We start from the raw sequence: 72,089 nt of genomic DNA, 5'->3' as shown, positions 1-72,089 counted from the left end.
TAAAATGCTAGGTACCCGTAATGATAAGGGAACGATAAGTAATGTACTCTTAATGGACCCATAACATAAATATGTTAGAGTGTTATAATTATGTGAACACTCTTGATGGGATCTACCTATGTGAGTAGAAGTGTGGCCGCTTATAGGAGCTCAAGGGCTTGGCTCTGATAGCACTCATGAAAAGAGGACATAGATATATGGCCTTAATAGTGTCCCTAGATACTATGCATTGACTGATGTTGAAATCATTGTGTGAGATATGTTCGGTTAATCAAATGGAATAGTTGGTTTCGGTTAATCAAATGGAATAGTTGGTTCAAAGCTTAGTCTACCATGCAATTTTGATTAACTTTAACATGTTTTCACTAAGTGAAGGGTCAATCGTAAGATACCTTCATTTATGCAAATTGATTTCCAAGAATATTAAAATCCAAAATATTTTGAAAATAGGGGGAGATTGTTGGAATATTTTCAAATATTTATAATGTTCCAATAACTATAAATGAATGGGTGTAATTAATCAAATTTATATTATTTGATTTTTCTGAAAAAGAATTATAACTATTTAAATAATATTATTTTAATAGTTATAATATTAAATGAATAATTATGTGTTTATTTTAAAGATATTATTATTCAGAAAGACACCTATTGATGAAAGATGTCTCTGTGAAGAGACATGAAAATTCTTATAAATAGGAATGAGATTTCATTGGGAAAACACACCAACAAATTCCAATATTCTTTCTTTTCTTCCTTTATTTTCTAATATTATTATATTATTTTATAAAGTATTACAGCAAAAATCCTTTATAGAAATTGAGTTTCTTATCATACATTACTGAGTGTGTAGTGGGCTATTCTCGTCAGTTGAAAACGCAAATAGTCATTGGTTTCATTGTATCCTCGAGGTTAATTTGCTTGGAACTCATTTGCACACCGAAAATAGGTAGGGGTGAGTATAACCTTAAAGATAGTGACTTGATACACGCCTTGGAGCCTTGTCCTATTTCTTCTTTTCCTGTTCGAGTTTCGTTCGTGTGTTCGAGGTTTTCGTCATCGGATATTTGTAGTAACAAGTATAAATGAAATAAAATTACTTCTAATGAATATTAGAGTTTTAAAGTTCATCAAACTTCTTATCCTAGCGAACATTAACTTAATAATAAGAAAATATTTATAACACTCCTCATTGGATGTCTATTGATAGATAATATGTCTCGTTAAAATTTTACTAAGAAAAAATATGGGAAAAAGTTTCTTAGTGAAAGAAAAAGAGTAAACATCTGTAATAAGCTAACATGTTGCCTCATTAAAAACCTTACCAGAAAAACCTAGTAGACAATACATCAATTAAGGGAAAAAGAGTACAGTGTATATTTACTTCTCATGACAATATCACATGTTATCTCATATTCTACATATTCAATTTTAAATAGTGGCTTTTCAAATGATCACTTTAGAAGATTTGATAAACGTTTATATCATATTCTTCTGGAAGTTTTGAGTGAGGAAGAATTTTGGGAAAATATATTTTGATTTCTTCAAGAGTTCCGACAATAATCATAGTGAAATCTGATCATGATGTTCAAATCATTTCATATACATATTTACTCAAATGTATTGAAAAATTTCTTGAGAATTTCTAAATGCTTTCAACATTCTAAATCTTTCAAAGATTTTGACATAAACTTTACTATGTAGTGATTCATATAAAAAGCTATAACAACCATCATTAGACGCATATCAATTTTTCATGAGCTGCCAAACTAATAAGATATCTAAAGGTTATTAAATCCACCACAAAAGAACATTATATCTTCTCATAATCATTATCAAGATTTAGCAAAAAAAAAAGAACTTGATATTTCTTATTTTGTTTTTACAGGACTATCAATTAGTACCCAAATGATTGTACACCTTTAGACATTTGGACTATTAGTCCAGAAACTACACCAATTTAATTCGATTTGAATTGCATCTTTCTATTTTGGTCAATCTATTCATTGTCTATATTTCTTGAAAAATTTGTTTGAGATATTCGTTTTCTTTTATTATTTCAATCATGCTTTTGCATGCAAAATCGTTGTTGACAACTTTCTATTTCTCAATTCCATATTTTCTCATATTGACATAATTTATTGAGATCTTTTTATTTTCATTATTTTCATTTTTAATTTCACGTACTTGAATCTCTACTAAAGTTTTAATAATTAGTTATGTCTTGGGTCTCTTCAGGAGTATCGCCTCAACTATAAGACCATTTAGATTTTTGTTTTCCTTTACGAGAATTTTTATCTTTGGAACCAATCAATCTAATATGCTTCAGGCATGTAATACTTTCATTTATTTTTACAGGTTGTCCTACTAACACATCAATTCAAATCAAAACATTAGCTGATATTTATCACTTGGTTGTTCTCATCAGATTAGTAAATGCATTTGGCAACAAAGTTAATTATCTTTTGAATTTCTGGTTCAGATTACTTTCTATAATGATCTAGATATTGATAATTTATTTTAAGTATTTTATTTCATCCGCCTATTTTTTCTTTCCCCTTAATGTTGGGAAAACTATCCCACATTTACCTTTTTCACAGTGATTCCATAATTCCAAACAAAATGCTCAATTTAAAAGATTTTTGGAGGTTTTGAAGCAACTCTACATTAATATACTGCTAGTTGAAGCTTTGGAGCAAATGCTCAATTACGTGAAATTCCTGAAAGACATATTGTCAAAGAAACGTAGGTTGGGAGAATTTGAGACTATTGCTCTCACTAAAGGGTGCACAGCAATGAAAATGAATAAGCTACCTCCAAAGCTAAAGGATCCAGAGAGTTTCACTATCCCATGTTCAATTGGAAATCATTATGTAGGAAAACCATTATGTGATCTAGGTGCAAATATAAATTTAATGCCTCTGTCTATTTTCAAGAAGCTAGGAATTGGGAAAGCGAGACCTACCACAGTGACGCTGCAATTGATTGACTGATCTTACGCCCTTTTAGAAGGTAAAATTGAAGATGTATTTATAAAGGTGGATAAATTTATCTTTCCTGTAGATTTTCTTATTTTAGAATGGGAAGCTGACCATGATGTACTAATTATTGTTGGAAGATAGTTTCTTGCTACTGGCAGGACCCTAATTGATGTGCAAAAAGGCGAGCTAACCATGAGAGTGAATGATCAACAGGTTACTTTTAATGTGTTTGATGCATTAAAATGTGTGGATGATAATGAGAAATTTCACGCAATTAACTTGATAGAAACAACAGTGGACGAATTCACAAAATTTTTCTACGGCAATTCTAACAGTGAAGACAATTTAATGAAGCAAGGTGACACAGTAAATTTTGAAGAGCTTGGTGAATTTATGGAAGGCTAGCAGATAGTGGATAGGTCAAGGAAGAAATTTGATTTCCTAGATTTAACAGATCGAGCTTTTAAGCCTCCTAAACCATCTGTAGAGTAATCTCCCGTACTAGAATTAAAGCCTCTACCACAACATCTGAAATATGTATATTTGGGAAATAACAGTACTTTGGCAGTTGTAATTTCTACTATTCTAACACCTGAACAAGAGGATAGGTTGCTAGAAATGTTATGGCGATCTAAAAGAGCACTAGGTTGGACCTTTGCAGATATAAAGAGAATTAGCCCTACATTTTGTATGCAAAAAAATTTTTTAGAAGATTGCCATGGCAAATCCATTGAAAACAGAGATAATTGAATCCAATTATGAAGGAAGTTGTCAAGAAAGAAATTATCAAGTGGCTTGATGTTGACATTATTTACCCAATTTCAAACAGCTCGTGGGTAAGTGCAATGTGTACCCAAGAAAGAGGGTGTCATTATATTAAGTAATGACAACAATGAGATCATACCAACTCATACTTTTACGGGATTCAGAGTGTGTATGGACCACCGCAGGCTTAACAAGGCAACTAGGAAGGATCATTTTCTTTTTCCATTCATTGATCAAATTTTGGATAGATTAGTTGGTAAGGCTTTTTATTGCTTCCTAGATGGTTATTCAAGATATAATCAGATTGTCCTATCACATGAAGATTAAGAGAAGACAACTTTCACATGTCTATATGGTACTTTTGCATTTAGGCGGATGTCATTTGGGTTATGAAATGCCCCGACAACTTTCCAACGCTGCATGATGGCCATATTCTTGGACATGGTGGAAAATTTCCTTGAAGTATTTATGGGTAACTTATCTGTGTTTTAAAATGAAATTGAAGATTGCTTAAGGAATTTAGAGATGATTTTACGCCGCTGTGAAGAAACAAATGTAGTATTAAACTGGGAGAAACGTCATTTCATGGTCTGTGAAGACATTGTCTTGGGACATATGGTATCACAGCGAGGAATTGAAGTAGACAAACTGAAAATAGAAGTGATAGAAATATTGCCACCACCCATGAGTGTTAAGGGTATTAGAAGTTTTCTAGGACATACAGGATTTTACAGAAGATTTATCAAGGATTTTTCGGAAAGATCTAAACCCTTGTGTACTTCACATGAATAGAATAAACCTTTTAACTTTGATGATTAGTGTTTGTAGGCTTTAGACGAACTCAAGAAGCAACTTGTAGCAGCACCGATTGTGATTGCTCCAGAATGGACATTGCCCTTTGAACTCATGTGCAACACTAATGATTATTTTGTGGGAGTAGTGTTGGGTCAAAGGAGAAACAAGGCACTACATGTAATATATTATGCTAGTAGGACATTGACAAAAGCTCAGCTTAATTATACCACTATAGAGAAGGAATTACTTGCAGTGGTCTTTGCATTCGACAAATTCTATTTTTATTTAGTAGGAACAAAGGTCACAGTCTACACAGATCACTCAGCTATCAAGTACTTGGTACGGAAGAAAGATGCCAAGCTGAGATTGATTAGATGGATACTCTTATTACAAGAGTTTGATTTGGAAATTGGAGATCAGAAGGGAAACAAAAATTAAGAGGCTAACAATTTGTCAAGAATAGAATCGAGAATAAAGATGAAAGCAAGAAACTTATTAACGAAGAAGTCCTAGATGAATAGTTGCTCATTGCCAAGGCATTACCTTGGTATGCCGGCATAGTAAACTTCTTAGTAAGTGGTGTAATGGCACCTGACTTCAATGCTCATAAAAGATGAAAATTTCTTCACGATGCGAAATAGTACTATTGGGATGAACCATTCCTATTCAAGCATTACACAGATCAAATAATTCAAAAGTGTGTCCCCAACAATAAGATGCATAGTATCTTACAACATTGTCACTCAGCCCCAAATGGAGGACATTTTGGAGGAATGAAAATAGCTGCCAAGGTACTATAGTCAAGATTCTATTGGCCAAGTTTATTTAAAGATGCTCATGAATTTTATAGGTCTTGTAACTGTTATCAGAGAACAGGAAATGTCATTACAAAGTATATTGGAGATTGAACTATTTGATGTATGGGGAATAGACTTTATGGGTTCGTTTCCACCATCTGTGGGCAAGTTAGACATACTTTTCGAAGTAGACTATGTTTCTAAGTAGGTAGAAGCAGTAGCCCTAGCCTCTAATGATGCTAAGTCGGTATTGAAATTTTTGCATAAGAATATTTTCACACGATTTGGTACACCAAGAACCATTATCAATGACGAGGGATCCTATTTTGATTGCAAACGGATGGCCAATGCCATCTATAGGTATGGGGTTAAACAAAAAATTGCCACGGCTCAGACAAATGGCCAAGTTAAAATCTCTAATAGAAGTGGTTAATCCATCTCAAAAGGACTGGTCTATTAGGTTGGATGAAGCTCTATGGACATACCGAACTGCATTTAAAAAACTATTAGAGAAGTCACATTTTAAATTTGTTTATGGTAAGCCATGTCATTTACCTATTGAACTTTAGCATAAAACGATTTTGGTGATTAAGAAGCTGAACATGGATTGGGCTACTACTGCCAGTAAGAGAATGCTAAAACTGAATGAGATGGAAGAGTTTCGAACACAAGCATATGAGAATGCTCGTTTGTATAAGGAAAAAACTAAGCGATGACATGATGCCAAAATTTTGCCAAGGCAATTTGAACTTAGACAGCATATATTATTGTTCAATTCTAGGCTTAAATTATTTCCTGGTAAGTTAAAATCTTGATGGTTAGGACCTTGAAATAATTCAATTGTATTCACATAGTGCTGTTGTTGTTAAAGACTTGATAACATGGGCTACATTCAAGGTTAATGGACAACGCTTGAAGCATTACTTGGGTGCTCCTATAGAGTGTGACAAGCAAAATGTTAGTCTTTGTGATGTTTGAATTTTTTATTTTCGTTAATAAGTACTTTTTTATTTTTTTATTTCCCATCATTATTTTTATTTTTATTCTCTTTATGTTTTGTGACCCATGCCAAAATTTCTTACTTGTCCATCTATTTTGCTCCCGTCTAATGAGTGCAGAGAAGAGCCAGTTCCATCCGCTGCCAGAACTGACTCTGTGACTAAAGGAGCCATTGTAGATAAAGGAAAAGCTATTGAAGAGGAGTTAGAAAAGTCAATCTCTGCCGAACTAGAGAAGAATGTAGAAGAAGGAAAAGAAGAAACAAATGTCCCTGCCACTGCACTAGCTACTACCACTGAAAAAGGTAAAACTCATGTACCGACGTCTTCACTCATCTCCATGACTGCACAGGATCAAGAAATTGATCAATTGATCGATGAACTGGCGGAGACCGACAAAGAAGGTAAGGAAGTTGACCTACGAAAAAAGAAGATGCAATACAAATTTAGTGCTCGTAAGTCCACAAAAAAATTTGAATGAAATGCCAATGTTCTAGTCCGAGAAAGTTAAGTTCATTTTCTTTTTGGTTTTTCTCTCATGCATTACATAATTTTTTTTCGTTTGTGTGCATATTCATACTTGTTATATATTGTTCATGATTTTACATGCATTGAGGACAATACATCCCTTAGGTTTGGGGTGTATTGTGCATCTAGGTTGTATTTTGTATTTAGTATATTCATTTTGGTATATAGGATATTTTGTCATGGCATAATAATTATTGAAATACTGTTTTGTCTCTAATAAGTACAATTTTTCTTTATGATGTTCGATGATGAGCTTAAATTTTTCGATATACCTAGAAATGTAATAATGGATTGGGTGATGTTAACTTAGGCTAAGTTGCTTGGAAATTGATTTCTGAAAATGGGATGTCCTATACTCTGTTTTTTTTTTTGAAATATAGTAAGTATCTTTTAATGCCCTTAGGGATTTTTGAAACCAAACATTAGTTAAATTGCTACGGAAATTTGTTTACATAAGTATGCACTCCAATGCTTAGAGTTGCTAAGTAGGTCAGCATCACTTTGTTTACTCCATCGTGCTGTTGATTAGAAAGGAGACTCTAAGTAAGAGTGTGTGCTATAATTTTAGGGGCATTCCACTGTAGCAAAGGACTGAGTAGCTAAGGATGTAGTTGTGTGCTCCATCCATCTTTTTAATTAAAGGCCTTAGCTTCATGAGTGACTTCTAGTTTAAATTGTGACATGATGAGGTACTCGGCAATTCGTTGTATGCTCCATCGTGATTGTTAAGTCAAAAAAAATTCCATGACATGACTAAATCTCCTAATATGGTTTCCATTAAAAAAAGAAAAAAAGAAAGACAAGAAAAAAATATAATAAATTTATGAAAATGTGAATAATATATTTTGATATGGGCTTAAAGCAAGTGACTTCTGTTTAGGTAACGAATGAACTAAGTGAATAAAAAGATATTTGCTATAGGACGAAAGAAAGAATGCATGGGTACTTAGGAAATTTTACTTTTAAGGAGAAATTTTTTCATTGCCTTTACTGAACAAACCTTTGACATTTGAATCAATTTTAGGAAAAAAGAATATTGCTGAGAATGGAGGTATAAATTGTTTTTTGAATAGCTATGTAACATCCCAAAAATCAGGGGTTAGTAGAATCGAGTTTGTGAATCGAGAGAGAGTGGTCATGCCTTAATTTTTGAAATTTATATATGCATTTTTAGGAAATAAATGAGGTATTGGTTTTTGGTTAAGTGTTAGTGAAATGTTCCTTGAAACCCAAGTTCAAATCCCTTTTCTCTCACCATTTTTATTATTTTGCAAATTTTACCTTAAACCCTAGTATGTGACATGCCTTTTTTTTAAAATAAATATTTCAAATTATATCAAGAATGAGTTATTGTTTTGATAGTTAAACATTAGTAAATTTATCCTTGAGGTCCTAACTTCAATTCCCTTCCCATGCAAATAATTTAATTTTTTGACAAAAACCCCTTTTTTTAATGTGTGGTCCATCCAAGTCTAGTTAACCTAAGTATAAATATTAATTTTTCACTAATAATCAGCCTTTAATCCTCCTCCTCATTGCCCTAGTCATTCCTTTCATCCTCTCCTTCTCCTTGATTTGAATTTTTTTTTCATTTCCTCCATTGTTGTCGTCACCTACACCTAGTCTTACCATCTTTTTCTTTTTCTTTTTGCCACAAGATTTGTTAACATATTCTCCACTATATTGCTGTCATTTTTTCTCATTAAAATCACCCCAAATCTGAAATCTTGAACTCCAAGATCGATCTCGAACATTGCCAAGAAAGTGTCATTGTCATTTCTCTCGACTAGCTTGGGTAAGGTCTCTTCTCTCTTCAATTTCTTAATTAATTTTATCCATTAAAAACATAAATTTTCAGATCTAGAATTTGGGGGATTTTAAATGATTTCAAAGGTATTTTTCTAGAATTTAATGAGATCTCAAACCGTTTTAAAATTCAGCCACAATTTTAGCCACCATAGGTGGTGGTTCATGCGCCTATGTGCAAGAAACGGGGTTGCTTTGTTTCTTGGTTCTTGCCTATATTTTTCCAGCATTAATTTGAGTTCTTGAACCCTCCTAATCAGATTTTAAATCCATTTCAAATAAGGAAAAATGTTCTTGATCTATTGGCCATTCGACATAGTTTGTTATTTCGACATAGATTTTAAATCCACAAATCGTGAAGCGTAAGTGCAATTAACGGTAACTAGTTTGTTATTTCGACATAGTTGTTGGGTAAAGGTTATGAATTGATTAAATGAATGAATTTAATCATTAATTAGCTATTGATTTTCCAGTATATTATTGAATTAGGTGCTGACCCAAATGCCCCAAATCATTCGTAAATGTGAAGAACGATTGTATATACAGTTTGCATCAATACAGTGTAAGGAATCTAACTAGTTTGGATTCATAAAATAGTTATAATTTCAATGATTGGTTTGAACTCATAAGTGGGTGTTTGGGGGCTGGTTTAATGGTAATTTGATTGAATTTATACTAAATTTTGGTTTAGGTTCGTTTAAGGAATTATTAAGGAAAATTGTAAGATTCGCCAGTGTGCTGCGAGAAAACAAAAAATAAGGAGTGGGTCCTAAACTCATAAAATTGTTTGAAAATGTTAAATATCATGTTATATATGATAAATTAGCTTGCTAATTGGATTGTCTTAATAGCCAAATTATTGATTTTGTGAGTGGTCAAACTAGGTATGTTTCGAGCCTTAACAGATTGACATGTTGAGAAAATTGATAATTTGATAGAATGGATGTTTGATTGAGTTTGTAATTGCATAATTGAGTTATGAGATATAAGAATATTTGGATGAATGATATAATGTGTTGATATATTAAGCTTATTTAAGATTTAAACGCATGAGATATTTGTTATATTGTGTACTGAAAAGGGTGCTATATGCACAATGAAAATTCGTAAAGTATGTGAACTTGAACGATATTGATTGATACCAACACAATGGTAATTTGAAAGATTGGAACATTGTTTCCATTTACTGAAAGCATGTGATTATTGAGTACATGCTAAGCATGTCAAATGAATGTGAAAATTATTGAGATATGATTATGTATGAGATTGTGTGACATATTGCATATGCATTGGGTTGGGATTTTGTGGTTGACGGAGGAGTTCCATGGAGTACCGACGGCATATTAAGTACGCATTATTAGTAGTCAGTGCACTGCACCTGGAGTACCGAGGGGAGTGGCGATTTTATCGCATATTATATGTTATTAGCTATTTTATCGCACTATTTGATATCTAGCAGATTTTCAGCATTATTGATTATTCAGTGGTTTTACCACATCGAGCTATACTCATAATGTTTTGGAGTTTGGCAGACGGGTTTGGAAGGTTACAAGCTAGGCAGTATTGAGATATGATTATGTACGAGATAGTGTGACATATTGCATATGCATTGGGTTGGGATTTTTGTGGTTGAGGGAGGAGTTCTGTGGAGTATCGGTGGCATATTAAGTCCGCATTATTCATAGTCAGTGCACTGCACTTGGAGTACCGAGGGGAGTGGCAATTTTATCACATATTATATGTTATTAGCGATTGTATCGCACTATTTGATATTCGATAGATTTTCAACATTATTGATTATTTAGTGGTTTTACCACATCGAGCTATACTCATAATGTTTTGGAGTTTGGCAGACGGGTTTGAGAGGTTACAAGCTAGGCAGTAAAAGAACGGTTTTTTTTTTGCCAAGGCAAAATGGGTGCATTCATGCATTTAGGTGTATTTTGCTTGAGGACAAGTAATAACTCAAGTTTAGGGGTGTGATAACTCTTGAAAAGAGTTATATTTCATGCCTTTGGACTTGGCTAATTACTTGTACTTAAGTACATTTTGTTGCATTTTAAGACATTTTAGTTAGGATTTTTAATATTGCATTAGGACTTGGACTGTGTTGGAATTAGGTGTTTTTAATTGATTGCAGTGGATTTTTTTGTGTGTTGGTCTAGTAGGAAAAGGTTTTGGAATGAGGAAATAAAGGAGTGAAGTTTTGTTAGGGCAAAGTGTAGACAATTTTCCAGCACGGATGCCGTGGCAATGCCGGGAAGACCAAGTCAACACTTTTTGCACTGTAGTCCCAGTTTAAATTCAAACTTGTACTAGATAAATCCCTCTAAAAAAGGAGAAGATAATCACGAGCTGTTAGCTGACCCTAGCCTAATCTATTTATAAAAATCGATGAAGGGGACCTCAAACATATGAAACAAAGAAAAGGCAAACAAGAACAAAGTGGGAGAAATCCTTAGGCATGAATAAGGGTTCAGTTGTGCAAGGGAAAGAAGTCGAAGCCAGTCCTTCTTAGCCATTACAGGACATTGTGCTGCCGAAGTATGGACTGGGTAAGCGAAAGCTGTTTCTCGAAGTTCTTCCGTTATTTCTATTAGTGTTCCTTCGAAAAATTGAATTGAAGTAGTTGAACACAATGTCAGATGATATTTTGGTTTGAAATTTTATTTCCCAGCCCATGAGCTAAATCTCATAGGGTTGGATTATTTTGAATGAAACCTTAAATTGTTTTTATGGATGCAACATATATCTAATTTACTTTACTGCTCAATTTTATTGTTCTTATTTCTTAATTAAAATGCAAACGATCTCGAGACATAAAAGACTGTTCACATACTGATAAACTGATTCTAATTCTGAAAAGGTTGGATTGGTTGGATTAAAGTTAAATAAAATGAGCAAGTATTCGATAGACACTTGTAGTATACTCTAGACTTGGAGTCACGATCATACAGAAGGAATAAATGCAAGATAACTAAAAAGCCTATAGATACGGGCAAGGTAACTTGAGGTTTTGCTATTGCGAGAGGTAGTTCATTTGAGAACCTTCTATGCATTAAAGTAGATTCAATTTTCCCAAGGCATTATTGACAATAAGGGTCGATTCTAGGTAATCTTGACCTTCCGAATCAACATCACTTTATCCTTATTCTTTGTCATAGTATCTTTGCCACAACATATTTAGTTTTTTATTTCTTTGTTTACATTCTATTTAGATAATTACTTTGTTTATTACCATTACATTTCTGCTTTCACTTTTGCCATAGCATTTCCAATTATTCATCAATTCTATCTATCGCATACATTATCATTTCTTTGAATTATCACTGCATACTTACCTTAGTTAACCATAGCATCTTATTCGTTAGTCTTGCAATAACATTAACCATATGGCAATAACTTGGCCAATTTTGTGTCTCAATCTGATCCTCGTGGGAATGATACTCACTCATCACTTTATCACTGGAACCAACATATACACTTGCACAAAATCACACATCATTTTACACACGACATAGATCTAGTGTAATTGAGTGGAGTTGGATGTAATCCTAAAAATAGGACGACATAAATCTATCGGATTAGAGTCAAATCTAACAAGGGAATCCATAGATCGAGTTAATGCGATAATATGAGTTTTAGTTAGAAAGAAATTTCAATTAATCAACCTAGAGTCAGTTGCCCTTATTCTTAAATAGAAATATTAGCATAATTTAGAGATTTCTACAGATGAAGATATTAAGTGAAGAAATTGCATAATTTAGATTGATAATGATAGATGAAATGTAGGTTAATTCTTTCCTGGGTATTGTTTTGCTTCTTGGTTGTTAATCGATTACTTTCTTGATTTGTTCTTTGTTTCATTCGTAGTTAATTAATTTAGTTAATTTTAGTTTTCATCAATCACTCAAATTTATCGGTTACATAATAAAAAGATGGTTATTACTAGTACTTTTAGTCTTCATGGGAATGATTCCTTTACTCACCGTAGCTATACTATTAATTGATAAGTGCACTTGCCTGAGTCAGATTTTTAGTTGGTTTACGATTCCATCAAGTTTTTGGCACCGTTCCTGGAGACTAAAATATTAGGAAAACTTTTTTCTATTAATTTAGCCATTTTTATATTTATTTTTAATTTAATATTTTTGTTTTTAATTTTTTTACATTTTAATTTTTCGTTCCTACACCTCTTGCTTCTCATACTATGTTTAATTATGCTAAGCCTACTCTAATTGAGGCTGAATCAAGTATCGTCAGATCGACTATTGCTGTAAATAATTTTAAGCTAAAACCGAATAAATTCAAATGGTTCAGTAGTATGTTCCTTTTGATGGGCTACAAGATGAATATCCGAATGCTCATTTGGCTAACTTTCTAGAGATTTACGACACTTTCAAGATCAATGGTGTTATTGATGATGCCATACACTTGCGGTTATTCCCATTTTCTTTGAGGAGCAAGGCAAAACAGTGCTTAAATTCTCCTCCATAGGGTTCTATCATGACTTGGGATCAGATGACTGAGAAGTTTTTGTTGAAGTACTTCTCACCTGTTAAAACAACTAAGTTGAGGAACGACATCTCTTCTTTTTCTCAAATTGATTTGGAGACATTATATAATACATGAGAGATATGTAAGGATCTTTTGAGAATGTTGATGCGGAATCCCGGATCTAGACACAAGAGAAACACAAATTAGAAATAAAACGAGAATAAATAAAATTAGTTAAATAATAATAATAAAAGAAAAAAGGATAGATTTGCCCTATGGAACCCTTGGTTAACTTGTAACCAAAAACGCCAATGATTGAGCGGCTCCCTACGAAACCCCTAGAAGAAGCACCTCTAGAAACACCGATGAATGGGAAAGAAATGTGAATATTTGTAACTCCGAAATACCCTCGAAGTAACAAACTCCAAACTAAATAGTAAGAGAAGAATCACTCTACTCTCAAAAATTTGTCTCACACAAATTTGGAAGAAAACAAAATACTCTCTTTTTATTCCACCTCCACTCCAATGTGTAGAAAGCAAGCCTATTTATAGGCAAATTACAAGAGTAATTGAATCCTAATAAAACTCTTTAAAATTATCTAAGAAAATAAATAAATAATAACCTAACCAATAAAATTACTTAACTCATAAATGATGTGTCCCAACCAATGAGAATTAAGTAAATAATAACAATAATAAGATACATAAAAGATTAATCCACCAATTTATGGGCTTTCACTATTCCAAGATTGGTCCAGTGAATTGCATTCCCGTATTTGTCAATGTCACGAACATGATGAATTAAATTTGTAGCAACAAAGTCTTGGATAAAAGCATTCATCTTTGATTTTAATTGTCATGCCTTGCTTCGAGTGATTGGACCACTAGGAAAAACAACCCCTTGAGTGTCACCTCCTTGGCTCGTATCATTCTCCCCCTCTTCAAGAAGATTCATCCTCGAATCTGAACCTACATCAAATTCAAAAGGAGAAAGACCAGAAACATTGAAAGTAGCACTAACACTATACTCACCAGGAAGATCAATGCGATAAGCATTGTCATTTATTTTCTCGAGTACTTGGAATGGTCCATCTCCTCGTGCATCAAGTTTATTCTTTCTCTTAGAAGGAAATCGTTCCTTCCTCATATGCACCCATACCCAATCTCCAGGTTCAAACAAGACTTGCTTTCGCCCTTTATTAGCTTGATGTGCATTGGACTCATTCTTTTTCTCAATGGCTTTACGAGCCTTCTCATAGATCTCTTTCACTAAATGAGCTTTCCTTTCACCATCTAAATTAGCAATCTCATTCAAAGGTAAAGGAAGCAAATCTAAAACAGTAAGTGGATTAAAGCCATATACAATCTCAAAAGGAGTAAAACCTGTGGAAGAATGAACAAAACGATTATAAGTAAACTCAACATAGGGTATCCATTCTTCCCAAGATTTAACATTCTTACCTATTATGGCTCTAAGTAAAGATCCCAAAACTCGATTTACCACCTCGGTTTGACCAACAGTTTAAGGGTGGCATGTAGTAGAGTAAAGTAGTTTAGTACCTAACTTACCCCATAACACCTTCCAAAAGTGACTAAGAAATTTTGCATCTCTATCGGAAACGATAGTCCTTGGGATTCCATGTAATCTCACAACTTCATGGAAAAATAGATCGGCAACATAGATTGCATCATCAGTCATATGGCATGGAATGAAATGAGCCATTTTAGAAAATCGATCCACAACCACAAAGATGCTATCTCGTCCACGCTTTGTCCTTGGTAAACCTATTACAAAATCCATTGAAATGTCAGTCCAAGGTGAACTAGGAATAGGAAGAGGAGTATATAGACCATGAGGCATCACAGTGGATTTAGCTTGTTTACAAGTAATGCAAGTAGAGCAAATTTTCTCAATAAGTTTTCGCATGTTAGGCCAATAAAAATGCTCATGTAAAACATCATAAGTCTTAGTGACTCCAAAATGACCCATAAGACCACCACTATGAGCCTCTCGAACCAACAATTCTCGCATTGAACACTTTGGTAAGCATAGTCTATTATTTCGAAAAAGATAGCCATCATGCTTATAAAATTTGTGAAATGCACCATGTTCACATGCGTCATAAATGCTTACAAAATCAGAATCAGTGGCATATAAATCTTTGAGATACTCAAAACCTAATAACTTAGTATGCAAAGTACTAAGTAAAGTGTACCTCCTTGATAGAGCATCAGCCACAATATTATCTTTACCTTTCTTATACATTATAACATAAGGAAAAGATTCAATGAATTCAACCCACCTCGCATGTCGCTTGTTCAACTTACCTTGTCCCTTTAAGTGCTTAAGTGATTCATGGTTAGTGTGAATCACAAACTCCTTTGGTAAAAGGTAATGTTGCCAAACTTCTAATGCCCTTACCAAGGCATACAACTCTTTATCATAGGTCGAATAGTTCAAATGTGCTCCACCAAGTTTCTCACTAAAGTAGGCTAGTGGTTTACTATCTTGCATGAGGACGGCACCTATACCTACACCAAAAGCATCACATTCAATCTCAAAGGTCTTTTCAAAATTAGGTAAAATAAGAATAGGAGCATTACACAATTTATCTTTAAGTTCATTAAAAGCTAATTCTTGCTTATTTGTCCAATGAAAAGATACATCCTTTTTAATAAGTGCAGTCAAAGGCGAAGCAATTGTGGAAAAGTTACGAACAAACTTACAGTAGAAACCGGCTAACCCAAGGAAAGACCTTACCTCAGAAACAGTTTTAGGGATAGGCCATTCTTTAATTGCCTTTACCTTCTCCTCATCCACATGGATTCCTGTAAAACTTATCACAAAACCCAAAAAAACAAGCTTATCCATACAAAAGGTGCATTTTTCAAGATTAGCAAAGAGTCGTTCATGCCTTAACACATCCAATACTAATTTAACATGCCCCACATGATCATTCAAAGTTTTGCTATAAATCAGTATGTCATCAAAATACACAACGACAAATTTTCCTAAAAAATGTCTAAGTATGCTGTTCATTAATCTCATGAATGTACTAGGAGCATTAGTTAAGCCAAATGGCATGACTAACCACTCATACAGGCCATACTTAGTCTTAAAAGCAGTTTTCCATTCATCACCTTGTTTCATTCTTATTTGATGGTAACCACTTTTTAAGTCAATTTTAGAGAAAATGCATGCACCATTAAGCTTATCCAACATATCATCTAATCTAGGAATTGGATATCGATACTTTACCGTAATCTTGTTGACAGCACGACAATCAACACACATTCTCCAAGAACCATCTTTTTTTGGGACGAGAAGTACAGGGACCGCACAAGGGCTTAGATTCTCACGAATCAACCCTTTCTTTAAGAGATCTTTAACTTGCCTTTACAACTCTTTAGTTTCTTCAGGATTGCTTCGATAGACTAGTCTATTCGGAATACTCGAACTAGGCATAAAGTCAATTTGATGTTCAATCCCTCGTAAAGGAGGTAATCCCTTAGGCATTTCAGAAGAAATACATCCTCAAAATCCTGCAAAATATCAACAAAACAACTAGGCAAATGTGTATTAGGGTTAGTCAAAACAAAGTTTTCCCTAAACCTAATAATTACAAATGTTTGTTTTGTACAAAGAGCAAATTTGATATCTCGAAACCTAGCGAATAAACTCACTTTCTCATTTCGTGACTTGTGTGTGCAATCACTCACCAATGTTGGGCCTTTAAGTTGGCTTTTAACACTAAGGGCCTCTTTACTCTCAGCCTTTTTCAATGATTTTACCTTACTTCCCTTACCCATCTCACTAGCAAGTTTGAGTTGATCATTGTAGACTTCTTGAGGAGGAAGTGGAGCCAAAGTAAACTTCTTCCCAAGGAACACAAAGGTATATTGGTTAAGGAAACTATCATGATTTACTCGTCGATCAAACTGCCATGGCCGTCCAAGTAATTTGTGCCCAACTTGCATTGGAACAACATCACACAAAATTTTATGAGAGTATCTACCAAAGGAAAATGAAACTAAGCATTGTTTAGATACTTTTACCTCCCCACTATCATTCAGTCATTGCAAGCGGTATGGCCTTGGATGCTTCACACAAGGTAGGCCAAGTTTCTCAACAAGGGAATAACTTACCATATTGGTGCAACTTCCACTATTGATGATCAATGAACTAGGTTGTCCACCAATCAAACATCTCGTGTGGAAAATGTTATCTCTTTGTTCATGCCCTTCCTCTTTAAACTGGACATTTAAAGCCCTTCGAGCAACAAGTGCTTTCTCACCACACTCCAAGTATTCTTCATACTCATCATGAGTATGCACATCATCAGCATCTTCCAAAGGAGGCATCTCATCTTCATTATCAGACTCAAAATCAACCTCGCCATCTTCTCGAATCACCAATGACTTTTTATTAGGGCATTCTCGAGCATAGTGACCCCTTTCCTTGGCATTTGAAGCAAGTAATATCTTTTGGCTACTTAATGGCACTAGGAGAAGTAGAAGAAGAAGATGGAGCTCGATTAGTAAAAGTAGAACCTTTAAATGAATTAGGCATACATCTATCTTTGGAGTAAGTTCTAGGCTCATTTGGCTTGAACCGTGCATCTCTCCCATTCCACAATCTATCATCTTGTTTTTGCCAATTTCCTCTTCAAGCAGGATTAGAAACTGAACTAGCACCCCTCGTTGTCCATTTCTTTCGTAATTTCTTTTCAATAGTGAGTGCGGTTTGAAGCATCTCTTCAACATCCATGTAGTGTTGTAACTCAACTCGATTTGCAATCTCAGGCTTTAGGCCGACAAGGAATCTAGCCATAGTCACCGCAGCCTCTTCAACAAGATTGGCTCTAATCCGAATAGTCTTCATCTCTTTGTAGTAGTCATCCACAGATCTATCTCCTTGAACAAGATGTTGGAGTTGTTGATGGAGTTCTCGATAATAGTATGGTAGAACAAACCGTTTTCGTAAGATGCGCTTCATTTCAACCCAAGTAGTAACAGGTTGCTCTCTATAAAGAATCTTACTTTTACATAATTTATTCCACCATGTTAGTGCATAATCAATGAACTCAGCGACAGCGTATGTTACCTTTTTCTCATCAGAGTAATTGTAACAAGCAAAGACTGCTTCCATCTTTTCCTCCCAATCAAGGTATGCATCAGGATCATTCTTCCCTAAGAAAGAAAGAAATTTTGGTTTGGGGTGTCATTGTTTCGTTCCAACCTTTCTATAGGTACATACTCGGAGTCAAAGTCATCATCAAAAACATGGTCCTCCCTTCATTTAAAAGTTCGATCTCGCGAATTTGATCGGCTTATAAAGGCTTCGTTCAACTTATTGTAATTATCAGCAATGTATCTCTCTTGAGTTGTAAGTTTTGTATCAAGATACTCCCTTTGCTCTTGTAACATCTAGGTCATGCGATGTTCGAATTGAGTTTGCAACTTTTTCATCTCTTTTTGTAACAACTTGACCAAAGGATCGTTCTCTCTTTTTTGCTCATCCTCTTCAATTTTTACTAGTTTGGGATCTAGTGAGCGGCATGGTATCTGTGAAAGATCAAACAAACATGAACAAGAAAGAAAAAATAATAATAACTTCACTCATTAGCTCTCAAAAGAATAACTCTCTAAATGATTCAAAACTTGTAAATATGTTTGGAGAAAGTTACTAATCAAGATCAAATAACGGAGGTGCAAACTTCAAAGAAACAATGAAGACCCTAATTGCTCTAAGAGGCCAATAAACTTGACGAGGCAATTTGTAATGGAGGCTACACGGATGAAGGAATTGTGCGTGCCTTTAATATCTGCTAACACAAGAAGAAACAAAGTGCTAGAAAGCGTAAGAGAAACAATAAAAAAATGTAGACCTGCAACGATCCCTTACTCTAGAGTCAAAGAAAAACTTTAATAAGAAGAAAACTTAAGAAAACTCTACCCAAATTAAAAAAAATCAGAAACGTTTGGTGTCTTAAGATTTTCAAAAATTGAAGCTTTAATTATACTTGAGTCAAGAAAAGAAGAAGGAAAACAAATTCAATTTCGGGAAAAATAAAAATAATAACAATAATAGGAAAAGAAGAAACCTACGTATGAAAGGTAGGCAACTTTTTTTTTTACAGTTTTTTTCGCTTTTTGCTTTTTTTTCTTTTTTTTTTGCTGTTTTTTAAAGAATAAGAGGAGAAACACAAACTTCAAAAAAAAAGAATCGACGAAACCAATGAAAAGTGTTTTTGGTATTTTGACTCGTTTCGGATTTGATTTTAGCTTCAAAAATAACACCGAATGGCCTGAAACTGATACCAACTGATGCAGAATCTCGGATCTAGACACAAGAGAAACACAAATTAGAAATAAAATGAGAATAAATAAAATTAGTTAAATAATAATAATAAAAGAAAAAAAGGATAGATTTGCCCTATGGAACCCTTGGTTAACTTGTAACCAAAAACGCCAATGATTGAACGGCTCCCTATGAAACCCCTATAAGAAGCACCTCTAGAAACATCGATGAACGGGAAAGAAATTTGAATATTTGTAACTCCAAAATACCCTCGAAAGTAACAAACTCCAAACTAAATAGCAAGAGAAGAATCAATCTACACTCAAAAATTTGCCTCACACAAATTTGGAAGAAAACAAAATACTCTTTTTTATTCCACTTCCCCTCCAATGTGTAGAAAGCAAGCCTATTTATAGGCAAATTACAAGAGTAATTGAATCCTAATAAAACTCTTTCAAGAGTAATTGAAATCCTAATAAAACTCTTTAAAATTATCTAAGAAAATAAATAAATAATAACCTAACCAATAAAATTACTTAACTCATAAGTGATGTGTCCCAACCAATGAGAATTAAGTAAATAATAATAATAAGATACATAAAAGATTAATCCACCAATTTATGGGCTTTCACTATTCCAAGATTGGTCCAGTGAATTGCATTCCCGTATTTGTCAACGTCACGAACATGATGAATTAAATTTGTAGCAACAAAGTCTTGGACAAAAGCATTCATCTTTGATTTTAATTATCGTGCCTTGCTTCGAGTGATTGGACACTAGGAAAAACAACCCCTTAAGTGTCACCTCCTTGGCTCGTATCAAATGTTCCTTCATCATGAGTTACCTTTGTGGTTAAAAGTTCAAACCTTTTACATCGGTTTGAATCCCTCGACTAGACAACTAATTGATGTAGTAGTTGGTGGAACATTGAATAATAAGACATGCAAGGCAGCTCAAGAATTTATTGAGGAGATGGCATTGAATAACTATTAGTGGTAGGTCACGAGAAAAAAATTATTAAAGCAATCGATGTTTTTAATATTGATGTAGTTTCTATGTTAGCAAATCAGGTTGAAGAGCTTGGTAAGAAAATTGATGATTGGAATTTTTCTAAGCAGGTGAATCTGGTAATGCAGTGTGATGCAAATGGAGCGGAGATGATTAATCAAAATGTTTACCCTTCAGTTCTAGTATTGAGCATAAGCAAGTCAGCTTTATGGGTAATCAAATGTCACAACTCTTTCTAGGTTGTCAGTAACCTTATCAGCAAGAAAAGAAACCGAACCTTGAGGAGATGTTAGCTAAATTTATTTCAGTGTCAGAAACTCAAGTTCAAAACACTAGAACACCTTTGAAAGATCAACCAGCATCAATTCGAGGGCTTAAAAATTAGATTGGACAACTTGCTAAATTGTTTTCAGAAAGACAGCAAGGTAGCTTACCTAGTAACACTGAAACTAACCCAAAGGATCAAGTTCACGCAATCACTGTTCAAAACGTGGATGGTTTAGTCGAGCCTAAAAAACTGAACCTAAAAGCTATTGAAAAAAATGATGGGGTTGAGGAAAGCAAGAAAGAGCATAAGCCGGTGGTTAATACAAACCATGAATTCTATATCTGGCATCATTGATGCAAGACAGCATAAAAGAACAATATGTAAATTTCTTGAGCTTTTAAAAAAATTACAAATTAACTTACCTTTTGCTGAATCTCTTTTGCAGATGTCCAAATATGCAAAATTTTTAAAGGAGTTACTAATAAATAAAAGGAAGTTAACTGACTTGTCAATTGTGGAGCTCCATAAGGATTGCTCAGCCATTCTCTAAAACAAACTACCCAACAAGTTTAAAGATCCAAAGAATTTTACTATTCCTTGTCTTATTGGTAGTTTAAAAGTTGAAAAAGCTTTGGCTAATTTGGGTGCTGGTATAAATGTTATGCCTTATAAAATGTTCAAACAACTTGGTCTCGGGGAACCAAAACCCACTAGGATTAATATTCAATTAGCTGACAGATCAATTAGGTATCCTAAGGGTAGTATTGAAGATGTACTTGTTAAAGTTGATAAATTTATATTCCCTATTGATTTTATTATATTGGACATGGATGAGGATATTGAGGTACCCATGATCTTAAGTCAACCATTTTTAGCCACTGTTAAAACTGGTATTGACGTGGGTAGTGATGAACTTGTGCTAAGTGTAGGTGATAAAAAGGTTACTCTTCAAGATCATGATTTTGTTAGAGTTCCTAGGGAGTGAGATGATACTCGTTATTCTATTAATGTTGGTAATCATGTGACCCAAAATTCTTTATAGGAATTTACTAATGAATATGTGTTTGAATAGTATTCATCTCAAGGTGATAAAAATCAAGAGACTACTGGAGAGAAAATGGTGCAGCTATTTCAATTAGATGAATGGCAAACAAAGGCTGATGAGAACCCAACAACGGTCAAAGAAATAAATAACACCATAATGTGCATGTAAAAAGGACGAACCAATTCAAAATTGGGGACTAAGTGCTATTAAACATGTCAGATCTACAAATGTTCCCTTTAGAGCTTAAGTCCAAGGGTCGAACCAATTTGTGGTACAAAACGTATTTCCGTACGGAACCATTGAGGTAACACACCCTAATTATGATACATTCAAGGTAAATAGTCTTCGACTCAAACTTTATTTTGGTGGTAATATTGACAACAAGAGAGAGGAGCTTCAGCTCCAAGATTCATCTTAGCTGTTAGCTTAAACTCTAAATAACCGTTTCTTTGGAGGCAACCCATGTGTTTTTATTTTACTTAGTTATTCATTTTATTTTTTTATTTTAAAAAATTGAAAAAAAAATTTTAAAAAATAATAATAATTGAAAAAATAAAAAAGGAATAAAAACTTCAAAAAAGGTCCACACGACCTTGACACACGGGCATGTCTCAAGCTGTGTACATACTGGAGCTAATTTTTTAAAATTTAATTTAACCCACATAGGCACAGAGAGTTACACATGCTGGAGAGGTAGCCTTGTGCGACACATGGTCTGTCACACGGGCACGTGTTAAACCATATGATCTACGCAACCTCGCATATGAGCATGGGAGAAATGAACGAGCATCATACATGGCCATGTGTTACACACGGCTTGGACTCACAGGAGTATCTCAGGCCGTGTGGAACCTGAGCTTAATCTTTTTTAATTCTTTTTGTGTTATACACGGGCTGGGTGTGGGTACACAGCCTGGTCAGACGGCTGTATGGCCCAAATGGCCTATCACATGGCCATGTATCTCTTTAAAGTTAGTTTTTTAAATTTTATTTTATTTTATTCTTTATTATAATTATAATTATAATTATATTCCATGTTTATTTTTTCATTTCTCCTTTCTTCCTCACCCTTGCCCCCATACCCAAAACCTTTACCTCATTCACCACCCTGAAAAACCTAGCCGCCATCGATCGAGCCACCTCGCCATTGGTCCCCTCCTCCCCTCGTTGATCTGTCCACTAGTCAATAGTCCCCCAACCAAAAATCGTCCTTTTCCCCCTTTTCTCCTTCCCTTTCTTCTTCCCCGTTCTTGCCTCCCCTTTTCGTCTTTCACTGTCGGCTAGTCCTCGTCGGAGCCCCATTCCTCCTCACCCCACAATAGCCCACTTCTCCCTTCCCTTTTTCCTTTCTATCAACCTACCCCCAAATCTCCCTTTCTCACCATGTGCAACCCATTAGCCCTTCCACTTTTAAGGCCACAAATGTTTTTTTTCTTCCCCCATGTGTAGCCCAACACTACTATCGTTTCTCCCCACTTTTCTTTGTACATTTTATTTGTTAGTATATTTATTATTATTACTATTATTATTGTTATTATTTTTTTTGTTTGCTAGTACTATTATTCATTTGTGCATGTGATTAGCATTAGTTTTTTTTAGATATTGTTTATTATTATTAGTGTTAATATTATTACCCTGTTTAGTAGTATTAGTTTTGTTATGTTGTTAATATTAGTTTTATTATTCTATTCATTATTAGTATTTTTTAATTGGTTAACTTAATTAATTTATTTATTACTGAATAGTATTTGTATTAGCTTTAGTTTTGTGTTAAGAGTAGATTTTTTTCTGATGAGTTGGTTCATTTGCCAATGTGTTTTAATTCATATGTTGATTTGTTTATCTGCTAGATTTTTTTATTTTGTAATGTTGATTTTTTTGGGCCTCTGATGATTTGGTTGTCATTTGTTTTTCAGGTACATGATGTCGAACACACGAGGAAAGAGTATGTCTCCTCTCATTCCAAGAAAAGAAAGGCTACTGGGACTTTATCTTCATCCCCCCGACCGCAACCACCGCGACCCATTCCCAATCCTCCTGTTAGTCCCTCCACTATTGCACATACGCATTCAGTTACACTCGACGATATTTATCGTAATCGGTAGCATCATATAGAGTGGATAGATCACCTCGAGTGGTTACATTTTGAGCATGTTAGGCAACAGTCAACTCAGTTCGATGACATTGAAGTGTATTTGCAGCAGATATGTCAGCACTTTCATATTTCTCCACCTGGTGCTGGGCCTTGCGATTCAAACTTACCACTGACGCCAATCACTAAATCTATTTAGTTTTCTGTTTTAGCTATATTTATTTTTATTTTCAATTGTACTTGATTTTATGTTATTTTTATTTGTTTATTTTTGTTTTGTTAGTTTTTTTTTGTCACAACCTAAAAATCGAGTTAGAAAAAATTGGGTTAGTGAGACCAAGAGTCATTATGTCCTGTATTTTTAGTTTATATTGTGAAAATTTTTTCAAATGAGTTAATTTGGTTCAATGGTTAAATGTTGTGCTAGTGTGTGAGAGATTATGGGTTTGAATCATTTTCCTTATATTTTTGCTATTTTTTCCTAAACCCATCTTTGAACATCTGATTTATATATTATTTTTGCACAATTGATGACAAAAATGAGCTTGTTGGTTCAGTGGTAACTCTTCAATTTACCCTTTGGTCCTATGTTTGATTCATGTGTGTACAAAGTGGAAATCATTTTTGTTTTTAACTATGAGGAAAAGTCTGATATGGGTAATTAATAAGTGTTAGTGGGTGGTTTTTCTTAAAAAATGAGGGATTAACTCCTAATTTCACTCCCCTTTTTACCGTCCCATTAGTTTCCACTTCCCCCTCTTTTGGTCACGTTTCATTTCCCCATTTTCCCATTTTCTTGTTTTTCTTGAATTTCCGCCATCTTTTCTTTCTTCTTGTGTTGCTACTTACTTTGTTGCCATTAAATTGTTGTGGAACTACCATTTTTACTCCTCTTTTGTAATCATAAACCAATATAGGTGCAAGTAAAGTTGTTTTATTTTTCTAATATTAAAAATTTAACTCGTTCTTGAGCAAGGTATGAGTTGTTAGTGTTGTTTTTGTTTTTTGTGGTGTTAAGTGTTTCTAGTAGTATTTGGTTAGGCGAAGTGTGTGATATTCGAGATCTTCTGGTAGAGTAGTTACTATTTTGGCACTATTTTATTGTGAAGTATGTGCTAGTAAATTGGTTTCGAGACTAATTTTTAGAAAAGCTAGGGTTATCAAGTGAAATATTAGGGTTAATTCATATTTGTTAATCGATGCGTTTTGCTGTCGTATGTAGTATTCGAAGTGCATTATTGTGTGGTCAATTAGAAGTAAAATTAACTGTGTGAATCTAACCTGAAACGTCGATTAGAACTTGGAAAAAATCAAAAATAGAGGTTGTTTTCAAAATCGCTCTACATCACATGGCCATGTGGCAGACCATGTAGGTCACACAGTCGTGTGGTAGGCCGTGTAACAGACCATATGGGTCACACAATCATGTGGTAGGTCGTGTGGTAGACTATATGGGTCACATGATCGTGTGGTTGGCCATGTGGCAAACCATGTGGGTCATATGGCTTTCTAATAGGTTAAGTGGTAGCCCGTGTGGGTCATACGAGCGTGTGGGTCACATGACTCTCTAGTAGGTTATGTGGCAGCCCATCAAACCTTCACTCCTTTATTTCTTGTTCCACAACCTACACCTACCAAACCACCAAACACAACCCTACCATAAGCAATTAAAAGTACCTAATATTTAAAAATAGTCTAAGCTCCTCATGCAATGATGAAAATACTAGTGAAATGTCCTAAAATGCTACTAAATGTACCTAAGTACAAACAATAGACTAGGTCCAAAGGCATGAAATATAACTCTTTTCAAGAGTTATCACACCCCCAAACCTGAGTTATTGCTTGTCCTCAAGCCAAATACATATGAATGCATTAATGCATAAATTTTTGCCCTTACATATAACTATCTTGTACTATTAGTCTATTAAAAGAATTACATATACATCAGTTCTCAGTAGACTTCTTTTATCTAAAAAACTTGGTCAAATGTCAAAAGTTCATTTCAACAAAGGTAGCATAGAAAATCTATTCTTAAAAGTAAAATTTCCTACGTACTCTTGTATTCTTTCTGGCCATAGCAAATATCCCCTAATTTACTCGGTATATTTGTTACCTATACTCAAGTTACTTTATACCCTTGCTCACGACTTTCACAAGGTATTTATTTGTACTTGTTTTTCTCATTTTGTTTTCTTTTTTTTTAACATTAAGGGATTTAGCATGAGACAAAATTATTTGACTTGATAATCAAAATGGAGCATACTCCAAATTACCTAGTACTTAATCATGTAACAATTTAAATAAAAAATCACTCTTGAAGCTAAGGCTTTTGACTAAAAAGATGGATGGAGCAAACAATTACCTCATTAACTACTTAGCCAATTACTATAGCAGAGTGCCCCAAAAATTTTTTATTACACACTCTTACTTAAACTCACATTTCTAGTCAACAACACGATGGAGCAAACAAAGTGGTGATGACTTACTCGACAATTCTAAGCATTGGAATGCCTTCTTTATTTAAGTAATTTCATGGCAAAATGACTGAGTTTGGCTTCAAAAACCCTAAGTTCATTAAAAGAAACTCTCTATAATAAAAAATTAAATATAAAACATCTCATTTTTAAGAATAAATTTTCACGCAATCTAACCTAAGCTAAACTCACCTCATCCATTGTCACATGTTCTAGACATATTGAAGAATATAAAGTCATCATCGAACATCACAATTAAAGATTGAACTTCTCGTAGATAAAAAATATTTAATAATCACATGGCATTGGCAAACAACTTTACTATACTAGGATGAACATACATACTAGAAACGTAATACAACCTAAATGCACAATACACCCCCAAACCTAAGGCATGCATTTTCCTCAATGCATGAATAGATATATGCAACTATCTATATACAGATAATGTCATGGACTATATTATAAATACTTCATTCTATATGATAGGTTGATTTACGAGTAGAAACATTGTACCTCTGCTTCCTTTTCACTAGGGTTAGTTCAACCCCATCCTTATCGGTCTCCGTGAGTTCATCAATCAAGCGATCGATGCCATGGTCTTGGACAGTTACAATTTAATAGAATGATGTGGAAAACCACATTATTGTCCATAGGTGGTGCAACTGAGGGATTTACTTCTTTTTCGTCCTCATGGTCAGTTTCAATGCTGACATACTCTCTTTTCTTTGGTTCTTCCTTTACTACTTTGGGTACATTCTCTTCATTGGCAGGATTCATCTCAATGGGCTCTATGTCACCAACCCCTTACCCTCCTACAAATTATTAACCAAAGGAAATGAAATAACTAAAAGAAATATAAATCCACAAGATGAAATAAAAATAAAAAGAATTTTCAAGATGTTAAAGTTAAACATCTTGAAGATCAATGGACTATCTGTCTCGCTCTACATGAGTACACTAGTAGTGCTTCAAGCGTTGTCCATTAACTTTAAATGTGTCCCCCATTTTTATGTTCTTGACATCAACAGCTCCATGCAATATACATAAGCTACCAAACATTTTTCATCAAAATTGAAAGGTCTATTTTGCTCTAGTAAAGTGCACAAAGGTCTCCGCGCAAATGACTCTTCATCACTATCAGAATTGCTGTGGCAAAATCTTGTAAACTCTTCCTCCACTACTATTTCTATCAATCCAATGGCACGACAGTCTTCATACTCATCAACATATTTTAGCGCATTAAATACATTGAACATGACCTACTGATCATTCATTCTCATGGTCAGTTCACCTTTTTGCACATCGATTAAAGTTATGCCTGTAGCAAGAAAAGGTCTTCCAAGAATAATAGGTACATCTTTGTCAGATCCACATTCTAAAATAATGAAATAGAACAGAAAAATAAGCTTGTCTACTCTTACCAGCACATCTTCAATTTTACTTTTTGGATGTGCATAAGACCGACCAGCTAGCTACAGTGTGACTGTTGTGGGTCTTGCCTTCCCAATTCCCAGCTTCCTAAAAATAGATAGAGGCATTAGATTTATACTTGCCCCTACATCACATAACGCCTTACCAATATAATGATTTCCAATTAAACATGGGATGGTGAAACTCCCTAGGTCCTTCAACTTTGGAAGTAATTTATTCATCAACATTATTTTGCACCATTTAGTGAGAGCAGCACTATCAAATTCTCCCAATCTGTGCTTTTTCAAAGGTATATCTATCATAAATTTCACATAGTTGGGCATTTTCTCCAAAGCTTCTACTAGTGGTATGTTGACGTGGACTTGTTTTAAGACATCTAAAAAAATTTTAAGCTGAATATCCTATTTACAATTTTGGAATCGCTGAGGAAAATGTAAAGGTGGTCGTCCTTCAGGTTGTTGATATTGTTTTGTTGTGGCATTCTTGTCAGCAACATGATTTGATTTTGTCACAACATTTCTTTGTATACCCTTTTTAGGTGTTGTCAGTTGTTCAGTAGGTTATGAAATCTTTTCCTGATTGCAACTAGATTTGTCTTCCTTTACAGAGGGATCTTGAACAACATCATTCAATTGAGTCCCACTTCTAAGACTGATGGCCTTGCAGTAATCCTTCTCTTGGGTTCTCAAATTTTCAGTATCACTTGGCAATGCTGGTCGTGGCCTTAAATTTAGAGTGTTCGCTATTTGCCCCACTTGATTTTCATGAGCTTGAAAAAATGTAGCCTGACTCTAAATCACAACATCATTTTTGGCTATATACTCATTCAACAAAGATTCGATAGAACTAGAATATGATACCTGACCTTGTTAAGCATTTTTCCTCGACATAGGATGATTATAACTAGGTGGTGCATTGTTGGCATTCTGTCCCTCAACATTGTTTAAATTCCCCACACCTTGATTATCAAACTAAAATTCAAAAACTGCTTCCACCTTAGATTATAGGTGTTGGAATAGGGATTATTATTTCGGTTAAAATTACCCATGTAGTATACCGATACTAGGTTTGATGGGAATTCATTAAACACATGGCCTTCACCATAATAAACACAAGCTAGCTCGACTGCTTTCATCTCCTGAACTACAGTTGGTCTCTTCATTGTCTTAATTATATTAGTTAAAGATGATACCTAAGCAAACTATGAAGTGATTGCATCAAGTTCCATAGTTCCAACCGCTCATCTGCCAGTCCCAAACCGCGTAGTAAGATACTGAAAATAATTGTTGGTAATATTTTTTCAAAATCTTATATGCTTCATTATAATATTTATCCAACAATGTACCATTGACGAAGGCATCAAATACCATCCTCGTATGCGCATTCAACCCATTATAAAATATCTCTATTTGAGTCCAGTGTTGAAATCCATGCATCGGACATTTCCAAATTAAGTCTTTAACTCATTCCCAAGCTTCATATAATGTTTCATACTCTAATTTTCAAAATGATGTGATGTCATTTCTAAGCTTGACATTCATATTTGGGGGATTATACTGTAGCAAAAACCTCTGGCAAAGATCATTCCATGATGCCACTATTCTTGACAGCAAAGCATTTAGCCATGCTCTCTCACGATCTCTCAAAGAATATGGAAACAGTTTAAGTAGCAGGGCATCTTCAGGAACACTTTATTGTCTAAATGAGTCACAAACATCTAGAAAAAGTCTTAAATGTAGTCTTGAATCTTCAGTGCATAATCCACTAAACTGTTCTATTGTTTGTAACATCTAAAACATTACCGGTTTTAACTCAAATTGCTGAGCTTGTATTTGTGGCCTGACTATCCCTTGATTCAAATCATCAAAAATTGGAACAACATGCTCTCGAATGGGTCTGTCTCATCTATCACCTAACGAATAGGAGGACTAACATCCTGACCATTTTGATTATTATTGAGATCAGGATCATTACCCTTTCTAGTCATTTTTCTCATTTCTTTTCACCTTCGTCGCAAAGTTCGTTTGATCTCTAGGTCAAAAGGATACTCTTTGTCAGCAAGAATGCCTTTTCTCATACACTGCTGGCAAACATGTAGAAATTAAATTAAACTAAGTTAAATAAAAATAATGGAATTAAGTAAAATAACCAACTAAATTTCACAAAATTGTCGATCCCTGGGAACGATGCCAAAAACTTGTTGCATGTGAAATGATATGCGGTTTGTGCAAGTATATGCATCAAATCAAGTAATAAAGTGAAGAGTGAGTATCGTTCCCTCAATGATCGAATTGAGGCACAAAAATGGTCAAGTTATTATAATAAAATATGATTAATACTATGACAAAGTCAATGATAGATATGCAGTGGCAATTAGTGGAGTAATAATGTAAGCAATATGTGGAATTAATGAATAACTGTAAATACTATGGCAAAATAAGAGTAAAAATGCAATGGCAATTACAAAAATGATTATATGAATAATATGTAACTAAACAAGTAAAAAAATAATGATGAGATAACAAAGGTACTACGGCAAGGGATAAGGGATAAACGATGTTGATATGGAAGGTTGGAATTACTAAGAATCTACACTTACTATCAGAAATGCCTCGGTAAAATCGTAATTAATGTACTGCTCAGAAGAGTTCTAACGTGATCTACTTCTTTCTAGAGCAAAAACCTCAAGTTAATTTTCTCGTGTCTATAGGCCTTAATACGATACCCTATATTGTTTTGCTTCTGTATGAATGTTGCTCTATGTCTAGAGTCTATTGCAAGTATCGATCGATTACTTACTCATATCATTCAATATCGATCCAACTAACCAACCTTTTCAAAATTAGATTTAGTTGATAGGCATGTCGAACAGACATCTATGTCTAGGAATTGCATACCTACAATTTAGAAATAAAAACAATTGAATGAAATAGTAAATTGATTCAGATCTATACTTCAACCATTAAAAAAAATAAAAGGTTCATCATGTAATCCTAACTCGATGAGATTTAACCAATGGGTTGGCACATAAAATTCAAAACCAAAATAACATCCAACACCATTTTCATCATTCAATTCATGCGAGAATAAATTAAGAAATACTAAGTACTTTGGGAAGACAACTTTTGTGTATCCAGTTCACACTCCAACAGCATAATGTCCTGCGATTGTTGAGATGGACTGTTTTCGTCTTCCTCTTTCCGTCTCTACTCAGCCGCTACCCTCTATTTTCTTAAGGATCTCTTCTTTTTCTTTGTTCGCCATTTAAGGTTTCTTCCTTTGGATTTTTATAGCTTTTCCCTAGGCTAAATCCAACAACCTATGTTTATCTTCTCCTCTTTTTAAATTCTTTTTTCAACAACCCAAGATTATTTTCATTTTAAATTCTTTTTTTCTAGGATAAAAACCAATAGCCCAGGATTATCTTCTCCTTTTTTTAGACAAAATTTTCTGGTACAAGTATAGTTGGGCTGAAACTGGTATGTGTTGAGTGTTGACTCGGTCTTTCTGTAATTGTCACAGTATTTGTATGGACAAAATGTCCAACCTTTTTTGTTGGTAAACCTTCACTCCCTTATTTCTTATTCCTCAACCTGCACCTGGCAAACCACCAAACACAACCCTACCACAAGCAATTAAGAGTACCTAATATTTAAACACAGTCCAAGCTCCTCATGCAATGATAAAAATACTAGTAAAATGTCCTAAAATGATACTAAATGTACCTAACTACAAGCAATTGACTAGGTCCAAAGGCATGAAATATAACTCTTTTCAAGAGTTATCAAGTAGGTGAAAAACTTATGTGTAATCTATGTTCTGATAACTCTGAACGTGCAAAAACATGTATGTCACTTCTATGTAGAATAATTGTTAATATAAGTTCTATGATATGTTATGATATGTAAGATATGGTTAGATATGCATGTCGTACCATTCATGTGATATATATGTATGTTATTGTGATTATACATGTGCATTAATGTGGGTTTTAATATGATGCAGGAAGTGTATTCTAGCAGTATTACTGCAATTCTAACGTTTAAACCACAATATCTGTCTTGCAGCTTAGCTGGACCATTGTGAGTAGGATACCACCATGACCTAGTGTGATTGGACGGATGGACTCTTGTAGTCCTATTTTGTGTGATTGGTTGGAAGGAAATGGTGTGTAGCAGAAAGGGGTAAGATTTGTTCTGATCTGATATGACATTCTGATATGATATATGTTTCTAAAATATGACATTATGGTTTGATATATGTTTTTGGTCATGTGATATTATGATCTGATATTTGTAAATGTGAACATTATAAGTAAAATTCTGTGTTGGTATTTATATTTGTCAATGTTATAAGAAAATTATGTTTGTGGGTCGAGTCATACACTGGTTTTCTTGCTCATTTTTTTGTTTCATATGTTTCAGATGATCTTCGGACTTAGGACCAAAAGGCATGCGGGAGCTCGAATTGTTTTCTTGGCTAATTAATATGGTGATTTACATTAGTAATTTATCTGGACTTTTGGGACTATAATCTGTTTTTGGGCTTTGATTTGGTTTTTGTTTTATTTGTTAGTATTTGATATTTTTAAACATAAAAACTAAAAACAAAATCACACAGGTTAACAATCTAAGATTCGGATTTCAAAGTTGAAACTTTGGAAGTTTTTTGCTGCATAACTAAGTAATCACCTCAAGATCTGGTCATAACGTCTAGGTCGGGTTTAGGGTGTTATAGTTTTTAGATTAATTTTGAAACTTATATGTTTTGTTTTTAGTTTATTATGCCCAGTTATTTTTACTATTTTGTGGTTGTTTTTTCTAATTTGTTATCTATGTATCTTATTTTTTTTTCTATATTCTTATTATTTTTCTTGGAAACATGTACTTCATTAGAATCTCCTAAAATTTTGGTTTTCACTATTCTGCTGAATTCATCCATATTCAGGGTAGTTTCAGTTCTCTCCCTCCCTTTTGATATTGTACTTATTTCGTTTATATTTGTTTGTACATTGAGGCCAATGTGCATCTTAAGTGTAGGGAGGTTGTTTATATTTTTATACGATAAAATCCCTAAATTTTTGTTTGTATTTAAGTAATTTTCTCACACCTATCGTTGAAGTTAACTTTTTTTAATTCAGAATTTGTATTAATTCTATTTTGGGATCTATTTTTGGATTTTTTTTTTGTGAATTGTGTGATTTATACTTTAAGACACGAGAGATTCGAGCATGATAAGCTATTTTTCAGAAATATTATTTTAAGTAGTCTTCTTGAATTGAAGTATTATCTTGAAATTTTAAATTTGCAAGTTTGACATCAGAATCATAATTTTTTTGTGAGCTTTTGAGCCTATAGAGCATTTATCTATTTCGTGCTCATTTTATTTTTGGTCGTGAGTATGTCGACTTGATTTTTTTCTAGAACTTGTTTCGGTTATACATGTCGAGACCACATTATTGATTTGATATACTGAGATGATAGAGGCACTTAGGATTTAACCCACCTAACCTTAGTAAATTCCGTTGATCCTAACACATTTTTTTCTTCTAACCCGTTAATGTTAACCCTTAACCCATATATATGTTTTAAAATTATCCATTTAATTGACTCTCTTTTTGTCGAGATTTGATTTGGTTAGTTGCCTGACTATGTTTCACCATTTGCGCAACTGAAATCTACTTTGTTTTAAATAAAAAATAGAAAATGAAAAAAAAATCAAGAAATCAAAAAAATGAAAAAATTGATCTAGCTTGAATTGTTAACTTTATTTTATGTTAAAAAGCTCATTTTTATTATTCATATATTATTGATGTGAATTATTTTAATTTAACAACTATTTTTTTCTAGTTTGATAACTTATCAACTCAACTCTTGATTATAACCAACTTTTCTGACATTTTCCATACCCGTAACCTAATCCCCATTACAACCTTATAAAGACCTCTTGATTGGTGTGTCATCTCATTTACAGTGGTGGAGATTTGATTTTCAAGCAAGCTATGGCAATAACATTTCTTGTTTGACTATTGAGTGCACATTATTTGAACCTTAAACACTTTGAGTGCTTTGAGTGAATCTTTAGTGAGGATTTATTTCTTGTTGACTTTGAATTTCAAGTAATTTTGAGATAGTGGAGATGCTTAATGTTTTTAAAGCTTTAAATTCTTTGCTTTTAGTATGAATTTCCAGTGCATGATTATTTGTAAATTATCCTAAGACATTATTAGTGGAAACAATAAATTGAGAGAAGTTAACTTGATTGTTAATTGAGGATTTTGCTTAAGGACAAGCAAACGCTTAAGTGTGGGGATATTTGATAAGTGCTAAAAGTAACATGTTTTAATCACATTCTTAATGCATTTCTGGGTGATTATTCAATTTTAATGGTGAACTTTATGCTCCTAATCCTTTGAATTCATGTTTTTATACTTAGGAGAGCATTTGGGAGCAAAAGGAGCAAAAAACGAGTGAAAATCAGAAAATCGAAGCGAGTTACATGAGACACATGAGCTAGACCATTCCACACGACCTAGACACATGGTCGTGTAAGCCACATGGGCTTTCATATGGCCATGTGGCAGGCCGTGTCGATTTCACGAATTGCATTCCGAACAATGGGAAAACATAATTTTTAGGGATTTTTTGCTATTCTAAGACCTATATATGACAAAAATAAGAAGATAGGAGTGAACCATCATAGAATATTCAAGAAAACAACTTGAAAACGCCATTGAAGCCAATTCTGAAGTAGATGTCCATCAAGATTGAAGATTCCCTTTTGATTTCTTTGGATATTATTATGAGTTTCTTTATTTCTTATGGTTATACTGTATTTTGGATGTTTTTATTTGCTAGCATGAACTAATTTTCTAAAAACCTAGGGAGATGAACCTTATGATAGAATTTTTCGTTTGATTTTTATTTTACGTAATAAAGACTTAGACCTTGTTCTCAATTATGTGTGCTTAATTCTTAGTTTGATATTTCTATACTATTGATCCATGTTTGATGTGCTTAAATCAAAGGAAGAATAGACCTTGTTTAAGAGTAGATATAGCGTAATTGAGTGGAGTTGCATGCAATCCTACAAATTGGACGACATAAATCTACCAGATTAGAGTCAAATCTAATAAAGGAATCCATATATTGAGTTAATGTGATAATAGAGGTTTTAATTAAAAAGAAAATTCAATTAATCAACCTAGAGTTAGTTGCTCTTACTCTTGAAAAGAGATATTAGCATAATTTAGGGATTTGTACGGATCAAGATACTGATTGAAGAAATTGCGTAATTTAGATTGATAATGACAGATGAAATCTAGGTGAATTCTTTCATGGGTATTATTTTGCTTCTTGGTTGTTAATCGATTAGTTTCCTCATTTTTTCTTTGTTGAGTTCGTAGTTAATTAATATAGTTAATTTTAGTTTTAATCAATCACTCGAATTTATTGGTTAAATAATAGAAAGACGGTGATTACTAGTACTTTTGGTCTTCGTGGGAACGATATCTTTGCTCACTGTAGCTATACTATTAATTGATAGGTGCACTTACCTTAGCTAGATTTTTAGTTTGTTTACGACTCCATCAAGTTACCTTACACAATTTATACAATAATAGAATTTACAGCATATGGATGTAAAAAGGAACTCATTGAAAACTCTAGTAGAGAATTGCTCTGCAGGTCCTTTTCCCTTGTCACTGGGACCCTCATTAGTTTCTTTAGCTAAATTAAAGATAATTTTTCATATTAGATCATTAATTTATTGAAACTTATCATGCATGCAAGAAGCAACATCACATAATCCATAATCAGTAAGTTTTCTTACTCACGAACAATTCTAATGTTTTTGCATGCAATACTATAAACATGTGAATTACTTCAATAATAACCTAAAGGTTTGCCAGAACTTACCAGTAAGCTGGTACTAACATTGTTTCTATATAAACACTATGAACTCTCTTCGAAGAAGCTCTTTGCAATAGAGTTTTTCAAAGACTGATAGAGAAATTCAAGGAAGAATATGTAAAGGTGACTCATGTTGGCCAACTATAACTTTATATACTCATGCAACAGAGACAAGGTTTAGTGGAGAAATCAGATAATCCCAATAACACCCTTGATTCTCGTGATTAAACGCACTTAACAAGTTTTAGATCAAATCATCTATAATATTCTAGTTCGATTCTAACTAAGTCTCAACTAAATCCCAACATAGCTAATTAAGTCATCAAGCACGAAATAAAATAAGCTTATAACAACTGCAAACTTAACGAGTTTGCCTAAAACATCTAGTATGTGCAGATACATAACACAAGTGTCTATCAAACTCTAATGTTCGCCAAAACTAGGAGTTCGCTAAATGGTGAATCACACAGAGTACTCTACTTAGCCAAAAAAAATACTGTACTTACTTAATTCTACCTTAACGTTACCAGTTATACGCCAAACAGTAACAAAATACTAAGTCCCTGTCGGGTGAGCTGTTACATGGTTACTTGGTGGCCTTGCAGCTATGCTTTTAGGTTTTCGTTTAACAAGTTATTGGTTTTTTTTAGGATTTGCAAACAACTACATCTAAAAATTGACTCATTTTCACAATAAATATTACTGTTGAAAAAGTTGATCCTATTTTAAGTTTTCATACCTGTAGGAGAGCCATTTTCACCAAAACTATGATTGAATTGAGCTACAACTTTTACCAGCCACTACTCTTAATGAATTCTTGAGAAATATCAAACAACAAAATGTTTTTTTCTTCTTCTAAAAATTACACAAATTGGAATATATAGAACCCTTTTAGGCCTAATACAACTCAATTTCTTCATATATTTGGAAATTTTAGTGTTTGGTATGTAATAGGAGAGGGAAAAAATGATATGTAGTTTCATACTCAATAGAGGTTAATGTCTCAAACTCTTTAATAATTTTAGGCTTAATGGTATTATATGCCCTCAAATTTTTTCAAACAAATCAATTAAGTCCCTTCAAAATTTTTGCACTCAATTGAGCCTATTGAACTAATAAAACTAGTCAAATAAGCCCTTTGACTGACATTGACCGTTAGAATTTAACGACAACGCAGATGTGGCCACTAACAAATGCAACATCAACAAAAAATAAATAAATTTCAAAACAATAAAAAATAGAATAAGTATGCATTGTTTCTAGACAAATGGTTGTCCACATTCATTTTGAATTTGAACACCCATATGTCCAGATACATTCTAAAATTATAAAAAATTTAAAATTTATAAAATTATTAGAAATTAATTAAAATCATAAAAAATTTATAAATAATAAATTATTTTTATATTTTAAAGGAAAAATGGTGCCTCTCATTTTTCAATTTGCATAGGTTACATTAGTCAAGTGATTTATTCAAAATAAGGAAAATAATTTTTATAAAATTTTATAAAATTTAATTTAAATTTTTATAAAATTTTACAAAAATTAATTTATTTTTTATAAAATTTATTGTTTTTAATTAATTTCTAATAATTTTATGTTTTAATAATTTTCATTTAAAACTTTATGGTTTTTAATTTATGTCTAACAACTTTTACAAAATTTTTATGTTTTTTTTATAATTTTAGAATGAATCTAGACAAATAGTTGTCTAGATTCATTGTGTACTTATATTTTTATTTATTTTTTCCTAACCCGACATTGCGGCGACAACAATCAGCAATAATATGGCACTACTAATGGTCATGTCAATGTTGCAATTAAATATTAATGGTCAAAGTCAATCAAAAGATCTATTTGGCCAATTTTATTAGTAAAGGCTCAATTAGGTGTAAAAAATTTAAAATAACTTAATTAAGTTTTTTAGAATAATTTGAGAGCTTATTTTACAACCTAGATTTAAATAACCTTAACTAATGAGAATTTATTATATAAAATATATGTTTATAGCTTGTTTCAAGTGACCTAAAAGGTTTAACAAGCATTTTCTTTTTGCAGTGTGCAAAAACATCGTTTCAGTCCTGTAAAATCCACCAATATTTAATAATTAAGATACATCATGAGGGTACACAACGTGCATTTGCTGCCTCTAAATGATGGCACAAAGATACATATATGTAATCAAATACCTTACATATATAGGCGCACACTTCTCTAACTTTATTTTTGATGACTTAATAGAGATATTATATTGCTTTAATTATTTAGTAGCCAACATGTCATCAACAGTCTCTTGCACCACTTCCCAAGCCTTGATAACATGTTTATCCTCTGTTAGAGTGGCACCAACAGCAAATCGTATCACATAAATACCCTCAGCTATAGTGTGAGTCATAAAAACTTTGCCTGACGCATTCATCGTCTCTAACAAATTCCGGTTGAAGTGTTGAGCATTGGTCTGCAATGCAACAAACTTCCAGCAGCAACATGTCTGTTTGAAGATTGAATCAAAAGCAACTTTTTGTTTAAATTTTGTATTTTTTTTGTGATGTTAACAAGTTGGCAAGTTGCTTGATATTTAAAGCTAGTACTTTTAGATTTGAAAATGATGGATGTAATAGCTGATTTATTTTCAGCTTTTGACTTGTATTATTTTAGTTGGCAACTTGCCAAATTTGGTGGGAGTAGTTACGTTTAGGTAACTGACTTGCTTTTGTATCTCCTTTATATTTTGAAATGGAAATGGAATGAAAGCTGATGGGGGACTTTTCTCATTCGGTTACTTGCTGCTTCTCTTTGGATTTTCATTTTGTTCTTTTGTTTTGTTTTGCTTCCTGTTTTTCATGAGCTTATGCTCTTTGTTGTTCATTGTTGCTGCTGCCTTTTTTCTAACAAATGGTAATCAGAGCCTCTTGTCTTTGAGGACCTCTGTTGTTTAAGTTTTTTTGTTTCAAAATAAACTTAAAAATCGTGTTTGTCAAACCAGTTTCAGCAACATGAGCTTTGCACCTCCTCCACCACCAATTTTTGCTGGAGAAAACTACCACATTTGGGTAGTTAAAATGAAAACTTACCTTCAAGCACTTGATCTGTGGAGTGCAGTTGAAAATGATGTCGAGCCACCACCATTGAGAGCAAATCCAACCATTGCTCAGATCAGGCAACATGGTGAGGAGCGAGCCAAGAAGCATAAAGCCATGGCCTGCCTACAGAATGGAGTGTCTGATGTAATTTTTACTCGCATCATGGCCTGTGACTCACCCAAACAAGCTTGGGACAAGCTAAAAGAGGAGTTCATGGGATCAGACAAGACTAGGCAGCAACAAGTCATCAACCTTAGAAGGGAGTTTGAAAATTTGAAGATGAAGGAGTCAGAAACTATCAAGCAATATTCTGATAGGATTATGGCTACTGTCAATAATATTAGACTCCTTGGAGAAGATTTCAGCAGGGTTGTTGAGAAGGTTATTACCACCTTACCTGAAAGGTTTGAGTCAAAAATCTCCTCATTGGAGGACTCGAGAGATCTCACAACCATTTCTTTGTCTAAGTTGGTTAACTCACTCTATGCACTTGAGCAGAGAAGAGCAAGTAGGCAAGAGGAGAGTCTTGAAGGTGCTTTTCAAGCAAAGGTCAGAGAAGGCTCCAGCTCAAGCCAGAAAGATAAGAAGCCTTGGTTTGAAAAGAGGGAAAGATCAAAGAAAGATGCTGGTAGAAGAAGGTTTCCACCATGCGTTCACTGCAAGAAGACTAATCATTTGGAGAAGTATTGCTGGACCAGACCAGACATACAGTGCAAAAGCTGTAAGAAGTATGGCCATCATGAGAAAATCTGTAGAAGTCATGAGAAGGCACAAGCACAGCCAGTACAAGCCAAGTCTGCCGAGGATGTCCAAGCTCAGGAGGAGCATGTATTTACAGCTTCATGTTTTGCAGCTAACAGCAAGAGCAGTTGGCTTGTGGATAGTGGCTGCTCACACCACATGGCTGCAGATGAGAGCCTTTTCAAGAACATTGACAGGAGCTTTGTCTCGAAGGTCAGGATAGGCAATGGCAACTTGATTGAAGCAAAAGGAAGAGGTGATGTGGTGATTCACACTGGTTCAGGTAACAAAATCATTTCTGATGTGCTCTATGTGCCAGAAATAGACCAAAATTTACTCAGTGTAGGCCAGCTAGTCAAGAAAGGCTTTTCACTAGTTTTCAAGAATGATTCTTGTGTTATAAGTGATGCTCATGGTAGGAAGATTGTCTCAGCACCTATGGGAGACAAATGTTTTATGCTGGATGTGAGCCAGCTTGAGAAAAGTGCCTATACAAGCTCAGTTGACAATACTGATCTTTGGCACAAGAGGTTTGGCCATGTTAACCTCAAATCACTTGATTTGCTGCACAAAATGAACATGACAGAGGACATGGTGAAGGTTAGTGCAAGTGAAGGTGTTTGTGAAGTGTGTCAGCTTGGCAAGCAGGCCAGGTTGCCTTTTCCAGTAAACCAAGCATGGAGGGCTCGAGAAAGACTTGAGTTGGTGCACTCAGATGTCTGTGGACCAATGAAGACGCCTTCACTGAATGGCAGTAAGTATTTTATACTGTTTATTGATGATCTGACCAGATTTTGCTGGGTTTATTTCATGAAACAGAAGTCAGAAGTGTTTGAAGTTTTTGGAAAGTTCAAGGCATTGGGAGAAAATCAAACAGGCTGCAGGATTAAGGCCTTGAGGACAGACAATGGTTCTGAATACTTGTCTGAAAGATTTCAGAAGCTATATGAGCAGGCTGGGATTCATTATCAATTGACCACAGTGTATACTCCTCAGCAAAATGGAGTATCTGAGAGGAAGAACAGGACAGTGATGAACATGACCAGATGTTTGTTGTTTCAAAGCAAGCTTCCAAGCATTTTTTGGGCTGAAGGTGTCAACACCTCAGTGTACCTACTCAATAGGCTGCCAACACATGCTGTGAATGATAAAACTCCTTTTGAAGCATAGTATGATCTTAAACCAACAGTTTCCCATTTAAAAGTATTTGGTTGCATGTGTTTTGTACTTGTCCCTGCAGAAAGAAGAACCAAGCTCGAGAAGAGGTTAGTTCCTGGTATATTTGTTGGCTACAGTAGCTGCAAGAAGGGCTACAGAGTATTTGATCCCTCAACCAAGAAGATTTTGGTAAGCAGGGATGTCAAATTCGATGAAGGAAGGTTTTGGAGTCTAGATGGCTCTAACACAAGTCAGTTTGAAGAAGAGCAGATTGACAGTAATCTGGAATTGGCAGAAAATGAAGTCAGTAATGCCAATATAGATGATGCTCCTGTGAGAGGGACCAGGTCTATTGCTGATATCTACCAAAGATGCAATGTAGCCATTGTTGAGCCTTCAAGCTATGAAGAAGCTGCAAGAAGCAAGAGCTGGAAGAAGGCTATGGAGGCTGAAATCGACATGATCCATAAGAATGACACTTGGGATCTGGTAGACAGACCTGATCAAAAGAAGGTCATAGGTGTCAAGTGGGTTTTCTGGGCCAAGTTCAATGCAGATGGCTCTCTGAACAAGCACAAGGCAAGGCTTGTGGTGAAAGGGTACAATCAATAGTTTGGCATTGATTTTGAGGAGACATTTGCTCCAGTGGCAAGGCTGGATACCATAAAGCTTCTATTTGCTTTCGCTGCACAGAAACAGTGGAAGGTCCATCAGCTTGATGTCAAGTCAGCTTTCCTGAATGGCTTCCTTAAAGAGGAAATTTATGTTGAACAGCCTGATGGATTTAAAGTCCAAGGAAAGGAGGACAAGGTTTACAAGCTGAAGAAAGCACTCTATGGACTAAAACAGGCTCCTCGAGCCTGGTATGACAGGATAGATGCTTACCTGTCTAGGCTCAATTTCGAGAAAAGTTTGAGTGAGCCAACTTTGTTTATAAAGAATTCTAAAGATGAGACTTTGTTGATTGTCTCAATATATGTGGATGATCTATTAGTGACTGGAAGCAGGGTCGATTTGATTCAGGAGTTCAAGAAGAATATGCAAGACATGTTTGGCATGACAGACTTGGGAATCATGACTTACTTTCTTGGTATGGAAGTAGACCAGTCTGATCAAGGCATTTTTATCAGCCAGCATGCATTTGCCTTGAAAATTCTCACTAAGTTTCATATGGAAAACAGCAAACCAGTGAGCACACCATTAGCTGTGGGAGAGAAACTAAGCAGCTTTGGAAATGAAGAAAAGGTAGATGAAAAGGAGTATAGAAGCTTGATTGGCTGTTTACTTTACTTGACAGCAACCAGACCTGACCTTATGCATTCAGTTAGTCTACTGTCCAGATTCATGCACAACTGCAATACAACTCATTTGAAAGCAGCAAAGAGAATACTCAGGTATGTCAAAGGTACTTTGAAGTTTGGTGTAATGTTCAAGAAAGGAAGTGAGCTGAAATTAACTGGCTACTCAGATAGTGACTGGGGTGGATCAGTTGATGATATGAGAAGTACTTCAGGCTACTTCTTTACACTTGGTTCGGGAGTTTTCAGTTGGAGTTCAAAGAAGCAACAAACTGTTGCTCAGTCTACTGCTGAAGCCGAATACATAGCAGCAGCTGCAGCAGTGAATCAAGCCATTTGGCTTAGGAAGTTGCTATGTGATTTGAATGAAGAACAGCTTGAGCCTACTGAAATTATGGTGGATAACCAGTCAGCAGTTGCCATCTCAAAAAATCCTATTTTTCATGGCAAAACCAAACATTTTAAGCTCAAGTTTTACTTTGTTCGAGAAGTTGTTCAATCCAAAGAAGTGTGTCTAACACATTGCAGCTCACAAGATCAATTGGCTGACATTTGACAAAGCCTCTTGGCACAATCAGGTTTGAATTTCTAAGGGATTCAATCGGTGTTTGTTGCCTACAGTCCAAGGAGGAGTGTTGAGCATTGGCCTGCAATGAAACAAACTTCCAGCAGCAGCATGTCTGTTTGAAGATTGAATCAGAAGCAACTTTTTGTTTAAATTTTGTATTTTTTTTGAGATGTTAACAAGTTGGCAAGTTGCTTGATATTTAAAGCTAGTACTTTTAGATTTGAAAATGATGGATGTAATAGCTGATTTATTTTCAGCTTTTGACTTGTATTATTTTAGTTGGCAACTTGCCAAATTTGGTGGGAGTAGTTACGTTTAGGTAACTGACTTGCTTTTGTATCTCCTTTATATTTTGAAATGGAAATGGAATGAAAGCTGATGGGGGACTTTTCTCATTCGGTTACTTGCTGCTTCTCTTTGGATTTTCATTTTGTTCTTTTGTTTTGTTTTGCTTCCTGTTTTTCATGAGCTTATGCTCTTTGTTGTTCATTGTTGCTGCTGCCTTTTTTCTAACATGAAGTCATTTGCATATTCCTGGTCGATAAGTTTTGCTTCAATATTTCCACTTTCAATGTTGCACCCATTCGGCTCCTTTTTAAGTCTTGTTGGCAAAGCCCTGAAACATACCATAGCAAAGTTCCTTGGCACCACCACTTCAAACCTATTGTCACTTTCAACCAGTTGTTGGAAACGTTTTGCCATTTTTACATGGCTCCTTAGGAAGTTCCTAAGATTCTCCACACCGTAGCTTCTCAAAACAAGCCATAACTTCATGGAGCGAAACCTTCTGCTAAGGGTTATTTGCCAGTCTTTGTAATCCACAACTTGTTTGGAATCACTTGCATTATTTTTGAGGTACTCAGGACTTGTTGATAGTGACTTTGTTAGTGCACCAGGATCTTTAACCCAAAGACAACAACAATCCAAAGTAGTGAAGAACCATTTATGGGCATTGAAACTAAATGAGTTTACATTCTCTACCCCATCAATGAAATGACGATACTCAGGGCATATACAGGCACTTCCTGCATAAGCAGCATCAACGTGGATCCACATTCCATACTCTTTGGTTACTTCACTTAACGACCGTATTGGATCAACGGCAGTCGTTGATGTTGTCCCGATGGTGGCACAAAGAAAAGCTGGGATAAGTCCAGCTTCAACGTCCAATCTTATTGTTGTTCGCAATGATTCTGCGGATAGTTGAAATGCTGTGGATCTCATTGTCTTAATCGCCCTAAAGTTCTTACACTCTAAACCAGCGACTTTAGCTGCCTTTAAAAGTGCACAGTGGGTTTGGTCTGACCCATAAAAAACTAACTTCCCTATGTTCTCTCTCCCCACTTTGGCTAACATTTGATCTCTGGCGGCTACTAGTGTGCATAAAATGGCCTCACATGTAGTCCCTTGTATAACACCACCGCCAACTCCAGAGAAAAGGAAACTTTGAGGAAGCCCAAGCATCTGGCCAAGCCAATCCATGGTTACGAATTCAAGCTCAGTCGCGGCCGGTGATGATATCCAATTGAACCCCACCACATTGAAGCCGGTGCTAAGCACCTCTCCAAGAAAGCCAGCAATGCTGCTACTTGTAGGGAAGTACGCAAAGTAGTTGGGGCTTTGCTAGTGAGTTATGCCGGGGATGATGTATTGTTGGATATCGTGGAGGATTGTTTCAATAGGCTCTGGAATATTAGGGGCAGACTTTGGTAGAAGTTTGGCAAGGTAACCAGGTTGGACTTGGCTTAGAACAGGGTATTTTTCCATGTTTTGGTAATAATCAGCTATGAAATCTATGATCATATGACCTTGTCTCCTAAATTCTTCTGGATTTAGAGGATTAGCAGTGTTGGAAGAGCTGTTTTCTTCTTCATAGTGGGAATCCAAGCTGCCCATTCCCTCTATAATCGGAGTTCGAATGATAGAAATCAAAATGAAACTATATTGGACAATGTAAGAATGCGTGGCGCCTTATGTTTTAAGCCATTTGAGCGTAGTCTATATAGGCTACAAAGTTGAACAAAATTCTCGAAGGAGAATAGAAGTAATGGGAAACTGGTGAAACGGGGATTAGGTTACGTACATTGGAAATTAGGTATTTAGAATGGCTTTTTTACCCAATTAGTCCCCAAAAAATAAATATTTATGAAAATGATCCACCTTGAAAAACTATGACAAGAATGATCTAAAATCTACAGTGCCAACCGGTGTCGACACCCATTATTATTACATTAATAATAATATAGGGAAATGAGGATTAGTTACATTGAAAATTAGGTATTTAAAATGGCTTTTTTCTCTAACTAGTCCCCAAAATATAAATATTTATAAAAATGACTCAACTTGAAAAACTATAATGGGGTTGATCTAAAATCTAAAGTGCCAACCGGTGTCAGCACCCTGATGGCTGGTACCCACCCCTATTATCGTGTAATCATTGCCTGTTGATTGACCTTAGATTTAAAAAAAATATTCTTTTTGGTGTCAGAACTGTCATGATCGACACCGGTATGTATTTTTTTCATTCTCCTTTTGCAAAGTACGTGTATTTCCCGGGGTAGAAAAAATATTTTTAATAGGTGTCGACGTCCCTGTTGCAAGTATATGTATCATATCTGAAAATTTTTTTGTCAGGTTTTATTTTAGTGTTGATCTTCTCTCTGCCGGCACCGAGTTTAAAAAAATTATTTTTTTGTTGTTTTAAGAAAAAAGAAGAAGATTTAAATAGGTGCATGGAGAAAGCATAAGAAAAGAAGAAAATTAAAAAAGATAAAAAAAAAAAAGACTTATCATGATTTACCTGCTTGAGAAAATGAAAAGCTAAAGCACTTGAGAAAATGAAAAAACTTGGGAAGAGAGAGGAAGAGAAGAGAAATAAATTGGGATATGGATATAGTTGTATATAGGATTTGTTAATTATTATTATTTTAAATTAATTTTGTGTTTAATTTATTCTTAACAATAAAGTAAAATGTGATTTCTTTTAAATGGTGAGTTTTATTGAAGTGTTTTTCTGGATTTTGTACACTTGTCCTACATGCATGTAGCTTGAAAAACTATAAAACTGAAACCTCATTGATTTGGTTTGACTAAATATATAGCTGTCTTAAACAAAAAGATGATAAATACACAGCTCTTAATGATAAATTAAAGAGATTTTAATTTTCCAATTGACTTTACCCTATTTAATGAATGAGATTTATTATGAGAAGAGTTATATTTTCAAAATCTAAGGGTATGTTTGGTTCACCGTAATGGAATAAAGCTGTAATCAGTACTTCAATTGTTTGGTTGAATGGAATGAAATAGAACTATAATTGTATTCTTGTGTTTGGTTGAATGGGATGATGTTGTAATAGCATAAAGAAAAAAAACTAAAATGATTAGAATACCCTTGCAGAATTTTTTTAGATAGATGATTATTGTTATTGTTATTAAATTTTAGTAAGATTATTATTAAAAATAATAAATAATTTAACCATATTTTAACATAATTATTATTAAATATAATTTAATAAGATAATATATAATTTAATAAAATTCTTAATATAATTATTATATGAATTAAAAAATCATAATACATAATACTATATAGATAATATATAATTTAATTAAAAAATATGTAATTTAATTAAAAAATTCTTAAATATGTGTTCATGTTTTTATGAAAATGATATTGAGCTTTGCATGCCAATGTAACTAAGCTCATTTGAAACCGTGTAAGAATCCTTGTTTTGTTATAATCCATATGGTATTTTGAGATGCATGTCTTATTGTCTTTCCAAAGCTATTTACTAAGACCATATTCTTCTTTCTAAACTCTTATCAGAATTTGCCCGTCAATTGTTTGTCCATCTAATTTCCAAAACATCGAAAACCAATTATTGTCATAAACAACCAAACAAATTAAATGCAACTTTTGTTTAATTTTTGAATAAAAAAGTTAGCATGAAACAGTGCGTTCAAGAATATTTTACGTACAGTGCGTCCAAATGCAAAACAATAAGTGAGATATGGGTTAGTAAATTGAATGGTGATTGATTGTCAAACAACAATATTTCGACTGAAAGTTCAGGTTGAACCGTAAGACCAACGCAAGACTTGAGAAATCATCTTTTAGGATAAGATTCGAATGAAAAACAGGGAGAGACTATTCAATAAGTTGAAGAGATCAAACTAACCTTTCAAAGTTCCCTACTCTTCAGCTTTCTTTTCCAACCATGCACATGAATGAAAGAAGAGACTGAAAAAGCTAAAGCTTCGACTTGGCAAGGATAGAGACTTTGCACTTGGTAAAATCTATGCAGGAGAGATTTCACGTACAGTATCTTTCTCGTTGAATGAATGCAAATGATTCACTATGAATGTTTCATTCATAAGATCTCCCCTGCTGTAACTTCTTCCTAGATAAAAATTGAAAAACAATAGCAAACAACTAATTGGGGAGCATGCCTCTAAAAGGATTTTTTTCATTAATTTTACATATGTTAATTGGGAGAAACAACTCCAGAAATCATCATATGTTGTAAATGATTCAGCACTTATAAGCTAAACAAATGAGCTTGATGATATCCTAATACATAGGTTGATACAAACTTGATAGCAATCTTCCATCAAAAGTGTACGAATGAAGATAAGAGATGGTGACATTTTGGTAAGATAAAGGTTCCAAGACAGCTTATCGCCCTAAAAGTGCAACACAGTCCTTCTGTACTGCCTGTGCTAGGTTGATGTCAAAGAGTTCGCATCGTATAGGCATCTCCATCTCATAGAAGGGGTTTTCAAAACATAATATGTGTAGAGCTCATAAACAACTTTCAAGAGAGCCTCCATGTGCTGTGTCCCAGGTTCGCAAACTACAAAGAACTTTGTCCCTACAAATCATAACATGCATATTTTCAAAATCAACAGTGTAGAGAACATAATGCCTAGTTGTCTACAAAATCATGGTTTCAGAAAACATGCATATGTGACTACCTCCCAAACAACCCATGTCTGGAAAATGCCATTCCATGTCAAATGAAAGAACAAGAGATTTATTCAGCACAAATTGTCAATACAAACAAGGAGAAATAAGTAAACCACACTTCAAGTTTGTCAATTTTTCGATAATATGGTCTCAAGTGTTTTACTTATCATTAATGGCACAATTAGACTAACAGATATTTTGATACTATCATCCGATCTTCAAGTTGAAGCATAAAAAACTGCTCGGCAAACATTAAATAAAAAGTATTTCACTGCCAACAGTTCTCTTCTCGTATTTTTAGGTTTTGAGAAAGTGTAAAAGCAAGCATTGCCAACTGCGTCCATAACAAATTATTCAAGCTTCCTAGATTTATATAAAAATAAATTTCCAGAAAGTTTCATTTTCTATTCATCATCTTACATGATATGAACTCCCAATATTCGTATTTTAAGCAAGAAAAAGGGCAAGATTAATTTCTTTAATCGAATCAACGAACATCCAAATGATGGCTGACCAATCCTAGTCTACAACTTTCAGTCAACCGAGTGGGAAAATCAGATCTGCAAATCAGTTTTCTCTAATTCTACTTGCACACTTCAAATTTCCCTAGTATTCAAAATAGTACAATTGATATTTTTAAACAAAAAATTACCGGTAAGAGATTGAAAACAATGGAGATCAAATGTATCAGCTTCAAGTAGCTCAATTCCAGAACAACCAGTGGTAGGCAATAGCTGCTATGAGATAGCATGCATCGAATGCCATAGACTAGCCACTCTCAAGCTATCATTCGTATCCATGCGCCCCTTGGATCCATAATCCTTCAGAAAAAGAAAAACTTTACCAAATATTCTCGAGAAACAAATAGAACAGGGTTTCAAAGAAATGATACCTTATAAAATATCAAACCTCATGATTTGTTGATTATGTAAAGACTGTAAATTACAGCCATTGTCAAGAGAATAGAACTCAAAACGCTAAAAGATCCGGTGATAAAAAAAGAAGATAAAGCCGCTATAGCGGCAGCTGCTGAATGACCCTATACATGTTAAAGATCCAGATCAAGAAGTAGGAAAAATGTTTACCTGACCTTGGATGAAGGGGAGGAATGCCAGAGTCGAAGGAAGCAAGAAATGACTGCCATATGAGTGTTTTTGAGTTGAGGATTTGTAAGGGTAAAATAGGGTTGATATGGGAATCAATGGGTAAACAGTGAAGAGGGAAGAGGATAGAAATCCCCAAATATTTCTACTTAAGCCCGGAATGGAATACACCCATAATAGGATATTCCCTTGAACCAAACATTTGTTTAAGTGGGAAGCAAAATAAGCTTGTAATAGGCAGGTAATGGCTATGCCATTACCTTCAACCAAACATGCTGTAAAAGAAAACACATAACAATGCATGGGCTTAGTAATTAACTCCCCATTAAAGAACTAGGTCCACAGTTGGTCTCTGCAACTTTCTTCTCTTCTTTCTTCCCTCCTCTGTTACCTTAAATCCTATTTCATTCATTTTCCCACCACTCAAACAATTCCAAAGAGAAAAAAAAACCACCCATAGCTAGAAAACAAGCCAAAACAAATGTCAGACAATGAAACAAAGTATAATTAAGCCTTGACCAATATCTCTTTTCTAATTTCAAACCAGAAAACCATGATAAGTCATTCTTTTTCTCTTTTTTAGTTTTCTTCTTTCTTTTTGATTTCTTCATTCTCCCATTTAAATCAATTTTTTTCAAAAAACAACAAAAAAAAATAATTTTTAGACCCGGGTGCCGGCAGAGAAAAACCCGACACCAAAAAAAACCTGACAAAGAATTTTCAAATATGGTATTAGTGTCGGCAACAGGGACACTGACACCTATTAAAAATAATTTTTTTCTACCCCGAGAAATACACGTATTTTGCAAATATATTTTGCAAAAGGAGAATGGAAAAATACATATTGGTACCAACACCAAAAAATTAATGTTTTTAATCCCATGCCAATTAACAGACAATAATTATATAATGATGGGGCTGGGTGCCGACCATCAGGGTGCTAACACTGGTTGGCAATGTAGATTTTAGGTCATTCCCGACATAGTTTTTCAAGTTAGGTCATTTTCATAAATATTTATTTAATTTTATTATTTCTGTTAAGATTTTTTCATAAAATGGGCATAGATCAGGTAATAAATGGAGCACATTGGACTTTCAACAATCATCTTTTGGTGTTTCAATGTTTGGAGAATGGGGAAGATCCGGTAAAGGTTCTGCTAGTCTTGTCAACCTTTTGGGTGTAGGTTTATGAGTTACCTCAGGGTTTGTTCTCGGAGTTTTTCACAAAAGAGTTGGGTGATTTCATTGGAAAGTTTATGGAATATGACTCTAAAATTTTAATTAGGGGTGTGAGGACTTTCCTTCGAATTAGGGTCCAGTTATATGTGAGGAGACCTCTGAAACAAAAAAAAATTATGTTAGCATTCGAGTATTGTACTTATGTCATTTTTAAGTATGAGAGATTAATAATATTTTGTTTTTTTTGTGGTTGTTTAGGGCACAATGACTCTTTTTGCCAAATTAGAATGATAAAAGGGGAGGAGTCTATTGAGATGAGTTGGGATTTGTCCTTACAAGCACAATTTAGGAGAGCTACTGCAATGAACAGTGTCTGGCTAATAGAAGAAGAGGATGGGGGGTGAGTAGGAGTAACTTATGGTATTCGGGTCAAGGGAGGGAATCTAAGGAAGGTGGATGAAAGGGATCAGGGATGAGATTGGATCCTATGTTGGGTGTAAACCTGGGAGGGGAAGTGAAAAACTTTTCGGGGAAGATCGGATATGAGTCGCATATTTTTGGTTCAATGGATATGGAACAAGATGTGGGGGAGAGGCCAATCGAAGGTGGAGATGTAAAAAAGAGACCTCAAAAGGAGATTGGAAGCCACAATGTTTCTGAGATGAAAGATTCACTAGTGGTTAGGGAAGAGCGACCGTTGGGGAGAACTCATTTTACATTGGCAGCTGCTAAGGGCAAGCCGATCGATCGCAATAAAAATATTTGGTTAGAATGTCGTGGCTTGGGGAGTCTATTGGTTATAAGGAGGCTTCAACATATCCCCAGCTAGTCTTCTTTATGAAGACTAAATTGAATAATAGGAAAATGAAAATTATTCGTAGGAGATGCGGTTACTTGAATGGTTTTGAAGTTTCAATTGAAGGTTCGCGAGGGGATTTAAGAATGGCGTGGAAGGGTAATATTTCGATCTTTCTTAGAAGTTATTCAGTGCATCATATTGACATTGAAGTCCAGAAGGTAAAAGACAACAAAGAATGGAGATTTACGGGTTTCTACGGGGCTTCAATTGCGCGATGTAGGGACGGCACGTGGAGTTTACTGAAGAATTTGGGTAGTTCAAAGCATCTACCTTGGTTAGTGTGTGGGGATTTCAATGAGATCATATATTCTTTTGAAAAGGTAGGAGAGATACCAAGGGATGAGAGGGGAATGGAAATCTTTTGAGGAGTATTATAAGAATGTCAACTAATGGATGGGGTATTTTGGGACATGGTTTACTTGGGAAAGAGGAAATCTTCTAGAAACAAATATAAGAGAACGATTGGATAGAGGAGTGACAAATGCAGAATTGAAGAATATGTTTCCGAACATAGTAATTTATCATCTTCCCCACTCGTATTCTGATCATTGTCCCCTTCTTATTTAGATGGAGCAACATTGTTATAGTTTAAGGTCGATAAAAGTTGATAATCAACACGCAAAAAACATCACGTAAACATAAAATGCTTAATAAATTCAAATAAAATTCACTATACTTACCTTACCTTGAGATTAGCATACTCAATACTTTAACAACATTAATAATAACATTTATAACCACAAGACATACAAGGCAAGATAAGCTTAGAAGCACATGTTTCATGTGTGATATAATATACATTTTTATCCGTATGCTATAATATCAATATTTTAACCGTATTTATTTATGACTTTCATATCACATAACTAAAATCGGTTTTCATATTTTCGATGTCATTTTTCATGTCACAACACACCTGTAAATTTCAATATGCATTTTCACCACATTTCGTGCTCATCTATAACAATACACACTCATAGTTTCTCAATTCATTTCATTTATTAAACATCTTCCTCAGCATATAACCATATATTAATGCTTCCTTGCCTAACATATCAAACTATAGTACAACCAATACATTTAACATATTAAAAACATAAATAGCACACGACATCAACAAGTACCTTTCAAAAACAACAAAAATGGAAGAAGCCTCCTCCAAGACCTTCACTCTACAATCTTCTCTTTTCCTTTCTTAGAAATACAAAACCAAATTTTTACATATTGTCAAAATATGAAGATAACATTAAATAGTCATATTAATGCTCAATAACGGTTCAAAAGCTTTTAAACAATAGATGAGAAGATGGAATGCTAGAAAGTCATGAACTCTTACCAAGGACTCTTCCTTCTCTCTCTAGATTAGAGTTTCTCACACTTAGCTCAAACCTTAGGTGAAAGAGTGAGTGATGGAGTTGATGATTAGATAGGACTCAAATATGGTTTATATAATGTAGTTTTTGTAAGAAAATGCAAGAAAATGGTGAGAGATCGAAAAAGGCAATGAGTGGGAAAGAGGGAAAGATGAAGAAGAAAGCTTCTTTTTTCTCTAACAATGGTCGACTGGTAAGGCTGAAAAGTGGTGGTTCTTTCCCTTATTTGATATTTAGAATACGAAAGTCAAAAAGCTAGTATATGTAGCCAAAATTTAGTTTAAAGGCTAAATTCATTTATAATTATTCCAAAAATCATTCATCACTATGCATTATTATAAACTCCAGTATTTAATTATAACTATCATTTTATCACTCAACTCGTAATTTTACCTGATTAAATTTGAAATTCTAAAAATAACTATAAATGTTTTTTTAATCATTTCCCAACAATTCAAAAATAATTAAATCCATGGCAATTCAATTTTTCTTATTGGAATGCTAACGTAATTACCGGTAATAGTACAGTTCGGTGAATACAAAATTTTGAGATTAGATTTTAAAACAAACTGGATTTAATTTAAAATGACTGCCCTTACAAAATTGACTTGGGCTTAATTTAGAAATGTTTTTTATTAAAATTTTCACTTTACGAAAATAAGTATTTTTAGGTCAATTTTTAATTTAGGAAAAATAATTTTTTCAGAAAAAATAATTTTTGTAATAATATTTTTATCTGAAAAGTACTTAAAAATAATATTAGCCTTTGATTTAAAAGATATATCGGCTTGACTTAAAACAGTTCAATTGGGCTTTTAGAAAACACAAAGCAATTTTGGCTTTGAAAATCAATTAAAAGAAAATCATATTGAGCTTTGAAACATAGTTAAGTTGGGCGAAACATTTTTTCCAAAATTAAGCATATAAAGTATTTGAAACTAATAAAAAAAGTTTTTTTTTAATTTAAAATTGATTCGATTTTTTAATTTTCTCGAAAAAAATTTAAAAAAAAACTTTAATTTTATTATTTTTCAAAAACAAACATAGGTAGATATCTAAATATCCACCCTCTCAATGTCTAAATTTCAAAAATTAAATTAAATATTATTTAAAATTGAACATTAAATTAAATTAAATTAAATTTAAAACAGTAAGATGAAATCTAGCACTCTTTTATTTAGATTATGTATGTTTCATGTAAAAGCTTTTACAAAAAATATTTTTATAACACCTCTAACCCATCTCCGTCGCAGGATTAGGGTTATAGAGCATTACTGTACAATCGAAAACATTTAAACTTTAAATCATTCAATAACTTAAACCACGTTATAAACCATTCACATACATGCATGATCTCCCTAAATTGAGCCCTCAAGGCCCTAAAAATAACTTAGAAACAAATCAGGACAGCCTCACACGACTAAGACACACACCCGTGTGTCAGGCCGTGTAACCTTCAAACTAGGGACACACAGTCGTGTCCTAGCCCTTGTCCTCACCCGTGTAACTCTCTCAATAGGGTCACACGGTCGTGTCACACTCCTGTGTGCCACGCCATGTGTTAGGTCGTGTAACTCACTGACTTGCACTCTAAACAAATCATCAGATGACAAACAGTCGTGTCGCCGGGCCGTGTGAAAAGTCACACGCCCGTGTAGAACCAAATTTACCTAAAATCAAGCCATTTCAAAACCATTCCATGCGCGAACATTTAGACCAATTATGCACATTTTCAAGCACTAAAACCTCATCTAAACATACATATATTTGTCAATTCCAAAACCTTAATTCAATTAACCAATGTGCCAATCAAAGTACCACCATTAATATCCAAATATCGCATACATAAACAAGTTTATATGACACATTTCGTGCATATAAATCTAGTCCATTTAGGTATTAAAACATACCACAGTTACCCATTTCCAAACCATTCAAGACATACCATAATAGCCTCATACTATTATATACCTAAAACACATCACAATTGATCATTTTCAAGCCAACAAATTGTACCAACAAACCATACTCTTTCATTGTCAAAAAGTGACCAAAAGTGTAACACCCCAGGCTCATGTCCGTCGACGGATTAGAGTTACGAGGCATTACTGATCAAAATTTAATATCATAAATCAAGCAATTATCCAAACATTTATTTCATTTCAATTTACTAACTATACTACATATAATACAAATATTATTTTCAAATTAGGCTTAACTATAACTAATTTCTACAACTATTAACAAATATGCTAAACACATCACACTTCCATATAAATAACCGAAATATTTGCATAACTTTAAACATCATATAAATATAAATATATATATACCAAATAGATCAAAAACATAAAACCAAACTTAACCAAAATGAATAAACCATTTTCGCATGGCTCATATTTACAAATCCCAAAATTAAACATATTAACTAGACTATACATGCCATAGGTTCAAATTCAAAATTTATAAAATACCAAAGACAGTCGATAGTGTGATAGACTATGCTGACGATCCCCGAGCTCGTAACGTGACTCCAAAATCTATAAAACAGAGGTAAACAAATACAAACACAGATTAAGCTATTAAAGCTTAGTAAGTTATAAGCAAAAATTCATTTATATATATACTAACACTTATTCCATCATTAAGATAAAATAAACAAAATATCCTAATATTTGTACCATATATCACTTTAATAAAAATCACCTTGTATTTTCACATAAACAAACCCTATGGCTAAATACACATAAATATTTAGCAAAGCCAAATATTCAATAAATCATTATGCCAAAAATGCTTATACTCAAATGGTAAACTCATACTCTATATTTCATTTGAAACTATTATCAAATTATAACAATCAACTTACCTTAACACTAATTAAGCAAATGGCTAACACATACCTGAATAATTTAGCTTTCTTAACACATTATTTGCTTTTACTATTGCTCACATAAGATTTATATAACATAGAGCCTTGTATAAAACACCAGCATAAAGCCTGCTAGGCACAAAGCCCGATACATTTCACCGGCACAAAGCCTGCTAGACATAAAGTTTGAAGTAATTCACCGGCATCAAGCCTACTAGACATAAAGTCTGAAACATTTCATCAGCATCAAACCTCTTGGACGTAAAGTCTGAAACATCTTATTTTCAAACTATATATATTATATAAAATCCATGCATAGAGATTCAGCTCAAAATTCATAACTTATATTTTTAAAACACATGGATATATAAATCTCCATCACCAAATCTAACTTGATAATTCAATAATTCAACCAAAACATATTTATATATATATAACCTCATACTTTTGATTCTACTACTAATATCGTAAGATTGAACTTATAATATACCTTGTGCCTTTAGCATTCGAACATATTAAAATAATCTAAGCTAATAATTTCATACCATTTATTTAATACAAAACTTATACATTTGCATATACGTTCACATTTGATTTCATGTATACATATATAATTCCAAACCTAATTTCAATTCAAGAAATTATACATGTACATTTATACATATTCGAATCTACCATATAAATATATAAATTCATACTCAATTTCAAAACAAGAACTTATACATATATATATGACATATCTAAATTCAATACACAACACATATATGTCTATTTGTATGCTTGTTCGAATCTATATATATATACAATTATAACATGCATATATCACACATCAAATCCAAGAGTTTATATATAAATATACTTATATAATCATTCGAACCTTATATGTATATACATATATCTTATCCATATCTTTGATTAATCCAATAATTTATACATGTATATACTTATATCCGGTTATACTTTAACTAAATTTAAAGGTTTATATAAGTATAAACCTATATACATATATTCGAACATTAATAATACATGTATATCATTCATACTTTATTTTATTTCAATCAATATGCTTTTAAATTAAAGTTCAACAAAAATACAATACATTTACATACCTATATACCGATTTAATAACATTAAATAACTAATAGACTTACCTCGGATATCAGCGGACACAATCGACTACTCGACTACTTTCGTTTTCCCCCGATCCAATTCCGTTTTCTTCATTTCTTGATCTAAACATATTCAAATTTAACCTTTTTATTCATCAAAACATTCAATTAAATCCAAAAATACATAAATATACAAATTGCCATTTTGCCCCTGAGCTTTTACACTTTTTTGCAATTTAGTCCTTTTTGCACCAAAACACAAAATACACAAAATTTGCCCACACTATGCTAGGGCTGAATGTTCTTTGTCTTCATACAAGTCCAAACATTTCATTTATTTCACATTTTAGTCCCTCAAAAATTTATTTTCACAATTTAACTCTAATTACTCAAATTCACTAAAAATTCAAAGACAAAACATGTTAATCTAACACATATATTTCATATTTCATCAACTAACATCACAAACTCAAACATTCATCAATGGCACATTTCAAAATCATCAACAATTCACAAAATTAATACATGGGTTTTGAAGTATTCGAAGCAACGATCTCAAAAACGTAAAAATTATCAAAAACTGAACAAAGAACTAACCTTAAATTTAAGCACAACAATGGCCGAACCTAGCTAGCTTTCTTCCTTTTTTTCTTTTGTTCAAATTCGGCTAGAAAAGATGATAAAAATGGCTTTATTTTTTTGTGTTTTATTTAGCATATATTATCATTTATTTTAGTTTACTAAAATAACCTTTAATAATTAATAAAAAAACATATATAATAAGGTTATATTAGTCCTTTGCCACCCACTATCTATGTTTTAGTCTAATTGCATCATAAATCCCCCTTTTTAAAAAGACAACAACAATTAGGTACTTTTAGATTTAACCCCTAAATTTTCATTTTACACAATTAAACCCTTTTTATCGAACTGAACCTTCAAACGATTAAATTTCCACTCGAATTTTTCACACCTATAACTTAACATATAATAAACACTAAAAATAATATTAAAATATTTTTTCTGACTCGAATTTGTGGTCTCAAAACCACTATTTTGATTAGGGTCAAAATCGAGTTGTTACAAAAAGGACTTACCTAAACAAACATTATAAATCCATAAACCATTCAAGACATACCATAATAGCCTCATACTATTATATACCTAAAACACATCACAATTGACCATTTTCAAGCCAACAAATTGTACCAACAAACCATACTCTTTCATTGTCAAAATATGACCAAAAGGACTTACCTAAACAAACATTATAAATCCATAAACCATACATAAACATCAAGGCACAAACATGTTCAATTACCAGTTTCAAACTATCATCCACATGCCAAGAGAAGCTTATAAACAAGCACTATAAAGTTACCAAAACAACATAACTTGGTAAGGCATCAAAGTGTACCAAACCAACATAGCTTTCCAAAACTTATACTTGCCTATACATCATTAGCACATACACCATAATACCATTACAAAACACCCTATACATGCCACTATAAACCTTAGCCAAATTACTCAACAACTACCGAATTGTCCACTGGATAGTGTGATAGATCTCCGACAAACTTCCAACCAATCGAGCTTCCGATAATCTGTAAAGCAACGAAAAATACTACGTAAGTAATGAATGCTTACTAAGTTCGTATAAACTTTAAACATAACATACCATTTCAATAATGAGCTTTATAGAATAAGTATAAACCTTCACCAGTGCCATAAGATTAATAAAGCCTATGTAACACCATCAAACTCACAAGTTAGCATGCTTATTCATGATACGTATGAAATTAACCATATATATATAAACATAACATAAAATTCATCACTGTTACCATACGGTCATGTTTCACTCCATCTGCTTACTTACTGTTTCCAAATGCTTAGTGTAAGCCTAAACAACACGATCAAATCACAAGTTAGTGCACTTGTCCATAACATAAATGAGTTCAACCACTACACCAAAACAGGCTTTTAGCGGTATTTTTGTGGTGTTTAGAAAAAAAATGCCACTAAAAATTGAGCATTAGCGGCGTTTAGCATAAAACGCCACTAAAGATCCAACATTAGTGGCGCTTGTTTGGAAACGCCGTAAAAACTCAAACCTGTAGTGGCGTTTTTTTTGAAACTGCCACAAAAGAACATCCTTAGTGTCATTTTAAAACAAAAACGCCGTAATAATGCTGACAAAATGCATCGTTTAATCTTCAGGAATAGCTGTAGTAGCGGTGCATTGTAAAAGCACCGCAAAAAATGTTGAACAAAATGCAGCTTACGATATTGATGTATAGTAGAATTAGTGGCGCTTATGTAAAAACGCCGCTAAAGAACAGCACTGGCGGCAATTTATAAAAAGCGCCGCAAAATATCTTAACCAAAACGCAACGTTTGGTCTTGAGGTATAAAGCAAATAGCGGCAGTTGTGGAAAACGCCGATATATCCCACAATTCGCGACGCTTAACTAAAAAACGCTAGAAAACTTTAAACCAAAACAAAACGTTTCGTCTTGAGCTATAGCGCCGACAGCGGCGCTTACCCAAAAATGCTGCCACATATTAGCTTTTAGAAGCGCCTCAAAAATTTTGACCAAAATGCATCGTTTCGGCTTGACCTATAGAGGCGTTAGCAGCGCTTACTATAAAACGCCGCTATATCCCGCAATTAGCGGCGCTAAACTAGAAAATGCCGAAAAACTTTAAAACCGAAACGCAACGTTTCGTCTTGAGCTATAGCGTCGACAGCGGAACTTACCCAAAAACTCCGCTATATATCCGTAGAAGCGCCACAAAAACTTTGACCAAAATGCATCGTTCTGGCTTGACCTATAGAGGCATTAGCGGCGCTTACTATAAAACACCGCTATATCCCGTAATTAGCGGTGCTTAACTAAAAAACACCGAAAAACTTTAAACCGAAATGCAACATTTCGTCTTTAGCTATAGCGTCGTTAGCGGCGCTTACCTGAAAACGCCGTTATATATCAGCTTTTAGTGGCCCTTCTACTGAATCACCGCAAAAATTTTGACCAAAACGCATCATTCCGGCTTGACCTATAGAGGCATTAGCGGCGTTTACGCTATAGAGAAACTTTTAGTGGCACTTTAGGGAAAGCGCCGTAAAATTGTTAACCAAAACGGCGTAGTTTTTAGTACTTCAATGGCGTTTTAGGTAAAAAAGTCACAATAAAATTAATTTATTTTTCCATTTTAGGATTTAAAATTTAAGAATTAATGTTAGTGGTATAGAGTTTTAGGGTTTATGGTATACTATTTTTTATTTTGGGCTAGGGATTGAAGGTCTGATGTTTAAGGTTTAAAGATACTATTTGAAAACTAATTAAAGAATAACATTTGAATTTTACTGGGATTCATGCCACTTTGTTGCACACCTATATTATTTAATATAATTAAGAATATAAAATATATGTTTTGTACTAAACTAACATTGGCCGCCCGAATTCCCAAAGATATGGTTTAGGATTATGGTTTATGATTTACGGTTTAGACTTTAAGGTTTGGCCAATTTTAGGGTTTAGAGTTTATGATTTGGTGGTTGTTGTTTGTGGTTTAGAGGTTTAATGTTTATGGTTTAGGGTTTAAGATTTTCGATTAATGTTTATGATATAGTGTGGATTGGATTTTGGGGTTTGATGGTTTGGTGTTTTATGGTTAATTGACGGGTTTAGGGTTTAAGGTTTACGGTTTGAGATTTATGGTTTATAGTTTGGGGTTTAAGATTTATGATTAAGGCTTATAGTATAGTGGGGATTAGATTTTAGGGTTTGATGGTTTGGTATTTTATATGGTTGACGATTTTAGGGTTTCCACTTTGGGGTTTAGGGCTTTGTGTTTAATCTTGGATATTTTAGAATATAAATGTAAATAATATAAATATAAATTATTATTTAAAAAAATATCAAAATGGGTTAAATCCCAAAAGCACACATGAACAATGTTTTATTGTTCAATTGTATACATTAACTTTTAATTAGTTTGATCCAGATCTTGTAAAATAGTTACATAATTATTTATATAATTAAAATAATTTTTTATTTATATTGCATACATAAATATTTATATTTATTCAATATAAAAATATATTGATGTATTTATTTTTAAAATGTGTAATTATTTTTTAAAAATGCATTACTCTCCTTTTTTATTAGTTAATATTTTCTCTCTAATTTAAAAGAAATTATAAACATTAGCGGCGTTTATGTCAAAAGCGCCGCAAAAGTGAGGCATTAGCGGCGTTTTTATGAAAACACCACAAATTTTACTGAAATGTTAGCAAATCATCGTCGTTTTGTTATTTGCTTTTAGAGGCACTTTTTGTAAACGCCGCAAAAGTGTATTATGAGTTAAGAAATTGCGTCGTTTGGCATTGTCTATAGTGGCGCTTTCCTTAAAATGCCACAAATAAGTTTTAAGTTTTATATAAACGGTGCCGTTTTTTCTATATTAGTTGTGGCGTTTTTGAAAAATGCCAGGAGTTTGATTTAACTGATGTGGAAACGACTGCGTTTGACTATATATTTAGTGGCGCTTATGTATAAACGCCGCAACTGGGTTAAATAGGAAAAAAGAAACGGCGTCATTTGTTTTCCATCCTTTTGACCGAAACAAAACCAAACCCCGATTCTCCCTCCCAAACTGTCATCTCTCCCAAATCCCTAAAATTTTTGCTAATCCGTAACAGTTCCCCAAACCCGACGTAATCGTGTACGGCGCCATCTACTTTGCTGCATCACAACCTCCGTGCATCTTCGGTGCTGCAACCATCGGTAAGTTCGGCAACTTCTTTTTTCTTCTTCATGCGTGAATGTTATCTGGAATACCGATTTTGAACAAAAAGAATCCATTTCGGGTGTTTTGATAATGTCGTGAATTTGGGGCTTCCGACCATTTGGCTTTTTTTATTTTCATTTTCAGAAAACGTTATAGGTTGAGAACTTTGCATAAAAAATCAGTTTTATATATCGACATTTCATATATATCAAAAACCAGTTTCATATACACTTTTCATTTCATATAGTAGGGCGAATCCCGTTGAAATTTATATATATGTATATGTATATGTATTAAAACTAAAGCATACTTATTCTTATTTCTTTTTTGCCTTGTTGAAAAATTCAAGAAAAAGGAATAATTGAAGTCTTACGGTACTTAGATGAAAAAGAAAATAAGCATTGGTTTAGGGCCACTGGTATTCATTCAGTTTTTATATTTGGTTCTCATATTGGTAAAGTTTTAAGCTGCCAAAATATTTGCTGCTAGTCTGATCATTGTTCATCTATTGTAGGCGGAATTAATATTTGGTGCAACTTAATACATATCTGACCATTGACATCTGGTTTGCTGCCTGTGTTTTGACGGAACTATTACTTGGGCAGGTATATGTTAAAATTTGAACGTTTTTTCCTTTATTTATATGCATTTTCCCAAATTACTTAACAAAATTCATATTTTTTACTGCAGTCTCTATTTGCTGGTGAGAGTGAAGTAGACAAAGTTGAGTTAAATATTAAGGTATGTTTTAGTTCATAACTTAAATCGGTAATAGTTTTATCATGATGATTTTTGAAAAATGTTTCTTTTGGGGCTCTGGTTTTGTATACATGTAATTGGTTTTGGTTGTTTTCCTTTGGCTTATGTTTCATTTTACTTATTTTACAATTGCCATATACTTTTCTGACTTATGTTTTTTGTTATCATCCATCAACGATTGCTATATATGTTGAGCAAAATAGAAGCAATTTAATAAATTTTACTGGAATTTGGATTAAATTTTTTTTATTTTAAAATTACTCTAAATTTCTTAACTACACGTTACATTAAATAACAAATTAATCCACTTTCTTTTCACATTTTAGTTTCATTGATATCAAATATGCTTAATTATTGTATACATATTATTCCATATCGCAAGTAAATTATTTCAAAAATGAAGGTTATTTATGTGTAAATAATATAAACATTTGGTTAAATGCATGTATAGTTTGCAAATATTTATATGTTTTCCTCCAAATTTTTTTTACATGTTTTGCCTTTAGTTGCTATTTTAATCACGGAAATTTTTTTTACATATTTTTTTACATAAGTTATATAACACATAACTTACATAATTTACTTAATAAAGAAATATATATCATACATAACTCGTTTATACTTATAAGTGCAGAACTGAACGTTGTAATTTCTGGTGAAAATCAGACTTCAAGAATTAAGAAATGGACCGGTCTTGGATGAATTTGTCGAGGGTAAGAAACGGTTATCGAAATAGAGTACAGACGTTTTTAAAATTTTCATTTCAATACGCAAGCCAAGAGAACATGATTCTTTACCCCTGTAAGAATTGTGTGAACATAAACTGGCATTATCATAAGGTTGTGTACGAGCATCTAATTGTTGATGGGTTTGTTCGGGGTTATAAACAATGGTTATTTCATGGAGAATGCCCGCCTAGTACGTCCACTTCAAGGATGGATGTATCTTATTATGGTACTGCTTACCATCAGTCTGATAGAGGGGATGACATGGAAGGTATGTTGCGGAATGCATTTAATATGCACAGTCATGGTGTCCAGTCGTTCCCAACTGACTTTGTGGCTTCTGATGATTGTAATATTGGGAGAAATGTTTTTATCGAACCGGGAAGTAGTGTACCTCATGAAGAGCTGAATGGAGAAGCGGCGAAGTTCTACACGCTACTTAATGACATGAACAAAGAACTGTATGAGGGATCAAAATTTTCAAAAATGTCCTTCTATGTTCGTCTTTTTCAATTAAAATTTTTGGGAGGGTGGACCGGAAACTCTTTGGCAATGCTGTTAGAGTTTTTGAGAGAAATTTTTTCGTTTGCAAAAATCCCTCAGTCATGCAAAGATATGAAGAAAATGATAAAATATTTAGGCCTTGGGTACAACAAAATCTATAGTTTCCCGAATGACTACATGTTGTATTGGGGCGATCGAAAAAACCAACAGTGCTGTCATGTATGAAGCAAATCCCGTTGGATACATAGAAACACAGAAGATGGGAACAACAATGAAAATGATGCACAATCAAGAAAGAAGCCAGTCAAGATTTTGCGGTATTTTCCGTTGATACCAAGGCTTCAAAGGCTTTTCATGTTGTCGAAGACAGCAGAGTCAATGATGTGGCACCATGGTGGACGAACTGATAATGGATTACTAAGGCATCCAGCAGATTCTTTAGCTTGGAAATCATTTGACAATAAATTTCCAAGCTTTGCAAGCGATCCTAGGAGTGTGAGGCTTGGGCTAGCATCTGATGGCTTCAATCCTTACAAGATCATGAGCATTGCGTACAATGCTTGGCCAGTAGTGCTTGTTCCTTACAATCTGCCTCCGTGGATTTGCTTGAAGCAATCTTCCCTTATCTTATCTATGATTATCCTTGGAGAGAAAGGGCTCGGGAATGATATCAACATTTATTTACAGCCATTTATTAAAGAGTTAAATCAATTATGGGTTGGTGTTGAGACATACGATGTGCTGAGAAAGGAGAATTTTAATTTACGTGTAGCTTTGATGTGCACCATTAATGACTTTCCTGCTTATGCCAATTTATCCGGTTAGAGTACCAAGGGTCGTTATACGTGTTCTTGTTGTGCTGCACAAACATGTTCGCAATGGTTGTACAATAAGAAGAAGTTCTCTTACATGGGGCATAGTTGGTGGTTACTGGAAAATCATAGATTTAGATTTCAGAGTTCTGTATTTGACGGTACTGAAAAGTTCAGAGAAGCTCCTTCGCAGACCAGTGGCTCTGAAATCTTATTGATGTTGGAAGATATGAATTTCACTTATGGGAAGATGAACCAACCGCCAAACACGCAAAGAAATAGAAGATCAAATGATGAAGCTAATGATGGCTCTGATGAAGAAGACAATCCTAATAAGGCGGACTTGTGGAAAAAAAGAAGTATTTTTTTTGAGTTGCCTTATTGGGAGCATCACCTTTTACGACACAATCTTGATATTATGCACATTGAGAAAAATTTCTGCGAGAACATTGTGGGTACAATTTTGAATGTCGAAGGAAAATCAAAAGACGATCTGCAGAGTTGACTTGATTTAGTCCAAATGGGAATTCGGCCTGATCTTCATCCCAATCCACTTCCGAATGGGAAATATCGGTTGTCGCCTTCTATTTTTTCAATGTCAAAGACAGAGAAAGAAGTGTTTTGCATAGTGTTGAAGGATATAAAAGTTCCAGATGCGTATGCATCAAATATATCTCGATGTGTTAGTGTAAAAGATCGAAGACTGTATTCGCTAAAATCACATGACTATCACATCTTGATGCAAGATTTACTGCCAATTGCTCTACGATATTGTATGTCGAAGAAGGTGACGTCTTGTATAATTGAACTATCAAATATAATGAAAGCCATTTGTGGCAAAGTTTTGGATGTTGAAGAACTTCAGAAGGTATAGGATCGAGCTGCTTTGACTTTATGCAACTTGGAGAAAATCTTCCCACTTTCCTTCTTCACTATTATGGTTCACTTGATAATCCATCTCCCGCATGAAGCAATTCTCGGTAGACCCATTTTCTATCGATGGATGTATCCCATAGAAAGGTGTTAACTTATGAAATTTCCCTTCATTCACCTATATGCCTTTAGATACAACTTTTGATAATGTTGTATATCGTGTTTAGGTTCCTATCAAAATTAAAGTCTTACTGCCGCGACAAGCGTTATCCAAAAGGATCAATTGCTGAAGGCTACTTGGCAGAGGAATGTATGACCTTCTGTTCAAGATATTTGGAAGATGTTGAAACAAGGTTGAACAAACCAATTAGAAATGCTGGACTCACAAATCATAACTTGGTCGATACTTATTTGTTCCAAATTTTTGGAGAACCAATCGGCAAAGTTGAAATTGCAGAATTTGATGATTTATCGTGGGTACAAGCATATCGATATGTTCTGTTTCACCACGAATCAATGGAACCATTACGGAAGTAAGTTCTAGAAATTTGATAAATATTCATCAATCTAAAATTGTTTATCTTCTAACAAAGTGAACATTTTTTTAACATAGAGAGTACAAACAAATATTGAGATCTCGTTCGCGCTCCCGAAGAACACAACATCGAGATATCAATAAGTTGTTCATAGAATATTTTCATGAATGGTTAAGCCAAACGGTATGCAATTGTAGCTTTCATCGAAAAATAATATTGTTTTCTAATAACATTTTTAATTACTCAGTTTACTTTCCATTCAATAGGTTTGGAGTGGGAAGAACGTCAACGACGAAGTTAAATGGCTTTCCCAATGTCCAAATCGAGTAATTAAAAGATATAGTGTGTTCCTCATGAACGGATTTAGATTTCATATAAAATATTGCCAGAGATTGAGGAGAACGAAAAATTGTGGAATAGTTGTTAATTCCTCAATTACAAGTTATGCTAGTGCTAGGGACAATAATCCTGTTGAGGGAAATGTGGAATTTTTTCGACTTCTTACTGACATAATTGAGTTGGATTACTACGGAAAATGGAAAGTTGTCTTATTTCAAGGTGATTGGGCCGATGTTAATACTGCTTGTGGAATTAAGCAAGATCAATTTGGTTTTACAATGGTGAACTTTGCTCGATTGATTCACACAGGACAACAATTGATAGATGAGTCGTATGTATTCTCTTCTCAAGTCAAACAAGTTTTTTACTCAAAAGATCCAACTGATGAGGGTTGGTACGTTGTACTCCGTAACATCCCTAGAGACTTCTTTGACATTGGCAGTGGAAGAAGAGATAACATCGAGGACAGATTAGAAACTTTGCCCTTTCCAGAACAAAACTTAAACAAAAATATCCCTCGTACTAGTACACAATTTCAATTGGTTCGCCAGGATACGGATGAAAATATTTACGAATTATGATTTAGTAAGATTTTACGATTGTTTAATTATATGTAATATCATAATTTAAATCTTGGTCTTATTATATATTTCAACTATTTTATATGTGCTGTTATTTTTCTAATTGGTTACTAAGTTTTCAACTATTTTATGTGTATTGCAGATAAAATGCCTAGAAGAAATGTACGAGATCTAAGCATTGTTCAAAATACTCCAAACTCGGCAGAAACAAATAGTACTGGACAACAAACTGCTATTGGATCTTCAAATGTTCCGATTACACCTAACGAACCTGCAGAAATTGAAAGTAATTTAACATTTAATTTACATGCGTGTTGACTTATTTTTTTATTTATTTTTAAAATTCTTATATTATAATATAACATTTTTCAGCTGAAAGTGGTGGGACGCGTAGAGTTCGAGGACGTACGCTGCTTAGGGATTTATACGAGTTAGATCCAGTTGAGCGTGTCAAAGTATGCAATAACAGTTTTGGTCAGCCTGTTGGATCAGAAGCTCGACTTTTAGCAGGATACTTGGGCATTTTAGCACGAAATGCAAATTTGTTGCCTATCAACCACGAGTCATGGCATCAAATGCTCGATAGTAACAAAAACCAAGCCCTCGATAATATTAAGGTAACAATATGTTAATGTCATCTGTAATACTTGGGTTTAAGTTTCATTTATATTTACTTTCTTAACTTCTGTTTTTTTAGGCGATGTTTGCTTTAAAGGTCTCGGATGCTTATGTAAAGAACGCATTGGGAAAAAGGTGGAGAGACAATAAAAGTACATTAAAGAAAGATTATTATAAGACAAAAACAACCCTCGATGAAAAATTACAAAATGTACCGCCGGGTATGCTGAGGTGCTAATGGGAAGATGCGGTTAGATTTTGGCATTCGAAGAAAGGCGAGGTATGATGTACTTCCAAACTCTTCTAATTATTTTTCTTTATAGTATTTCCTATTTACGTACTAATAATTTCATAACGTAGGATCGTGAACGAGTTGGAAAAAGCAACAGGCAGAAACAAAAATTCACTCACACGGACGGGTCGAGAAGTTTTGCTTGTGTAGCTGAGGCCGATGTATTTTTACATTTTTAAAACAGTTACTTATGTATTACTTTCCATTAAATTCTTTTTTACTACTATATTGTAGGAATAGTCGTCCGGTCAAAAAGTTGGACGTCTTCAACTTTTTGAAATTACACATAAGAAGAAAGATGGATCCCCTATGACTCTTGAAGTTGCAGAAATTATGGTACGTTTACTTAATACGATTTGACTTGTTTTAGTTATTTATAGTGTTTATTTTATAATGGTTTAATTCATTGCTTGTAATGCAACTACTGTTAAGTTATGCTGCATTTGTTTTTTTAATATATATAGTGTTCCTAACTATGTCATTTGTTTTTTTAGGAAAAACTAAAGGATAAAAAGGCGAAGTACGAAGCGATTGCTTCCAGTGATAGTTCTGTTCATCTTGAAGACATTGATAACCAGATTATTACTGAAGTTTTCGGTCCTAAAAGGTATGGTCGGGTTCGATTTCAAGGATCTTTTGTTAACCCAACCCAATATTTTGGATCCAGCTCACAGCAATACATGCATTCGGGGAGTCAGGCTTAAGCTGAAGTTCAGAGGTTAAAAGACCAGATGGCTCAGATGCAAGTGACCACAGTTGAAGTTCAAAGGAAATATGAAGAACTCCAGCTACAACTTAAAGCAGAGGCGGCAGCGAGGGAAGCACTGCAGCGAGAGAAGCAGAAGTTCAAAAGAAATATGAAGAACTCTAGCAACAACTTAAAGCAGATACGACATCGAGAGAAGCAGAGGCTGCAGTGAGGAAAGCAGAGCAGAGCAGAAAGTACTACGAACTCCAACAACAGCTTCAAAATATGATGAAGATGTTTCAGCAGTCGCAACTTCCGCCGTTATAATGTATTGTATAAATTTTTTTAACATTTTAACTTTTAACATTTTTGTAAAAATAATATGAATTATATTTTATTTATTAATATTAATATTATTTTATTCATATACTTTGAAATATTATATAAATTTATAGCTTTTGGCTGGTTTAGATTTGGTTGCTTTTGATTTGTTGTTACAAGAGGGCCGAAAAAATAAAAAAATTTATTTTACAAAAATCCCAAAATTAGTGGCCTTTTTAGAAAAAGTGTCTCTAAAAGCCACCAAACAATAGCGGCGTTTGTGGAAGAAGAGCCGCTAAAAGTCATGTTCTATAGCGGCGTTTGTGGAAAAAGAGCCGCTAAAAGTCATGTTCTTTAGCGGCGTTTGTGAAAAAAGCGCCGCTAAAGGTCAGGGAAAGCGCCGCTAAAGAACGTGACCTTTAGCGGCATTTTTGTGGGAGTGCCGCTAAAGGTCATGACTTTTAGTGGCGTTTCAACAAGTGCCGCAAATAACTTTAGTGGCACTAAAGAGCGCCGCTAAAGGCCTAAAAAACGCCGCTAAAAACCTGTTTTGGTGTAGTGAAACATAACATAAGTAGATTTCTCATATACAAGTACAAGTACATCATTTAATTCATCAATCTTTTTATAACATTATGTTACATCTCAATTATGAACTAACCATTTCATTCCCTTTTCTTACCTGTTGAACCATCTAAAATTACATCGGATACTCGAGAAATCTCACACGACGTGTACCTTTACATATAATCGTATAATTTCCTTTACATCAATACTCACACGAACTGTGAGTCAGAATGTAAGCTACACAATGCTCCTCACATGAGCTGTGGAGAATCACAACAAATGCAGGACCTTAGTCATCGGTAGGACATTCAAGACCAACACCCGAAACATTAAATCTCTAATGACATGTCATTCGTATCTTAAGAATTCCTAAGGTTCAACCGGGATTCAATATCCGTCGATTCGTCATTGCATTGATATGTTTATATTTTGATTCATTTACATCAAACAACATAATAAATATTCAATTTAAATAACATTTAAATGATTGCAGTTCATGCGAACTAACCTGACTAAATTGCAGCAACGATTAAATACGGAGGCTGTTTGGTAATTTTCTCTTCTTCTCGATTTTCCACACGTTCTTGATCTAAATTAATAATTTCACTCAATTCATTAATTCTAACAAAAACATCAATTCATTTTATGCAATTGAGTCTTTTTTGAAAATTTTATAAAATTGCCTCAAAATTTTATTTTTTACAATTTAGTCCTCAAGCCCAAAACATTTAAATTAACCATTTTTATTTAATTTCATGATTAGCCGAATTGTTTAAAACCCTATTACAACCATATTTACTGTTAATTTATAGCAAGTCCTTGTACTTTTACTAATTTCACATTTTAATACTTAAACATTAAAATTACCAAAAATTACTTTACAAAATAATCCTATCTAGCAAAAAAGCTTAAGATTCTACCATAAACTTTCAGAAACATCTCAAATTCATCCATGGTAAAATTCTAAACATTTAAAAATTTAACAAACTAACCCCCAAGTTAGCTAGATTAATCTAATACGAACTTAAAAACATAAAAATCATTAAAAATGATATCAAAACACTTACCATGCATCAAAATCAATTTGGCCGAATGTGTTTCTCCCAAAAAATTTGAAGAATCGGTTTTGCTTTGAGAAAATAAGAAGATGATAGCATTTTTGGGCATTTTCTTTCTTTTAAATTTTCATTTAATTACCAATTTTCAAATTTTCTCTTGTAAAATTAATCAAATTTCAAGCACTTAATTACCCATAACCGTCTACTAATAATACAATTGGTATAATTGCAATATGAAACCTCCCCCATTTAATACTTAATCCATTTAATCATTGCAATTGAATAGTGACTAGATTTTACACATTTTCGATTTAGTCCTTTTTATTTAATTAACTATCTAAACATTAAAATTTCTTAACGAAACTTTAATACAACCTTAATACCACTCCATAATTATTTAATAGAATATTTACGACTCAGTTTATAGAAATAAGGTCCTGATACCTCATTTTCTAAAACCACTTGACTTTAAAGTCATACTACTTGAACCTAATTATTCATTCAAATAGCATAATTTGCCAATTCAAAATTTATTTTAATACTATAATTTACTCGTAAATATTAAATAATAATATTTACGGCTCGTTTGTTGGATTTGTGACCCAGAAACCACTGTTTCTAACACCACTGAAAAACAGGCTATTACAATTTTCAATCTTTTTCAGATGTTTGTTTCATGTAAAATAAGATAGTCAACGTAAAATTACCCCCTTACTCCCGTAAAATATCTTTCCAATTTTTTTCAGTAAGACATTTTCTAAACTGATAACGCTCTGTTTACCAAAATGTCTTCGGACATTTTCCAATCAATGTTAGTTACAAATTAACATAACTTTCAATTATCAATTTATACAAATTTTGCAATTTATTCAATTTAGTCCCTAAAATCGAGACAAACATAACTTTCAATTTAAAGCTTCAAATTGAATTCTGATTTCACTATTATACATTAGGGACCTCCTATTTCCTATTTTCCAGTCAATTTTATATTTTGTTTTGTTTTTTCCCTAATGTATTAATCAAGCTTTACAATTTAGTCTTTTCTCACATCTAAGCTTAAAACCTATCAATTTAACACCTAAAACTTCAAGAAATCAACAATGAAAAATTTCTAAAATGGTGGTGAATTTATAACAGTAGATTTATTTTATTATTGCAACAACAATGGCATTCAAAAGCAAAACGGAGTAGTAGAACGAAAGCTGTTGGCCCATGTCGTTTCCATGAGTCTTTCATGGCTTCATGACAATAATATTCCACGAGAACTTTGAGTAGAAGCAATTCGATGTGCGTGCTACGTAATCAATAGTCTACCTCTATGGCCAGGTAAAAAAACAGCCCATATTGAGATATTATATGGTGTCAAGCCAAATGTAAATTTTTTTATGTGTTCGGTTCAATATATTATGTTCATGTTCCTAAAAATAATTGAACCAAACTTGACGCGAAGGCAAAAAAAAGTGTTTTTGTTGGCTATGACACATGTAGGAAAGGGTGGAGGTTTATGGATACAATGACAAAGAAATCTGTTACATCTACAAATGCCATGTTCGACGAAATATCATCATGGCATTCTGGTGAAGAAATTTCAAAAGTTGCAGCTCTTTTTAATAGTTTAGAAATTTTTAAATTGTTCTCTCAAATAGATGAACAAGTTTCCCACAATGTTGAATTTGAATATCAAAGAAGTGATGGATCTCTAATCCCTAGAATGAATGATTCAAGAAGAGAAGATGGTGATGGTGTTGTTAAAAGATCTTTAAGGGAGAAAAGATAACTGATTCATCTTAAAGATTATGAAGTGCAGTTGAATCATTGTAGCATCGCATCATGTTTATTTGTTGAAGCATCAAATAAAGAACCAGAGTGTTATAAGAATGCCAAAGGCTACTTAGAATGGAAAGTGGCAATGTAAGATGAGATTGAAGCATTAAGGGGCAATGGTACATAGGAGCTTGTGCCAAAAACAGAAAATTGCAAAACCATCACTTGTAAATGGGTGTATCGTTTGAAAAAAATCAGATGGTACAATTGATCGATACAAAGTGTTGCCAAGTGACCCATCCATTTAATGGCAAACACTGATAACAAGTCTACGAGCTCACCAATAATATGAGCTCACCAAACCTATGATGACACTAAAGGTGCGAGCTCTTTCAGGCGAACCCATACCTGTGATCTCTTTACTTTGCAAGTTAGCAACTTGCCAACCTGCACTGAAACAATAATGTTTTTTATTAAGACATTTTTATTGTTGATTAGACTGAAATCAGCTAATGAGGAAGCAAGTTATATGAATCAAGTTGCAAGATTAAGCCAAGTTGTAATTATATTATTATTAGCAACTTATTTAAGCTCACTTGTTCTTGTAAACATTGCATTAGTTTTCAATCAATGAAACTATTGATCACAAGGTAAATTTTCTCCATTTTTGTTCCATTTTTGCTTCTTTTTCAATCTTCTATTAATCAAATATCCAACAATTGGTATCTAGAGCCACTTATCTTTAAAGGCTTGTTTCTATAAAAATGTCTTCAACAAGTTTTTCACTACCCCATGTGATATAGTCGTAAACCAACTAAAAATCTGATAAAGGCAAGTGC

The 72,089-nt window shown here is 33.7% G+C and overlaps 1 non-coding gene and 2 pseudogenes across 1 annotated transcript; 1 reads left to right on the top strand and 2 right to left on the bottom strand.

The window, feature by feature from the left end:
• The first annotated feature begins 29,216 nt into the window (after nt 1–29,216).
• On the top strand, nt 29,217–29,323 carry LOC121222865 (small nucleolar RNA R71). Its single transcript, XR_005920235.1, has one exon. It is a non-coding gene; the product is annotated as a small nucleolar RNA R71 (small nucleolar RNA).
• An 8,638-nt stretch (nt 29,324–37,961) lies between these two features.
• LOC107915651 (tyrosine decarboxylase-like) lies at nt 37,962–44,494 on the bottom strand (annotated as a pseudogene).
• Nucleotides 44,495–46,988: 2,494 nt separating this feature from the next.
• On the bottom strand, nt 46,989–51,772 carry LOC107916304 (trafficking protein particle complex subunit 4-like; annotated as a pseudogene).
• Between the last annotated feature and the right edge of the window lie 20,317 nt (nt 51,773–72,089).

Source organism: Gossypium hirsutum, chromosome D10 (genome assembly GCF_007990345.1).
Source record: "Gossypium hirsutum isolate 1008001.06 chromosome D10, Gossypium_hirsutum_v2.1, whole genome shotgun sequence".
Lineage (NCBI taxonomy): Eukaryota > Viridiplantae > Streptophyta > Magnoliopsida > Malvales > Malvaceae > Gossypium > Gossypium hirsutum.
Note: the sequence above shows the minus strand (reverse complement) of the source record. Positions and strands in the feature narration are given on the sequence as shown.